The 72,089-nt window shown below is 33.0% G+C and overlaps 2 protein-coding genes and 2 non-coding genes across 12 annotated transcripts; 1 reads left to right on the top strand and 3 right to left on the bottom strand.

Annotated features, from left to right (window-relative positions):
• Window positions 1–16,916: 16,916 nt before the first annotated feature.
• Window positions 16,917–16,990, bottom strand: TRNAT-AGU (transfer RNA threonine (anticodon AGU)). Its single transcript has one exon. It is a non-coding gene; the product is annotated as a tRNA-Thr (tRNA).
• A 92-nt stretch (window positions 16,991–17,082) lies between these two features.
• On the bottom strand, window positions 17,083–17,156 carry TRNAT-AGU (transfer RNA threonine (anticodon AGU)). The gene has a single exon. It is a non-coding gene; the product is annotated as a tRNA-Thr (tRNA).
• A 1,004-nt stretch (window positions 17,157–18,160) lies between these two features.
• Window positions 18,161–19,936, bottom strand: LOC121208456 (uncharacterized). The gene has a single exon (XM_041079089.1). The coding sequence runs from the start codon at window positions 19,922–19,924 to the stop codon at window positions 19,349–19,351; it is 576 nt and encodes a 191-aa protein (XP_040935023.1). The 5' UTR covers window positions 19,925–19,936; the 3' UTR covers window positions 18,161–19,348.
• A 3,476-nt stretch (window positions 19,937–23,412) lies between these two features.
• Window positions 23,413–37,192, top strand: LOC107896636 (retrovirus-related Pol polyprotein from transposon RE2). Of its 9 annotated transcripts, none has more exons than XR_001683801.2 (4): window positions 23,413–24,593; window positions 24,733–24,742; window positions 24,913–24,989; window positions 37,178–37,192. XR_001683801.2 is itself a non-coding variant. In XM_041079090.1 (4 exons), the coding sequence occupies exons 3-4, from the start codon at window positions 24,956–24,958 to the stop codon at window positions 27,655–27,657; spliced, it is 1,344 nt and encodes a 447-aa protein (XP_040935024.1). In that variant the 5' UTR covers window positions 24,443–24,593; window positions 24,733–24,742; window positions 24,913–24,955; the 3' UTR covers window positions 27,658–27,730. The 9 variants fall into 9 exon arrangements, 6 of the variants coding, with proteins under 6 accessions (XP_016677338.2, XP_016677337.2, XP_016677333.2 ...); XR_001683799.2 differs by lacking the exon at window positions 37,178–37,192 and adding an exon at window positions 35,769–35,790; XR_001683798.2 differs by lacking the exon at window positions 37,178–37,192 and adding an exon at window positions 35,366–35,612.
• The last annotated feature ends 34,897 nt before the right edge of the window (window positions 37,193–72,089 follow it).

A 72,089-nucleotide genomic window follows, 5' to 3' on the forward strand; every position in this document is an offset into this window, starting at 1 on the left:
TACCTCTAGTAACCCAAATTGAGTCGCACTAACACCATTAATATACATAACATTACAAACTAAAAATCAGAACCATTTTCCATTTTCTAACACCATTCTAAGAACATTGAATTTCTTTGGACCCCAATTTTAGCAAGGGCAATATTCCAGCTACTTGCTTAAATTAATTGCTTATAGTTTATTGTCAGTGACACATTAATTTAATTAAATATAAATTTAATAAACATAAATTTATATTTATAGCTTTGTATATTACGTTAATAAATATCTTTGAATTAAAAAATATTTTCGAATAAATATCTATCTAATTTATGAATGTATTATTTGTTAAAACGTCCACATGAGCGAATTTGGATATTTACAAAGATATTATTATAAAACTATTAAATCTAATTTTACCTAAATTTCCATGCACTTAAAATTATATGTAACATTGGATTGGAATTTTTATAAATTATAAGTTATAAATATTATTATAAAACTATTAAATGTAATAAACTTTTATCTATTTTATTTAAGCATACTTATCTCGTACAATTTCCTTAGACTTTATATAATTATACTTTCCTTTTTTTTAATTCTCTATTAGAACTGGTTGTGATCTCTCTCAACAAAATTTTAGGCCAATTTTTTAGGTTTAGGCTTGATTCAGTCTGAAAAATGGGTTTAAAATTTTGTTCTTGTCTAAATCGAATTATAGAAGCCAAATTTGACCCGATCTGACCCGGCCCATATTATTATTTCTAGATTATTTTATTACATACAACAAATTTTAAAAAAATTATAATATATCAAATACACTTAAAAATATTAAAATAAATATTAAAACAATAAACAAAATTAAAATACATTAAAAGTTCTTTATACTAAGATAGTTGCAACTAAAATAATAACAAAATTAACAATAAAACATAAGTTCTACAATATCCAAATAATATTAAAAACGACAACGAAACAACATTAAAAAGAGTAACAAAACAATATAAAAAATACACAAAAAAAAACAAAAATAATTGTACAAACAGCAAAAACAACAAAAATAACAACAAAAAGAGCAAAAAAAATAATAGCAAAAAACAACAACAAAATACCAAGAACAACAAAAAAAACAAGATAATTTTTGTTAAAAATAATTAATTTATTCAGGCTAAGCCGGACCTAGGCCAAAAGACTTTTATCTGAGGCCCTGTCTGTCTAGAAAACGAACCTCATTTTTTGTTCAAACCCATTTTTTAGATTTATATTTTTGTCGAAATCCTCCCATTTTTCGGGTGGACAGCCTAGCCCATGATCAAATCTATTCTCTATTTATCCATTATCATATTTTGTTAACACATTTATGTATTTCACATGAATTCATTAAAATTCAATTACCATTATTTTTTTTAATATCAGTATTTCACAAATTTAATTATTAGATTATTGCTTTTTAACTCATTCGCATTTTATTTTTATTTTTTGAAATAATATAGCTGGAGTATATTAATAAATAAAAAAATAATCTAACAGCCATAATAAATGAAAAACTAAAACCCCTTAAACAGTCAAATATCATTTCCTAAAAACAATAATTATACCCCGCCTAATTAATGGACTCTGCCTTTTGAAAAGACATATCACAATCAAAAGTCCATTTCCAAGTATTTCCTTTCCCAAAACTAGATCCTTATGGCTTTTAGAATCAAAAGCGTTCAACATTGGCCAGAAAATCACCACTATTTATTTTCTCCTCCTAACTCTTACTTTCCTTCACTACTGTTTTCCCCGATCGATAAGCAACCCAACAATACCTTAAACCCGATTTTCATTTCACAGTACCAAAGATACTCCCCCAACTGTTCCCCATCGATCTTTCTCCACCGCCTCCTCTATAAAATTCGACAACCCGTTAAGAAGATAAGTATTCATTTCCCCCCTTAATCCTTCAATGGCCAAAAGATGAGCCACTTGGTTCCCCTGCCTTTGAATATGTAAGAATACACAGTTTTTAAATCTCTTCCTCAAAGAGTTTAGATCTAAGATGCAAGCACCGATGCATGACTCATCTTTCCTGTTTTCCGGTAGTTTCTTTATCACTGTAAGCGAATTGCCTTCGATCACCACATCTTGAAACTCCAAATCAATGCCCAATCAGACTGCTTGGAGATGTGTAATAGCTTTCGCAGCAAACACAGTTGGTATTTGATTATTAAAAATTGTTGTTGACCCCAGAACAACCCCCTTTGATTTCTGATAACAATCACCTAACATGATTTTAGGGAATGAGCTTGAAAAGCCCCATCAAAATTTATCTTTATGAAAGCGTCCTCTGGATGCCTCCATCTTACAATCTCAACTCGAGTAATAGGTAACCGTTTATTAAAGGCATCTAATTCTTCTAATTGAGCTTTAATCCTTTCTACTATTACTTGAGCCTGATTTTTAATCCCATCATGCACATATTTATTTCTTTTAGTCTATAACACCCAAGGGGTACACCCCACCATCCTGCAAATCTAATTAGACGAGGTAGAAAATAAATTATCAAGCCAATCTTGAAAGATAACAACAGTGAACTCCATATACCAATAAATGTTTAATTTGTTCCTCACTTCTACTGCAGTGATACAGTCCCGAAACGAGTGCTCAAGAGTTTCTGAGCCATTTGAACACCTTGGGCACACAGGAGACCCATTAATCTTCTATTGTAGAGGTTGTAGAAATTAGGAATATAATTTCAAAAAATCTTCTAAACTATAATTTTTATCTTCTTCAGCAGGTTAAGTTTCCACGACTTCTTGAAAAAATTTGTATAATTTATTTGATTTCAGTATAAGGCTTAGATAAAAATGAATTTTGTATAAGAATGTTGTACCCACTATGAATCGAGAACACCCCAGACGCCTCACCTCACTAGGCAATCGAATCCTCCTGAAGTGTCTGTGCTAAAGGAATACATAGAATTTTCCTTGCTTCCTCAGCACTAAACATATTGGTAATCAACTAAAAATCTCACTACCCAATTTGTTGATCAATTAAATCAGAGACATTTACTATATTTTGGCCAATAGATCTTATCTGAATTTTGTCCCCCTCCAATCCAAGAACCCACGCCTTTGTCCAAACATTAATTTTGGAACAAGTACCACACACCTACACAAACCCTCTTGGAGTAATCCCTCTATAGACCATATGATCTTCTAGGCATAAGAGGGGTAAGCTCCCAAGTTTGAACTCATGAAATTCAACTCCAGGTAATACTTTACTTTTAGCAATCTTGCTAATAACGTGTTTGTATTAGTCATTAAATGCCAACCTTGCATTGCTAGAAGTGCCAAATTAAACTTCGTTAAACTTCAAAAACCCATTCCCCCATTCTTCTTGAGATCACATAAATTCAACCACTAACACCAATTAATCCCTTTCTTTTCCCCATACATTTGCCACTAAAATCAACTAATAATTCCTTCCGAATCTAAGCATAGGGACTTTGATAAAAGAAAACAGGACATAACATAAATAGGGATGGCCTAAAGAACACTTTTTTATAAATACCTCATTACCTCCCTATGATAATGGCTTCACACACTAACTCTTAATACGGCTTAGCATACGATCTTTCAACAAATTAAAAGCTTATTTCTTTTTTCGTCCCACCATATTAGGAAGGCCTAAATATTTTTCCAGGTCTAATGAAAAACGTACCTCTAATTCTTCAGATATCATTCTTTTTTGTTGTTCTTGTATGTTTGAACTATAAAAAAAAAAGATTTATCAAAGTTAACACATTGACCCAACTTCTCTCATACTCCCACAAAATCTGCTTTAAGACCAATGATCATTCTCTTGTGGCTTCACCAAAAAGAATACAATCATCAGAAAATAATAAATGAGATATTTCTGGCCCTCAACGATAGATTTTTGCCTTTTTGATAAACCATCATTCATCACTAATCTCATAAAGGCTGAAAGACCCTCACTACATATTAGAAAAAGATAAAGGCTAAGTGGATCACCTTGATTAAGGCCCCTAGCTAGTATAACGACCTCTCATGTTTCCTCGTTAAGCACTACAGAATAAGAAATCGTACTAATGCATTCCATAATGAAATTAACCCAACCAGTTGAAAAAACCCATTTTTTTGCATTACTTCCCTCAATAACATCCACTCCACTCTATCGTATGCTTTACTTATATCAAGTTTCAATGCAAAAAAAACTCTCCCTCCACTTTTTTTTTTCAAAACATTCAAAACCTCATATGCTAAAAGAACAGTATATGTGATTTGTCAACCCAGAACAAAAGCACTTTATGCCTCATTGATACAATCATTCAACACTTTCTAGAATCGATTTACCACTATTTTCAAGATAATTTTATAAAGAACCGGACATAGACTAATGGGTTAAAAATGAAATAACCTAGTCGGATTTGCAATTTTGGAATAAGAACAATGTAAGTACGATTGATCTCCAATAAGGAAGTGCCTCCATTAAGAATATCTAGACAAAAGGAACCAATATCTTAGTCTACAATATGCCAATACTCCTGATTGAATGGCAAAATTTTAATTTTGATGAAATTAAAAACAAACAAATGAAATTAAAAGTTTCCTATGCAAATTTATTTTTAATTTCAACTTAAACCAACATAGGAGAGAGCTCTTTAAGCTGGTTCTTCATATTTTTACTTCATGTGAGTTCAATTCTTACCCATTTCTTGTAATTTTTATATTTTTGAGATTGTTATAATTAGGTCCAACTAAACCATACATTCGTTTTTTATTTTAATAAAAAATTTGAAAGTTGCTATTGATAAATATTAGATGTTTTTGATGAATAACATGGATTTAGAGCTTTGATTATGTTGTATGATGACTTTATAAAGTGATTTTGTTAAATATTGATTTTAGGATTAAATTGTGAAAAGGTTAAAATATTAAGATTTGATAGTGAATTTTGGGTTTATTAAGGGCTGTATGAGGGCCTAGAATATTTGGATATATTATTGATTGAAGAAAATTAATTAATTTGATAGATTAACTAATTAAGGGATTAAATTGTAAAAGTTTGGGGCATTTGCGTGAATTCAAAAAATAAAAGGGTATTAATTGTAAAATGAATTGAAAATGAAATATATGCTAATAAATGAGTAACTTTTTATTCTAGATCAAGATCATGTAGATACTCGTGAAAAAGAAAAAATAGCAGAATCGTCTCTAAACTTCTACAATTACTACAATTCAGTCTAGGTAAGTTCGTACGATTAAAATTTAACATTTGTATAAATTTTTGAATGGTATTATGCATTTATTCTATTGTTGGAAATAGATTATTTTTGGAATTATAATATTGAATTAGATATTCGGTTTGAATTGAATGCGGGATTTGAGTACATTTGCAATTTGGTGTATGATGGTATTGGAGGGAGATATCAGTATTTTACCTAAGTAAAACTAGGGTCCAGCATTTGTTGCGAACTTTCGTGTTTTACTTTCTGTTTGGTGTGATTGGGTGGATTAGCTCTTATGAGCTTCTGTTCAGCTTTCGAGCTTGGCGTATTCGGTAGGACTAACTCTTATGAGCTTCTGTTGACGATGTACTCTTATCTATAAGTCGTTCTTTAAATGGAAAGATTTTGATAAAGTAACTTATTTAATGAATTTGAAAGACATGTTATTTTTGTTTGTATTGATTTGAATACGAATGTATTATCAAGTGAAGTTGTGAATGACAGGGAGTTGACATAAATGATTTTACTTATTTGACTTGTTATAGTAGGTTTGGTAAGATTTTTATTTAACCCGTCGAACTTACTAAGCTTCATTAAGCTTATTTGTATAGTTTAATGTCTTTGTAGATTATTGGAAGATTGGACGATCGGATCAGCACTCAAGTCATATTATCTAGCTTATCTCGATAGTTTTTGAAATGTTAAATAAGGTTTATATGGCATGTATAGGCTTTCGTACAGTCTTAGTCAAACTTTAGCTTATGTAAATATTATAAATAATATTTTGTTTATATAATCATCTTATATATTGGTATGAGAATAATGTATAATTATGATGTTAGTATAAGTGATATATGTATGTATGTATTTAAATTGTAGTGAACTTGGGTTACATTGTTAGGTAATTATTTAGGTAAGTTTGGATGCTTAGTTGACATGTTTTTAAGTTGTCATTTGAGGTGCCTAAGGGAATATTGGTTGTATGTGGTGATAATACATGTCTAAGACTTGATTTTAGCTTGTTTTGAATGCCTTGTTATGACTTGATGATGTGCAATTTGTTGAATCTAGGTTGATGTCAATTTGGGTGAGAAAAATGTGGCTTGAAAAATGGCCTATTTTCTTTCACACGGGCAGAAATATAGGCGTATGTCTTAGCCATATGTAACACATAGTCAAGTGACACGGCCATGCGTCCTTTGTATCTTTTTAAGAATGCAAGTCAGTATGTTCACACGGCCTAGCACATGTACGTGTGACTTGTCTGTGTAACCCAAGTCAGAGAATTATACGGGCACGGACACGGGCTAAGACATGGCTATGTGTCCCTATTTTAAATGCCCTCATGGCCTAAGACACGGGCATGTCTCTTGACCGTTTGAGTCATGCGGCCTAGCCACACGGCCATGTGACCCCTGCAGCTTTAAAAAATTCCAATATTTTCTGAAAAATTCTTTGAGTGCCTGATTTAGTCCTGACTTGTTTCTAATGTGTATTTTGGGCCCAGAGGGCTCATATAAAGGACAATATGTTTGATTTCGATTGGTTTCTGCCATGAATGTTATATTATATGAAATGTCTATTTATTTAATCTATAAACTTCGGTAATACTCCGTAATCCTATTTCAGTGATGGATACGAGTTAGGGGTGTTACACCCCAGTTAAGTTACTGCAGATTTTTTCATTCTAGAAGTTAGGTATCAATACTTGTCTCTAAGGGTACCACACCCTACGTGTAGGAGACCTTAAAACATGCCAAAATATTTTCTTTTCATGCCAAAATAAATACCTTTCATTCCCATACCTCAATTATCCATTTTAAACATAAAAAACCATCAAAATAACATGTGCACTACTTTCATACACAAAAAGTTTCTCCAATCGTAACTTGACACGTATACCTTAATAGTAATGATAATGACAGTTACATTGGGAACCCAATAAATACATCATAATATGTCTCACGCTTCAATAGTTTCATTATTAAATACATAAGAATATATATATGAAGCTTTCTACCTCACTATAAATCTAACAAAAGCTAAAAAGCCTTAATAATTCAAATTTCAAATTTCAAAAATAGATACATGTATAAATAAAAACTTAAATAAAATAAAAGCACACATAAAGTACATAGTGCTTCGAAATGAATTTCTAATTAGCTAGCCAAAACTTCAATATCTACACCAGTGATGCGAACTTTTCCAATAGGCTCAAGAAGGTCACTTTATAACCTTCTCTCGCTTGGGGGACAATTGTTATACCTACGTAGTAGACCTCATGGACCTTCTAGTGTACCTAAAGAAAACTTGACACGTGTCTCCTGACGTAACCGACATCACAAAGGAGCATGCATAGTCAACCTACCAACCAGCATGGAAGTCCAAATTTATTGATTACCAAGCATTCCTAATTAGGTCGTAGTATCATTGTCACTACCAAAAGTGTCAAATCAAACTTCCATATCAATTGCCACGTAGTGAAGTTTGTCTCCCACTATAAAAGGACCATGCAAAACTCCCACACACTCATGTACTCACTTTTTTCTACTAGAACAAAGAAACTCCTTCACAAGAGATTCATCTTCCTACCTTCTCTAAACAAACCATTGTGTAAACCACTAACTTCCTTCCCTATTAATCCTAGTGATTGACAAATTCATTAAAAAATTATTAAACACAAATAAAATAAAGTACTAAATAATTGTGTTTGTAAAGATCTACAGTAAGCTAAACTATATTGAATGGTGAAAAGGGATTTTTCTTTCATTCTCTTTTTCAACAGTATATTAGTAGTATTTATAGAGTACATGAGTTGCTTAGTAACTATTGCTAACAGCATAACTGCTTGAATAATAAACTAACAACTAATTAGACTACCAGCTAACAGACTAACAGCTATTAGACTAACAGACTCTAACATTCACCCAGCTTCCCAACAGGCAACACCCGAAGAAGACTTCGAAATTGAGCAAAGAACAAAACAGAGAGTGGTTTGGTCAGAATGTCAACAACCCGATCATAAGCAAGTACTTCACCAATAAAAATAGATCCATCAGCTACCTTCTCGCTGACAAAAAACAAATTAAGCTCTATATGTTTGAACTTGGAGTGTAAAACGGGATTAACAGCTACTGTAACTTCACTACAATTGTCACACCAAATAGTAGGTGGATCGATAGACTGAAGTTGTAACTCATTGAATAACGATATCAACCAAGTAACCTTACTAGTAGCTACAGCAAGACTTCGATACCCAGCCTCAGTCGTAGATCGTGAAACAACTTGTTGTTTCTTGGAGCACCAGGAAACTGGTGTGTGACCAAAATACACACAATAGCCCATTATAGATTGGCGAGCATCAAAATCCAGCCTCCAGTTAGCATCAGTATAACTGATTAGAGACAGTCATGTAGAGGGACGAAAAATAATCTCATAGTCAAGAGTACCACACAAATACCTTAAGATTCGCTTTAATGTAACCATATGAACAGTAGTAGGTTCATGCATAAATTGACATATATGATTTACTACGTAGGAAATATCAGGCCGAGTCAACACTATATACTGTAAGGTACCTGCAAGACTTCTGTACCCAGTGGAATTAGGTAGACAATCCCTGTCATTCTTAGACATAGTGGACGAGCTAATCATTAGAATATGGACACTCTTTACATAAGTCATAGTACTCTTGTCTAGTAGATCATAGATGTACTTTCGCTGGCAAAGATGAAGACACCCTAAGGATGAACGAGTAACCTCAATCCCTAGAAAATAGTAGAGATCACCTATATCTTTAAGAGAAAATTCCTTATTCAATTGCTAGAAAAAACTACTTATACAGTAAGGCATGCTTCCAGTAATAATAATATCAACCACATACACAAAAACATAAAGAGTGGAGTCAAGCGTAACTCTAACAAACAAAAATGCATCAGACATTGAGTGAGTAAAACTAACAGGGAAGAGAAAACACTTCAATTTATCAAACCAGGTACGCGAAGCTTGACGTAGACCATATAAAGCTTTCTTCAGACGATAGACCAAAGGTTCACCATTTGAACCATATTGGACATACCTCAGAGGTTGCTGCATGAACACATGATCATCAAGATTTCCATTTAAAAAGGTATTATTTACATCTACCTGTCGAAGTTGCCAACCCTTGAAAACAGAAATGGAAAGTATGATACGAATAGTAGCAGATTTGACTATTAGACTGAACATTTTCTTGAAATCACACCTAGGTACTTGAGAACATCCTTTAGCTACTAATTGAGCCTTACGCCGGGCGACAGTGCCATCAAGATTTTTCTTTATCTTGAATAGCCATTTGCATCCGATTACTTTGTAAGTAATTGGTAATGAAACAAGATCCCATGTGGAATTACGAATGATAGCATCATACTTAACTTGGGTAGCAGCAAATCATTCGATGGTAGAAAATGCTTCTTCAATTGTAAGAGGCTCGATAGCTTCAACCAACAAAGTTTTGGACTTAAAAATGCCAGCCTTAAATCGAGTGACCATCGGATGAGTATTTGTCAGTGGAAAATGAGGCACAGGAGAGGACGGACGACAGGCGATGATAGAGTATTGGAAGCAGTCCTGTTTGGATTGAGAATACCATCGTTGTTGGATAAAGGATATGGTTCATGATCAGAACCTAGTTCAGCCTGAGGAGTACTGGAGATAGAGGGTGAATGACACATAATAAGAGGTGGTGATGACTTAGGGGGTTGAGCTGACGAGGATGCTACAGGTGGACAAGAGACAGGATTAACAAGAGAAACATTTGTTGGTGAGAGAGAGTTATCAAACGATGAAGTGGAACCTCCCAAAGTAGACATAGAAGATAAAAATCGTTGTTCATCAAACACAACATGATGAAAGATGACGATCTGACCATCCAGTGTGAGACATTGATATCTTTTATGTTGTGAAATATATCCCAAAAACGTACATGGTTGAGAACGAAAATCCAACTTGTGACTTTTGTTTAATAGTGGAAATCCAACTTGCAACGAAAAACAACAACACCCGAATACTCATAGATGATCATATGTGGGATCATATTTATGAAGAACTTTAAACAAAAACTCTCCTTTCAGTGCCGTGGTAGGAAGACGATTGATGAGGTGGACAGCATAACAAAATGCATATCCCCAATAGTCCATAGACAGATTTGTTTCGGCCAAAAGGGTGATACTCACGTCAACAATGCGCCGGTGTTTACGCTCAGCCACTCCATTTTGTTCAAACGTGTGTAGACAAGATAGTCTATGGATTATCCCTTGAGCTGCCAAAATAGATGTGAAAGCTTGATACTCGCGCCCTAGTTACTCTAAAACTATTTGATACGTTTCCCAAATTGTGTTTTAACTAACTGCTAGAACTGAATAAAACAATCCATTACTTGTGAATTTTGATGAATAAGATAAATCCAAGTAAACTGAGTGCACATGTCAACAAACGATACATAATACCTATTACGCCCACAGACAACAGACGCAAGCCCCCAAAGATCAGAGACAACCAAATCAAATGGAGTATTGTTGTAATGCCCTAATTTTTGAGAATTCTGTGAATGTTGGCATAGGTTTAATTATGTTAGTGGGCCTCTAGAAGGCCCAAGCTTAAGATAGAACCTGACAATTTTAGTTAATTTTTGTTCCTTAAGAAAAATGGGGTGAAATTATGAAATAGGACCTATGTGAAAATGTTTGAAAATGCTATAGGCTAAATTAAAGTGGCCAAATAAATATGAGTGCAAAATAGGAGGATTTGCATGACAAACCTCCCATTTTACATGAAGTGGCCAGCCATCATGTTGTTGTAGACAATATGAGCACTTGATATCCATAATTCATGGTACAAATTGATAATGGGTTAGGTAAATGTTCCATGATAATGGATTAGGTAAATATTCCATGATAATGGGTTAGGTAAATGTTCCATGATAATGGTTTAGGTAAATGTTCCATGATGGGCATTTCATGTCTTTTGTATTAAAGAGTTAAATGGATGAAATATGAAATTTTATTAAAAGAAAAAGGGGTGAAAAGAACAAAGTTTTGTCCATCTTTTTTCATCATAGCCGAAAGTTAGAGAAGAGAAAGGAGAGGAGAAAGCTCTTGAATGTTTGGTCACTTGGGGAAGAAATTGAAGGTAAGTTCATGGTAGTTTGCTTCTATCTTGATGTTCATGAGTTCTTCTTGATTCTACCTTAACTCTTGAAGTATATTTTGGTTTTTGGTTGTGTTGTGAGCATTTGGTCATGAATTAAAATGAAGGAAATGGTTGTTGTTTCATGTTCTTTTGATGAAAAATGGAAGATAGGTGAAGTTGAGCCAAACAAATGAACATGCATGTGCCTTAGATGCTAAAGGGAAAAATCGGCTAACATGTTGTGCTTTAAAATGATGAAATGGAGATTATATTTTAGTAAAATCATAGATATGTGATGATTGATTGGTGATATACATGTTTAAATAACATGCATGCAAGTTATGTGTGAAAGAGTGAATTTGGTAATAAATCTACTTGGGACAGCAGGAGTAATGTGACTTTGGAAAATCACCATAAATTGTGGGAGATGAATTAGAAGCTGAATAAATTATGTAATTAAATCTTGTTGAGTCTAGTTTCAAATGAAATAAACGAGAACATATTTTGAATTCTGTACAATGAGAAATTTGATTCCTAATGAAGAGTAGTCAGATTAGTCAAACAGTGAAACATGCGAAACTTTGAGAAAAATCTGGTATTGATTGGCCAAACCAAAAACTCTGAAAATTTTATGGATATAAGATATATGAGTCTATTTTCAGGAAAAATTAACGGCACTTGATTTGGAGTTTCGTAGCTCCAGTTATAAATGATTTAGTGACTGTTGCTTAGGAAGATAGCTTGCAGTGAAATTATGATTATGTGGTAAACATTGACAAAAATTTGTTAATGAGTTGCTTATTGATTTCTTATAAGCTTACTATGATCTGTAGGTGTGGTTGGCCGAATATTGTAAGGGGTTAATACGTAGTTTGTATTTGAATAGTTAGATTAACGTGTTAGTAATCCAATTGTAGGCGGTTCGTGTGTGGATCTCGTCAGCATATCGTCGCAAACAGGTGTGTAACTAACACCCTCTTTCTTAGTCTGGATCGGCAAAAGTCGAAAAGCCGAAATGCCGAAAACTGGTATTTTGTAGATTTACGAGTATGCGAATGCTCGTGAGGTAAATCGATTAATGTTTTTGGTAAGCTGCAAAATTTGGATTGCAAAGTGCATGATTTCTGTGCCCTCGATATTTTTGGGCTTAATGGGCCAAAATTGGAATGATGGGCCAACGGGCCCAATTCGATAAGAACCCTCGGTACGTGATTCTGTTAGTACGTGAAAAGTAGGAATATGCATGAAAAACCCTAAAATAGATAAATTACTGAAATACCTTTAAAAGTGAAAAATTTACAGTTTTACCCCTAGTAGATAAATTACCGAAATACCCCTAGGGTTAAATTGACCTAAATGCATGTTTGACTGTTGTTATTTACTGCATGCCATGTTGTTATTATCTGATGCATGGGATTGGGATATTGACGGAGGAAGTACTGAAAGTGGCTTGTCCATGTACTAGAGGCTTTGCCTCAATTTACTGTTAACTGAGCAGCAAGGCTACAACTGTGGAGTATTGGTCTGGGTGGGTTGAGTTATTCCCCACATAGAGTGTAGGGCTGGTACGGGTGGAGTGTAGTGGTTGGTGGGTTGAGTAGTCTCTCCAAATGGGCTTGCATATGTTATCTGAATAAGGGGCTAAGGCCCAGTTTATTGTAATCTGAAAAGGGCTCTGGTCCAATACTACTGTTACCTGAATGGGCTTAGGCCCAATAGGCTTGAGCTGACTTGGGCTTTGAATGGGTTTTCCTTACATACTGAGTTTCCCCAAACTCACCCCTTTTATTTTCATCCACGCAGGAAATCCCCAACCATAGTGGGCTTGGAGCTGTGAGGGAATTCGGAGTGGCCACCCGTTCTGAAAGTTTGGTTTTCTTCTGGTGAACTAGACATCCTATTATTTACGTTGAGGTTTGGGTTTTTAAATGTAATAAGGCTGCTTAATTATTTTTGATGGTTTTAATATGTATTACTAAGATAGGTATTACTTATTTTAACTGTTGAAATTGGATAGCTTTAGGGCGCGTTTTCAAAAAAAAACACAATTGATTTCAAAATAACACGACAACAAGCAAAGCTTCCACAATGAAAGTATTTTCCAAAATTAATCACTTTTCCTAAAAATGACTTAATCAAATCGGTTTCCTAGAAATATACATGACGTTAAGGTGTGGCAATGGCGGTGTGCATGTCTAGGATTGGATCCGAAGGGAGCTTGGTACTTAAGTAGTCTGATAGATTCACCTCCTCTTTTTCGGTTTCCTACCTGGTGCACAACTTCCATTCACTTTAACCTATAATGAAATTATCTTTTAAAACACTAAGTAGGTTTTTCTGGATCAACAATATAAAATATTTTGAACGCTTCGATGTGGCATGTTGGATCCGGCCATAACGTCTGGGCTGGGTTTGGGGTGCTATAATTGTATTCAGTAATAGAGTTTGGAAAGGGCAATTTATGATACTTCTCTTTCTGACATACAGTACAAACATTATCAAGATGAAATTTATTGGAAACAATATTACACTTATCTAAAACATATTTAACAATAGAAGCAGAGGGATGACCAAGGTGCATGTGCCACAAAGTAAAATTATCACAACTGTCAGATCGAGTCTGAAGTCTAATGTTGGCCAGAGAATGAGCTTCAATAGACTGAGTAGACATAACCGGCAGAGAAAAATAATAGAGTCCATTATGAATATGGCCCTTCAGCAAAATTTCCTGTCTCTTGATGTCATTGACCACACATTAAGTCGGGTGAAATTCAAAAAACACATTATTGTCAATGGCAAACTGAGACACAGGCAGAAGATTCTTCCGTATAGTCGGTACACACAAAATATTAGATAATCAAAGCAATTTATGGTGTGCATGAAATACTGAATTCTCAATAGACGAGATCTTGGTGGGAGTCCCATCACTCATTGAGAGAGAAGATATACCTGAATAAGGTGTATTGTCATTTAATGTAGAAACATCGTGACACACATGATGTGAGGTCTTAGAATCTGGATATCAAGACGCGATTCCGACGGGCATAGGAATATACGAATCAGTACCATCAAGGTTGGACCTAAATTGAGTGGCATGAATATTAGACCCAGTAGAATTGGATACATCAGATGTATGCATATTGAGTATACGAGGGAGTCCAATACACGAATCGGACCCTGTGTAAACACAAACCTGTTGTTTAGTCCACCATGAAACAAACGACCCAAAAGCATTACAAGCATCGTCATTGGAAGGCCCAAAGTCACGTCTTCACTTAAGAGGAGTTTCAAACTCTACATGATTAGATTTTGGCCCAGTTGAAAAATTATTTGCTGGTGGCCCAATATTATGATTCGGACCAGAAGGCCTATCACGCATGGATGGACCAGGATAGTAACCATAGAGAGTTGGCCTAACAGTAGTAGACCCGAAACTAGCAGCAGGTTGCCCAAGAAAGGAGTCTGGTCCAAGCGCTAAATAAAAAAGATACTGCCCAAGCCGAACAAGCATGCTTGACCCAGTCGTGTGCCCAAAACCATCAGCGCAAACATCAAAAGGATTAGAAGGCGTACTAGACGATTGAGGCAAATAAGTTGCTCCACAAAATCCTTCGCCAGTAAAAAGAGCATTTGGCATTATTAATGGGCCATTAAACCCAGATGAACTCGTGACGAAAACGAAAGTTTAGCAGCTGATCTTTGAGTCCCATGATCGATTGGAGTTGAAGTTTTGTCTACCCCTAACAACAGACTAGCATACTCCCGATTATAGCGATAGTAGCATCACTGGGCTAAATGCCCAAATCAGTCATAGATCTGACATTGAATTCGGGAATGGAATCCTCTGCCTTGACCACCAGATGGAGGACGACCATTCCAGACAAATGTCACCACCAATGGTGATGGAACAGATTCCACAAAATTGGCATGAATCAGCACATCCTCTAAAACCGCACGTATCTGATAATTCTCATATTCGATAAGCATATCAATTAGACAGTGAAATGGTATAGGTTTAGATGAAAACGATGCTAACATAATCACCATATCAAACTCCGGAAGTAAACCTGCAAGAACAATTTCAACTTTCTCCGCCTCCGAGATTTGAGAACCAGAGGCTTCGATCAAGGCACATGTGCTTTGTATTTTTGCTACATATTCATTGATAGAGAGGTTACCTTTCTTAAGTGAGTGCAGCTTATGATAAATACGGGACAACTTCACTCCGGTGACTACTGCGAAGAGTCGAGTGGCGTACACCAAACATTAGACGCCGATAGAGCATTTGTAAAGGAAGATAACAGAGACGGATTAATGGTGGAAAGAAACCAGGAGGTAAGCAACCGATCCTATTGAAGAAAAGGCGAGGCATCTGGATTTGGAACAAATGATCCGTCAGCTGAGGTCCCGTCCAAAAAACTAATAAGTTCATAACCTTCAATGATTAGCCGAATATGCTGCTGTCACTGAACGAAATTGCCATTGTCCAATTAAACAGTGTCATGGCGGGGAAAAGAGTGAACAAGTAGAGCATTAGTAAATGGCTGACATCCATGCTCTACAGAAGCCGAGTCATCAGAAGCTGCGGTGGCCATGAGAACTATCGAAGATTAGATCTCCAGGAATAAGGCGACTGATACCATGTAAAGATCTACAGTAAACTAAACTATATTGAATACTGAAAAGGGATTTTTCTTTCATTCTCTTTTTCAACAGTACAGTAATAGTATTTATAGAGTACATGAGTTGCTTAGTAACTATTGCTAACAACATAACTGCTTGAATAACAAACTAACAGCTAATCAGACTACTAGCTAACAGACTAACAACTATTAGACTAACAGTCTCTAACAGTGTTTTTAGTAATAAATGATAATACTAATTTCTAATGCAAATCAATATATTAATGTATCATAATCATATTGTTCAAAAATTAAAAGAAGACACGTATATATGCTTTAAACTTAAAAATGGGTTTTAAAATTTTTCCCATGCCAATTTTAAGTGCAAATTAATAGAAAAATGTAATTAAAAAGATAAAAAAAAATGAAGTATAGAAAATACAAAGGAAAAGCCAAAACATAATAAAAATTTTGATAATTCCAATCAATAATATTATTTGTAATACTGTTAAATTTGAATATAAAATTTTAAAAGTTGAGTGATTCTTGCCCCCAAAAAATTAATTAGGAGTGATTTAAGCTAAATATTATAAAGACACTATAGATTTTAATTATAAATTAAAAAGATAAATTTTAAAATTATATATGAATTTAATTTAAGCATAAATTTTTATTTAATGTAATTATAGTTAAAGCAATCACACAGTGGAATGGCAGGCCTAACAAAAATAGATCACGTGTCTGTTTGCAGAGAAGGATAAAATACTATTTGCTCTTGTTGAGAGTCGAACTCAAGACCTCCCGCTTACTAAACGAGTGCTCTAACCAACTGAGCTACAGTTGTTAAAAGAACCATGAGTTTCATGACTAAAGTAGATTACATGTCAGAACTCAAAAGAGAATAAAAAGCACCTTGCTCTTGTTGAGAGTCGAACTCAAGACCTCCCGCTTACTAAACGGGTGCTCTAACCAACTGAGCTACAAGAGCCTTGATGAAAATTTGATAGAATTAACCTAAAGAACTTAGTTTCTTTAACTAAAGTAGGTATCAGACACCAAAAGAGAAAATAAATTACAACTTGCTCTTGTTGAGAGTCGAACTCAAGACCTCCCGCTTACTAAACGGGTGCTCTAACCAACTGAGCTACAAGAGCCAGATGGTAACGGTTCGGTTATTTACTTATATTAATTTTAATATAGTTTTAGTATTTACTCTATTCCAGAATTCCTTGCACATGTATGAACAAAAGTGGCCCTGTCCAAAGAGATAAACCAGGAAGCTTTTATCCATGGTGCGGTTCCTTGGGAACGAGTAAAGGTTTACAAGAGGGCCCCTGCTAACATTTCAAGCTTCCATTTACCACCAATACATGCATGCCATTAATGTTGAAATGGGCAAAGCTTTACAGAAATATCAGAAAACAAAAAAGAAGATGATGGTTTTTTATGGAGAGGGATCTGGTTTATGTTTCCTCAGGTCATCCAATTAGATAATACCCAATATTAAATGTAACATTTAAGCACTTTAACCTATTGATTGCAACTTTGAGGATTCCAGCTTGTGTTAAATTAGATGAGAATTTAATTGAAAATCGTTTCTAAGATAAAAGTTAGACAACTGTTAAAAATAAGATTTTGTTTAAAGAAATATCCTTTTGATTCATTTTCATCTTTGATTTTTGTAAATATTTTTTTAAAAAAATGTTGACTTTTTAAATATTCTTTTATTTCTATTTTTTTTTCAAACAGTTGAACCTAAAATCGAAAATATAATCGATTCAAACTAAAAAAAAAACAATTAAAAATCATATTTTTTGTCTTAATAAAAATAGCTTTTTCCATTATACTTTAATTTTTTCAGCTTTGATTTTTATAAATATAATTTCTCATAATTTCTATATTTTTATATAATTTTTAATTTTTTATAAAATTTTCTTAATTATAGTTAACATATATATATTTTAATTTTTCTAAATGGTTGAATAGTCATGTTGAATCGATTCAACCGAAAACCAAAGATAATCTTGCTCTATTATAACTAGAGTAAACTATGTCTTATTAGTAAGTTTACACTTTAGTTACTCAATTTTAAAATGTTACAAATTGATAATTGAATTATTCGAAAGTTATCATTTAAGTCATTAAGTCGCTAAGTTACTAACGAATGTTTGATGGTTGTTAACTCACTATTTATCTTATGGTAAACTATACAGAAGCCCACTCCATTTGATCACCTAATGTCAAAATAGTTACAAGTTAGTCACCAAACTATTTGAAAATTTTAGGGCTTTACGGGCCTCCATCACAATTGTATTCCAATAATCTCACCATCATTTGACCTCCTCCTCTAGCAAATAAACTCACTGAACTAGAGTTTTTTTCCCTCCTCTTTCAACTTTATGGTTTAATTTTCCTTGAAATGGCCTGAAACTTCGTTGATTTAAATCCGAAGCCCTGATGGAGAAGCTCTCCGATCTCTATGCACATTTGTCAGATGGTTGCCTAACTCTGATATGTTCTTCTTCTCAACAAGTCTTTCTCCTTGACTTTTTTGATTAAGTCTCTATCACCTGGAACTCTCTAACTAACTCTTGACTGAATTTGATATATTTGAGTCTCCTTTTTCTTTTGATATTTTGATTTTCTTTTCTCTGATTTAATTTTATCCTTTTTGCTTCTATAGGTCCTATTTGGGGCTTGTTGAAAGAGGATACTTTCTTTCTTCTTTTTTTTTATTTGCTTTGTTTTTTGGTATTTTTGTTTGCTTTTATTGCGTTTATGGTGATATATATAATTTGATAAAAGCTTATGGTGATATTTGGTTGCTGGTTTGGGCTAAGCTTAATTGTATATTTTCTTAGGTTATAGTTTTGGATAAATGGAAAATGATAATTGGGTTAAAAATAAAGGGTTGTTGAGTTGATTGGGTCAGAGATGAGATATGGGGTTGATAAAGTCTTTGTTAGGGTTTGAGGCTTGAGTTGTTAATATTGTTTGGATTATAGGTTAGAGAGTAATTGTGCAAAGATTGAGTGGCTGAATTGTAAGCTTATTAGTAGTTCAATGATCAAAATGTAAATTTACCCATCCCGCATTTGATGTCTTTTGGAAACCTAATGGGTGAATGATCAATTAGTTTAATGATCAAATTATAACTTTTTAAAATTTAGTGACTAAAATATAAACTTACTAATAGTTTAGTAATTTTAGTAGTTTAAGCTTATAATTAGATTATTATAGTCTATTAGGATGCATATGTGAAGGATAGAGAGCTAAAATCATAAGGAGCATAAGATCAGGTCGCAACTGCAATTATAGATTGTTGAGTTAGGCCGGGAGCGGTGGATCATGTGGAGGCAGTACCAGATGGTGGTAGCCGCAAACGGAGATCGATGTTACCTTCTTCATTTACATCCGCAGCTACTAATGAATCCAACGTAGACCCCACGCCAACTTCAGTTTGTACTACTAGGAAAGGTCCCTCACTGGGTTGCGCCCCGACAACGTGCAAAGGACGAGGACCCCTTAGAATTATAGGCGTACACGATGGTGAGGGACCCCGGAAGACAACCGCATGTTCATCACTTGGGCTCAAGTTTGTGAACCCTGATCTGGCATAAAGCGACGGCCTTGATCGAAATGAATGCGCAGTGATAACATGGCCAGTGGTCACAAACCGTTGATGATGATGAGCAGTGAAGGAAGAGGCCAGTTTTGCCCGTCGCTCTCTTTTGTGGGCGTTCTGATGGCCACCCAAAGCTTGAGAATTGGGAAATCCTCGGTGACAATATTGGCACTCGAATCTCCTGTTGTCACAAGGAGCTGCTGCAACTGGGAAACCGAAAAGCTTTAGCTTTGAAGATTGATTATTCCTTCCGGTCTCATCACCGGCGCCATTGTTTTCTGATGCACTTCTACTCATTGAAATGGCTGCTTTGCTCATGATGTATTAATTCGTTCGGATCCTCCATAGAATTTATAATATAGGGAAAGGATCATTTGCCATGCATGCAGACTGACGCAAATACCCTTTAGAGGGAAAAATTATTTGTTCGATATCAAAGAGCGAACCATATCCAAAACAATAGGCAGTGTTGTCGAGTTCACTGTGGATACCTTTTTCTATTGGATTCCTCGAATAGACAATAATCACTCGTGCGAAAAAAGTAGGTCCTAACCTTTCACTTTAACCAGCGGTTCTGCATCATCTCCTTTTAACATATCCAACTCTCATAGTTTATAAACAACAATAACGCATGAGGTTACGACATGTGTAAGGACCCCTCCAGCATGAATTATATGAGAGATCCAAAGGCATATATCCATCATCCAAATAACATGAAATACTACAGTACTATGGTTTCCCTTTTGGTGCACGGTCTATATGGAAACGATATCATGTCAATGATGGCACTCAGTTTTCAATGTCTTGGCGTTTGATAGTCCAACCGATTCCAATAATTTTGAAGCGTGGATTATTACACACACAATTTTCTTCTTACAGGACAGGATGGAATAATTACAAAAGCATTAGTACTTATCCATATAGCTTAAAACATTTTATTATGTAAAAGCTTAAAACGTTTAATCATTTTATTATTTTAAATCCAATTTTATATACACATAATAACCGATTAAAGGGTCCACAAGGTACAAACAGACGTACTTTGTGGTAGAAATTCAACTTTAATCCCTTTCAAACATTAGTACTTTAATTTCATCTTTTTTCAGTTTTTTTATTACATATAAGAATAATATTTTTGGTCTCTTTCAAAAGTTAAAAATTGGGTTTTGATTCAATTGCAATTTGATACATGAATTTTGTAGTGCAATTATACGTATGAAACTTTGATTGTGGTTCAAATGAATACATAATACTTTGATTTTGATTCAATCATATGCATTTGAATAAATAAATACATCAATTTATTTGTATATTTGATAAATGTAATTATTTGTATATGCAATATATAAATATGTGGGGGTGCGCCTCACGTTTATTGGACATGTTGCAGTTACCTTAGACGAGAATCAATGAAGCAACCGAATAAGGGCCAAAATATGCTCGACATCGAGACGAAGAGGTCCTCGATGTCAGGACACCGTGACGGTTTTTGGCAATAGATGTGGCGATGACGTTGTGACGAGGAGAGCTGGCACGTCATGCCGATTCCTGATGTTATGCAGCCACATTTTGTATAGCTCAACGAGCTTCTTCTCCTAATTAGACTCTGATACTTCAGGGTTATTAATATTGAGCCCATTTAAAGGGCCTTTGTAACCCTGATTTAGACATGCCAATCAATAAGGGCTTTTCTTAATGGTTATAAGATGTAGTAGCATATGAGTTTTGGTGAGAGTTTCGTGGTAACTATGAAGAGAATTTTGTTCTTGAATTATGGCTTTATTTTTAGGGTTTGGATTTGTACATTTAGGTTTGTTTTCTTCATATTATATTCACGTTTGTTTACTAATTTAATGAAAAGTCGAATCCTCTTTTGCCCGTGATTTTATCTTCTTTGGAGGGGTTTTCCACATAAAATATTTGTGTTCGATCTTCTCTGCTTTTCTTGATGGCGACAAGATGTAGTCACATATGAGTTTTGCTGAGAGTTTTATGATAACTATGGAGAGAATTTTATTCCCGAGTTAGGGCTTTGTTTTCGGCGTTTGGGTTTGTACATTTAGTACATTTAGGTTTATTTTTTTCCGTATTGTATTCTCGTTTGTTTATTAATTTAGTAAAAAGTCGAAGCCTCTTTTGCCTGTGATTTTATCTTCTTTGGAGGAATTTTTCACATAAAATACTTGTGTTCGATCTTCTCTACTTTTCTTATTCGTCGTTTATAATGGTCGATCCCCAGCAAAACATCAAATGATGTTATATCAATAATTATGTTAATTTGTAAGTATTGGATCAAATCAAAATTTATGTAGAAAAATTATACAAAATTAAAATTCAAGTAAATAATTTCACATTAAATCAAAGTTGATGCATATTTAAAATTTACCTCATTAAAAATTTAATTTAATTCATTTTAATGTAAAACTTTTAACTAATTTTTAAATTTTATCTTTAACCTATCACAAAATTCCGAAGTACTAAAAAATCTTCTAGCGTGGTACATTTCACTACAAGCCACCGTGACAGCATGGCCACGTTTGGTCATTCTCTGTCAAACGAACTTGTATATTTGTGATAATAGTACTAAAAAATCTTCCTCATGCTAATACGCGGCATATACTTGTCATGCTTCTCTCTTTCCATTTTATAAATGAATAATTTTCAGTTTTGGTTCTTTTAATATGCTTAAATTTGATATTTAATCTTTATACATTAATTTTTAATATAATTTAATTTTTATATTACTTTTTAATATTGTTAATTAGTTCAAATAGTTAATATAGTTAACTTTTCAATTAAAATGTTAAATGAATATATATAATTTGAAAGCGAATTTTTAAATCTAAAAAGTAGATGAATTAAATTTTTAAAAATAAAAGTAGGATGACTAAATTCCAAATGAAGGAAGTGTAAAGACTTAGAGTCATGATTGTTTAAATCAGACTTGCCAATCAAATCGGGAACCAACTGGAGCATCGATTCAAAGAAATACTTCAGACTGGGTAATTCACAAATTGATACGAACTAGTTAAACTAGTTTTTATTTTTAAAATATTTTTTATTTTTATTCTTTTTTAATGATTACTTTAATTTAACGGTACAAACTAATAGTTTGACCAATTCAATCACCAATTTATTTTTTAAAAATTTTATTTAGAGTATATTTTAATTTTCAAATTTTTACTCTAAGTTAACCACGCATTTCTCCTCTTGACAGTTGTGCAAAACCAAACAAATTTTTTTTAATTTTATGTCAATTTTAACCCTAGAACATGCTTAAGATTTATATATATATGAAAGGAAGGTCCATCTTCCTCATGCTAACACATGGCACACACACCCATCATGTTTTTTTGTTTTTTTATTTTATTTTATAGAATTGATTAATTTTTAGTTTCGATCTAATATACTTAAATTTAAGATTTAATTATTATAATTTAATTTTTAATGTTTTTATATTTTTTAATATTATTAATTAGTTTAAATGGTTAATATAGTTAACTTTTTAATTAAAATTCAAGTGAATACATATAATTTGAAAGCGGGTTTTTAAATTCAAAAAATAGATGAATTAAATTTTTTAAAATAAAAATAAAAAAATTAAATTTTAAATATACAAAGTATAAAGACTTAGAGTTATGATTGTTTGAGTCGAATTAGTAGATCAGATCAAGAACTAATTGTATAAAGAATTATAAGCTGGTAGAATAGTTTGTTTTTCTGTTTTGGATTAGTTAAGTATTGAGATACTATAAATATTTAATTGTATTCTTATGAAATAAGATTGAAGCATTTTTAAAAAAAATATTTTAACATGGTATCATGTGAGCCAATTTTTCTCTGGGGAGTTGGGCCACATTTTTTTCTTCTTCGGCTCGTTTCTGTTCTCTTTGTTCCTAATTTGTTTAGGGCACAAATTCTAAATTTTTTTCCTTTCTCTTTCGATTCATTATCATTTCTTTTTCTTCGTGATTCTCTGCTCTTTTTTTACTCATGGTGGATATTGATTTTCATCATCCTTTGTTCCTTCATCCGTCGGATACACCGGGCACCATTCTTATTTCTCATCGTTTGACCGGTGTTGAGAACTATTCTGTTTGGAGTCGTTTGCTTCGAATTGCCTTGCTCGCAAAGAACAAGCTCGGGTTCGTTGATGGTGATTGCCGCCGTTCGACGTATCCGGACTCTCTTCGTGCTCAATGGGATCGCTGCAATGCTTTTGTCCTTTCTTGGATTCTAAACACAATGAGTCCAGATTTATCTACGGGGCTTGTATTTGCTTCTGATTCTGCTGCGGTTTGGACGGATCTCAAGGATCACTTTAGCAAGGTGGACGGTTCCCGTATTTTCTTTCTTCATCAATCTATTGCACATCTCACTCAAGGTGATGCTACTGTTTCTTCTTATTTCACGCAATTGAAATTGCTTTGGGATGAATATACTGCTCTCGTCCCTTTTTTCACTTGTGATTGCGAGGTCGCCCAGCAAAATTCAAGCCATCTTCATCAACAACGATTGTTTCAATTCTTGATGGGTCTCAATGAGACCTATGCTGCCGTTCGTAGTCAGATCCTCTTGATGCAGCCTTTACCTTCGGTAAATAGAGCTTATTCCATGATCGTCCAAGAAGAAGCTCAACAGAGTCTTTCCTCTGTTTTACCTCATGCTTCCGAACCTATCGCTTTGCTTTCTACCGCTTCTGGCAACCGTAAAAAATTCAATGGTACCTGTGATTTTTGTAAAGTGAAAGGGCATAAGAAGGAATCTTGTTACCGTTTAATCGGGTTACCACCTGACTTCAAGTTCAACCGTAAGAAGGCTTCTCCGGCTGCTCTTACAGTCTCATTCGACGATTCCTTGCTCAATTCTCAGAGTGCCCCTGTCTTTGCTCCTCAACAGTATTCTGAGCTCTTGGAGTTGTTGAATAAAACTCGAACCGTGCCTGCACCTGCTGTCAATTGTGCAGGTATCCCTTCTCGTACTCCTTTTCAGCTAATAATAATTTTTCTTGGATTTTGGACACTGGTGCAACTAATCATATATGTTTTGATTCTACGTTTCTGAATTTGCCTGTTGCTTACCCTCCTAATGCCCATTTTGTTCAGCTTCCGAATGGTAAACACTCTACTATAACTCATTCTGGTTCTTTGTTACTATCTGCTGATATCACCCTTACCAATGTTCTTTGTGTACCACACTTTAATCATAATTTGATTTCTATTTCTAAATTGGCCCTTGATTTGCATTGTGCAGTCATTTTTTACCCTGATTTCTGCATCCTGTAGGATCTCTCCAATGGCAGGATGAAGGGGATTGGTAGGCATCTGAATGGTCTTTATTTTTTTGAGCCTTTTCTACCCTGGTTAGATCCCCTACTTCTACTTCTTGTATGACTTCTATTGCTGATTTGATTTCCTTATGGCATGCTAGACTCAGTCATGTGCCTGTCAACAAATTACATCGTTTGTCTTTTTTCATAATTTTCCAATTAATAAAGACTTTACTTGTTCTGTTTGTCCCATGGCTAGACAATCTAAATTGCTTTTTCTAACTAGTGTTTCTAGGGCAGCAACTCCTTTTAGCTTATTACATCTTGATGTTTGGGGGCCTTATAGAGTGTCTACCCCTTGTGGCCATCGTTTCTTTTTAAACATTGTCAATGATCATACTCGCATGACTTGGGTGTACTTACTGAAGCTTAAATATGATGTTGTGATAGCTCTCAAACAATTTTTTCTCATGGTCAAAACTCAATTTTCTGCTGTCATTCAAACTGTCAGGAGTGATAATGGTTCTGAATTTTTTAACTCCTCATGTTCTTCTTTCTTTGAGTCTTTAGGCATTATTCAACGAAGTTCTTGTATTGATACACCTCAGCAAAATGGTATTGCTGAACGAAAGCATAGGCATCTGCTCGAAATTGCTCGTGCTTTACGTTTTCAATCAAATGTTCCTCTTAAATTTTGGGGTGACTGCATTTTAGCTGCTTGTTACATCATTAATCGGCTCCCTTCTTCTGATTTAGCTTGGTGAACGCCATTTGAATTGCTTTATAAAAAGCCCCCTGATTTTTCTCACTTTCGTGTTTTTGGGTGCCTTTGTTTTGTAGTTAACCCCCATAATTCTGATAAATTTTTTTCCAGATCTCTTCCCTCAGTTTTTCTGGGTTATTCTCCTTCCAAGAAAGGTTATATTTTGTTTTGTTTGGACTCTCAAAAATTTTTTGTTAGTCGCAATGTTCATTTTGTTGGAGATGTCTTTCCTTTTAAATCTTCTTCATTTGAATTTCCTGTTCTGTTTCCCCCTACTCCTGACATTTCAATTTAGATTTCTTAATTATTCCCACTCCTACTCCTCCAACAAGCGCTTCACCACATCCTATTCCAACTTCAGTAAGTACATCTCCACCTTTTGTCTCTCCTACTTTGCCTATTGTTGAACCTAGGCGGTCTGGTCGAACTCTTAAGCCTCCTTCTTGGCTAAAAGATTTTATTCATCCCTATCAATCTCCTTCATCCCTAGGTGTTTCTTCTTCTAATTCTGTATTTTTATCCCATTTATCTCTCAAAACTCAGGCCTTTGTTTCTTCCCTTTCCCATATTATTGAACCTCTTTCTTATTTTAAGGCTCGCCACTCTCCCCACTGGGTTCAGGCCATGCAAGAGGAAATTCGGGCCTTAGAATCTAATCATACATGGAATGTTGTTCTTTTGCCTCTAGGGAAGGTTCCTATTGGTTGTAAATGGGTGTACAAGGTCAAACTTCGAGCCTCTGGTGAAATAGAGAGATATAAAGCTCGGTTGGTTGCCAAGGGCTACAACCAGAAAGAAGGGATCGATTACTTGGACACTTTTTCTTCTGTTGCTAAAATGGTCACTGTTCGAACCATTTTGGCTCTTGCGGCTTCTCTCAACTGGTCTCTTTGTCAAATAGACGTGTCTAATGCTTTTCTCCAAGGTGACCTTCATGAAGAGGTTTTTATGATGTTGCCTGAGGGTTTCCGCAGCCAGGGGGAGCATATGGTAAGTCGACTGCAGAAATCTTTGTATGGGTTGAAGCAGGCATCCAGACAATGGAATGCTAAGCTTACTGAAGCTCTTATGTTGGCTGGTTTTGAGCAGAGTAAGTTTGACGACTCTCTTTTTGTTAAAAAGAAAGAAGGCAAGATGGTCATAATACTAGTCTATGTTGATGATCTTCTTATTATTGGAAATGATATGGATATGATCAATGACTTGAAAGGAGTCCTGAATCAAAATTTCAAGATGAAAGATTTAGGAGATTTACGGTACTTTCTTGGGATTGAGATTTTAAGGTCTCAAGAGGGGATTTTGTTAAATCAGCTGAAATATGCACAAGACCTTATCAAGGATACTGGTTTAAGTAAAGCAAAAGTTGCTCTTACACCACTCGAACAGAATCAGAAACTAACAACAGCAGAGTTTGATGAAATAGTTCAACAGCATCAAGACGACAAGTTGTTAGAAGATAAAACAGTTTATCAGAGACTCATTGGAAGGCTAATCTACTTGACCCATACAAGGTCAGATATCACCTTCGCTATTACTCATCTTAGTCAGTTCATGCAAAGTCCAAAACAGTCACATATAGAAGCCGCGTTAAGAGTTGTAAGGTATATAAAGAAAGAGCCAGGGCTAGGAATTTTTTTGAAGGCTTACAACAAACATCAGTTGGTAGCATATTGTGATTCAGATTGGGCTTCTTGTCCAATGTCAAGAAGATCAGTTTCTGGCTTTTGTGTACACTTAGGAGACTCACTCATTTCTTGGAAATCGAAGAAACAATTCACAGTATCAAAATCCTCTGCAGAAGCCGAGTACAGAAGTATGGCGGCAGTAACATCAGAACTGGTTTGGCTTTCAGGTTTATTTAAGGAACTGGAGATATGTGTAGGTAAACCAATGAAACTGTTCTGTGACAATAAAGCAGCTCTTCAAATAGCAGCGAATCCTGTGTATCATGAAAGGACTAAGTGTAACGCCCCTAACCTGAATCCGTCACCGGAATAGAGTTACGGAGCATTACCGGAGTTACCGATTCATTTATCAGATATTTCATTAATCCGATATCTTTTCTTTTCCACGTTCAAGTCTCGTATTCAAGTCATCCAGATCTTTATAAAAAAATTTGATCGTCGTTTTCATTTATTTCATGTTATAATACATTCAACTAATGCTCTAAACAAAATTATCATTTTACCCCTAAACTTTTAATTAATGACGATTTCATCCTTAGTTTAAAATAAAATAAAATTATTGCAATTTAATCCTTATTTCCAGCCGTTACTCTAACACAAATTGATAACAACCTATGAATTCTATAAAATGTCAGAATTTTTCATAATTTCAACACTTTTCAATTTAATCCTTAAAACATGTTTTTCTCTAATCTTGAGCTAAATTAATAATTTCATTCAATTTTATAATTTAAATAATAAAATAATCCATTTCATGTAAATTGGTCATGTCTAACATTTTTTTTACAAAATTACCCATAAAATTTTCTTTTATTCAATTTAGTCCATGAGCCTAAAACATACAAATTACCCATGCTAGTTGAATATTCATACATATTTTCCCCCTCCTTCTCTCCATTCCACATCCTTAATTTATATAACATGCAACAAGTAATATTATCAATAATTTCACTATTTACTTATGTATATTCAAAACTGTCCATTTGCGTCATAGTCACTAAATTATTTATATCTTAAGCTACAGAATTTGAAATTAAGATCTGCTAATTTTCCATGAAACTAGACTTACTTATCTTATTACCATAAAATTTTCAGAATTTTTGGTTTAGCCAATAAGTACAGTTTATTCTTTAAAGTTGCCCTTGTTCTGCTGTCTGACAGTTCCGACCCTTCTTCACTAAGAATTAATTATCTCATATTACGAGATTCGAATGATGTTCTTGCTTATTTCTATTGAAAATAGACTATTTAAGGATTTTAAAAATATAAATTTAATCTCTTAATTATTTTTCTCCAATTTTTGATGATTTTCCAAAGTCAGAACAGGGAACCCGAAATCATTCTGACATTGTCTCACAAAACTTATTATATCTCATGATTTACAATTCCATTGCTTACACCGTTTCTTCTATAAGAAACTAGACTCAATAAGCTTTAATTTCATATTTTATTTATCCTCCAATTATATTTCTACAATTTTTGGAGATTTTTCAAAGTTAGACTATTGCTGCTGTCCAAAACTGTTTTAGTGCAAAATGTTGATTTTCATTCTGCCCCAAATTTCACAGTTCATACAATTCAGTCCTTACTTAATTAACCCCTCAATTAAACTAATTTTCTCAATTAATACTTTTCCTAGACATTATAAGTTATTTCATAACTATTGAAATTCAAAATTTCCACATAAAACTTTAACTTCAAACTCTTTTACAATTTAGGTCCCAAACATTCACTTTCTATTCAATTCTTTCAATAAAATCAGCATATAAACAATTTAAAGATCTAATTTTATGTCAAATCATCATATAATTCCAGCACATATTCATATAAACTTTCAATGTCTTTCATAGAATCAAGAACTAATGAATTCAACAAATGGACCTAGTTGTAAAAGTCACAAAAACACAAAAAATTCAAGAAATAATCAAGAATTGAACTTACTTGCAGTAAAAATATGAAAAACCAGCTTAAGGGAACTCTTGCATGGTGTTTTTGCTGATGAGAATGCAGAAAAATAAAGAGAAATCTAGATAATTCCACTTTAGTCCTAGCTTTATTAAGTAAATTTTGTAATTTTCCAATTTTGCCCTTATTTGCTTGGTAATTTCATGCTCTTGCCGTCCAGCCCAAATAGACCTTGGGTCTATTTGCCTTTTAAACCCTCTTTCTTTTATCATTTAAGCTATTTAATCATTTCCCACAATTTTGCATTTGATACAATTTAGTCCTTTTTGTTCAATTAGCTATCAATACTTCAAAATTTCTTGACGAAACTTTAATACTAACTTATTAACACCTCATAAATATTTATAAAAATATTTATGGCTCGATTTAAAATTCCCGAGGTGTCGATACCTCGTTTTCAATTCTAATTATTTTAATATATATATATTTGTACATTTCACTATTTCAAAATTTTTCTTAACTTCACATTTAACTTATACTCACTAAATTAATAATATTTCCTACTCATTTGTCGGATTTAGTGATCTCGAATCACTGTTCTAACACCACTGAAAATTAGGCTGTTACAACTCTCCCCCCTTTAGGGATTTTCGTCCCCGAAAATCTTACCAGAAGAAGTTGCTTTCAACACTCATAAAACACCTTTACTAACTTCTCAGAATCACAATTTGATTTAACCTCAAATATCTTTTTCCGTTCACCTTTGAACTCTAGAACACAATGTTGGAACATACTGTCAAAATTCTAAATTACCCTCTTAGGGATACATATACTCAGCTGATCTGTCAAATGAAAACTCTGTACCTACTGAAATGATCTACAGATCTTTCTTTGTCAAATGAAAAATCATAAACTAAATAACATTTTCCTTTCCGATGTTAATGACAATCCCAATTCAAAATCTATAGTCATTCTATCTCATAACACACTAGTATTATCATTGACTGCAATAATCCTAAATGTTCTTAATGTTCGGCTTACTTGCTAACAAATAGACATTTGAACATGAACTCAAAGATATTATGTAACGCTCGTGCAATCACTAGTACATCTAACTCACAAGAAGATAATAAAGATCTTGATAATTTCTCAAAGAAAGTTAGAAGAAAAACACTGCTTACCGACTCTAGACTTCCATCATAACAGAGATAATATATTTCTCGCATGTATAAAACAAAATCATAATCAGTAGAAACGTAAGAATAGTCTCACATAAATTTTTACCATTAACTTCATTTCCAACATATTAAAATAGAATTCCAAGAAGATGAAGAAATGACGATCATAAACCGACCAAACCAATAGGGCTTTCGTCTAACATCATAATTAACCAGCATTCTCAAAACATCAGAACTCCACTAGAGACTGAACAACCACACACATATCTCTAAGGATAAAAGAATATATAGAATACCTAGAAAAGATGATCATATTCGTTTCAACTGTAACTATCACACACAGACATCTTTACTACTCAATTATCATTTCATTTTTTTACTAATTCTGTCATCATGAACCTCGCATCATTCCATTCACTAACGAAAACCAATTTGGGAAAAATTTTAGCAAACACATACTTTAGACATCGTATCTGAATAAGTCGACTAGCCGAGGTTAACTTTTTCTTTAACTATGACATTACGTAATCTGAATGATCTTTAGAATAATCTGATATTTTTTTTTTCAAAACTGTATTCACTTGTCAAACTATTTTCAACTCCGTCTGCATCATTAATTATTCCATTATTGTACTCATTAGTTTCACATTTGTGAACTTATTCAACATTTTTTTTGTAAATTTTCATTATAAAATACTACATTGGTAAGAGGGTGAGGTCGTTAAGCCTCTAACTGAGTTCTCATAAATACACACATATAACTTAGCGTTTATCATCAACATCATATCATCACAATTACATAATTCACTTCAAGCAAATTAACACACATGATTATATTACATGAACTTTTCAATTATCCATTTCAAACTAGTGTACTTAAACATACATTTCATGAATTTTGAGTAAATTTACTCATAGCATTTACTTAACCAAACAAGTCAGACACATAATATCATATGAATGCCACACAAACATAGATAAGTTTATCACAATATAAACTTTCATTTCATTCACGTTTCATCATTTCTCAACTTTTGATTATCTCATTTCGTACATTGTCACATACATATCATGAACTTCTATTCTTACATTTCTAAGTTCCTTCTCATCATAAAAACATTTCAAATATCTCAATATCACTAACTCATACTTCTCTTACCATATACATAATTTAAATTTAACATTTAATAATAAATAATTTGAATTATAGTAATACAATCATGCGTTGAGTATGTTTGTACTCAGTGGTATTACCATAATTCAAATTATAAATACTATAATAAATAATAGACATCAAACATGTAACAATATAAGTCATATGTGTTAATTATGCTTTAATTTCATATCTCGGCAATAGTCTTTCATCAAATGGCATCATATATCATCTATATTATCTTTAATCAATTCATGAACCTTTGGTTCAAGCTTTCAATCTCATATCTCTATTTCAATTCACAATTCACATTTCTTTTCATAATTCCACTTTTTCACACTTTCAATAGTTTAATCGATCAAATTCATTCGATTTTCTTATTTCATTTACTCAACCCTATTAACATAACTCGGACTCAGACGGATACACGGATCCAACCAAACACACCAGTAAGGCACATTGTGCCTAAAACGGTACATGGTACCTGATCAGAATACGACACATAAGTGCCTGAAACGACAAACGAGGTGCCTGCTGCGACACACAAGGTGCCTGAAATATGACACATAAAGTGTCTAATTAGAAAAGCCGACAAATCCCATACACTTCCAGTTCCTATGGCATGCCAATTATATCCGACTAGTCCGACAAGTTAATAGGGAATTCAATTCTCATTTTAATTTCACTTAATATTCATATTTACCCCTATTAACAAGACTCGGACTTTGGTGGATACACAGATTCCATCCAAACACACCAAAATGTCCAACCAAAACACACCAGTATCATATAATCCTCCCAAACACACCAGAATAATATAATCCATCCAAAACACACCAGAATAGCACAAAGTGCCTTTTCGGATAAATCCGAAGGATATAAACATCAGCATATCCAAATCTCATCTCCAAATCCCTTCTCAAAATCCTATGGCATGCCAACTATATCCGACTCAGTTCGGTACAGTTAATAGGGTATTCAATTCACTTTCCAGTTTCCAATCAATACACATTTCAATTAATCACATATTCATATCAATTTCATCACATTCCCAATCAATAAAATTTTCAAATATAACATATATCCAAAATTCTATTTCCACATCAATCACATATATCCATACAAATTTAATTCAATATTGATACTTACCTTAAAATTTTATTTACTATACACATAAATTTAAATATAACATTTATTCATACCTTTATGAGTTCCGACTCATCATAATCTACTTTTGCTCATATATTTAAGTATCGCTTTCAACATTATCGTAATTAGCTCGGTTGGGAAAGTATCTCTATCTTTAAGTAAAATAAATCTCATCAGAGCTGGAAGATATTAAATTATCTTATCACAAGTTATATAATGGCATGTATTTCTAGACTTCACATATGCTACGTTCGGTCCGAGAACTGACTAAACCTTAACTCTGATACCAATAAATGTAACGCCCCTAACCCGAATCCGTCACCGGAATAGAGTTACGAAGCATTACCGGAGTTACCGATTCATTTATCAGATATTTCATTAATCCGATATCTTTTCTTTTCCACGTTCAAGTCTCGTATTCAAGTCATCCGGATCTTTATAAAAAAATTTGATCGTCGTTTTCATTTATTTCATGTTATAATACATTCAACTAATGCTCTAAACAAAATTATCATTTTACCCCTAAACTTTTAATTAATGACGATTTCATCCTTAGTTTAAAATAAAATAAAATTATTGCAATTTAATCCTTATTTCCAGCCGTTATTCTCACACAAATTGATAACAACCTATGAATTCTATAAAATGTCAAAATTTTCCATAATTTCAACACTTTTCAATTTAATCCTTAAAACATGTTTTTCCCTGATCTTGAGCTAAATTAATAATTTCATTCAATTTTGTAATTTAAATAATAAAATAATCCATTTCATGCAAATTGGTCACTTTTAACATTTTTTTACAAAATTGCCCATAAAATTTTCTTTTATTCAATTTAGTCCATGAGCCTAAAACATACAAATTACCCATGCTAGCTGAATATTCATACATATTTTCCTCCTCCTCCTCTCCATTCCACATCCTTAATTTATATAACATGCAACAAGTAACATTATCAATAATTTCACTATTTACTTATGTATATTCAAAACTGTCCATTTGCATCATAGTCACTAAATTATTTATATCTTAAGCTACAGAACTCGAAATTAAGATCCGCTAATTTTACCTGAAACTAAACTTACTTATCTTATTACCATAAAATTTTCAGAATTTTTGGTTTTTCCAATAAGTACAGTTTATTCTTTAAAGTTGCCCCTGTTCTGCTGTCTGACAGTTCCGACCCTTCTTCACTAAGAATTAATTATCTCATTGTACGAGATTCGGATGATGTTCTCGCTTATTTCTATTGAAAATAGAATCTTTAAGGTTTTTAAAAATATAAATTTAATCCCTTAATTATTTTTATCCAATTTTTGATGATTTTCCAAAGTCAGAACAGAGGAACCCGAAATCATTCTGACATTGTCTCACAAAACTTATTATATCTCATGATTTACAATTCCATTGCTTACACCGTTTCTTCTATAAGAAACTAGACTCAATAAGCTTTAATTTCATATTTTATTTATCCTCTAATTAGATTTCTACAATTTTTTGGAGATTTTTCAAATTTAGACTATTGCTGCTGTCCAAAACTGTTATAGTGCAAAATGTTGATTTTCATTCTGCCCCAAATTTCACAGTTCATACAATTCAGTCCTTACTTAATTAACCCCTCAATTAAACTAATTTTCTCAATTAATACTTTTCCTAGACATTATAAGTTATTTCATAACTATTGAAATTCAGAATTTCCACATAAAACTCTAACTTCAAACTCTTTTACAATTTAGGTCCCAAACATTCACTTTCTATTCAATTCTTTCAATAAAATCAGCATATAAACAATTTAAAGCTCTAATTCTATGTCAAATCATCATATAATTCCAGCACATATTCATATAAACTTTCAATTTCTTTCATAGAATCAAGAACTAATGAATTCAACAAATGAACCTAGTTGTAAAAGTCACAAAAACACAAAAAATTCAAGAAATAATCAAGAATTGAACTTACTTGAAGTAAAAATATGAAAAACCAGCTTAAGGGAACTCTTCCATGATGTTTTTGCTGATGAGAATGCAGAAAAATAAGGAGAAATCTAGATAATTCCACTTTAGTCCTAACTTTATTAAGCAAATTTTGCAATTTTGCAATTTTACCTTTATTTTCTTGGTGATTTCATGCTCTTGCCGTCCAGCCCAAATAGACCTTGGGTCTATTTGCCTTTTAAACCCTCTTTCTTTTATCATTTAAGCTATTTAATCATTTCCCACAATTTTGTATTTGATACAATTTAGTCCTTTTTGTTCAATTAGCTATCAATACTTTAAAATTTCTTGACGAAACTTTAATACTAACTTATTAACACTCCATAAATATTTATAAAAATATTTATGACTCGATTTAAAATTCCTGAGGTGTCGATACCTCGTTTTCAATTCTATTTATTTTAATATATATATATTTTGTACATTTTACTATTTCAAAAATTTTCCTAACTTCACATTTAACTTATACTCACTAAATTAATAATATTTCCTACTCATTTGTCGGATTTAGTGATCTCGAATCACTGTTCTGACACCACTGAAAATTAGGCTGTTACACTAAGCACATAGAAATTGATTGTCATTTTATAAGGGAAAAAATACAAGAAGGGCTTATAGCTACTGAACATGTGCCGACTGCAGATCAACTTGCAGATGTTATGACAAAAGCTTTGGGGTCACAGGAGCACAGTCATCTAATTTCCAAATTGGGGTTAAAAAATATTTTTATACCTCCAACTTGAGGGGAGTGTAGAAAGAATTATAAGCTGGTAGAATAGTTTGTTTTTCTATTTTGAATTAGTTAAGTATTGAGATACTATAAATATTTAATTGTATTCTTATGAAATAAGATTGAAGCATTTTTAAAAAAAATATATTTTAACACTAATCTGACATTTTTTATATAGTTCCGTTTTAACCTCCGATCCCTTGTTATGCTGTGTTTTTTCATTTCATTTAAGAATTTGCCATGCAACCGGTGAAATTAGTTTTCAATTACTATAGAGAATAATATTTTAACTGGAGTTTCCAAGTATATTAGCAGATGCCTTGATGAAAGTGTGACAACCAAAGTACTGATGTAGCTGTTCGGTCTCAACCACCAAATCCAGTTGCTATATCTCTCTTCCTACTAAAGCTCTGTATATTTGCATGTGACACTAGATTTTATTCCATATAATAAGTGATTCTGGAAAACATATTACCTACATTTTATTTTTCATATCAAATCAATTTGATAGTATATGATTGTAGCAACACACCTACACCAACAAAACAAAACTTGGAATTTTGGATTTTAGAATCAAGATATTCTATTATTCATGAACTATTTTTTTTAAGTTTGTGGTTATTTTTTTCAATAATTTTATTTATAAAATTTAAATTTAAATTTTTAATTAAAATGTCAAGTGCATATATATAATTTGAAAACGAATTTTTAAATTTAAAATATAGATTAATTGTAAAAAAATAAATTTTAAAAATACGAAGTGTAAATATTTAAAGTCATGATTGTTTGGGTCGAAATAATAAGCAAGATCAAGAAAATTAACTTTTCTTAAAGATGTTTTATATTAATGAAATTCTAATGATTCAATCAGACCATGTTACTACAAAGGTCTATATATTAAAGAGGGGTATTTCTGTTTGAGACGTGGATTAACAGAAAACTCAAATTTATTATTGTAAAGAACATTGGTGAGTGATTTTGTAATGTGTTCAACCCGTGTTATCATTTTGTAACTAAAGAAAGTTTTTGTGGAAGAATAATCTTAATTGAATGTATAAAACTAATATTGCAACTTAATAAATAAATTATTTATAATAAATTTCTAAAATTACATTAACTTTTGTACCTTATCTTTCAAATTTTCTTAGATGCAATATGGACAAATTCTCAAGATTCTTTAACTTGGCTTTCAAATCTTTTTGGATTTTGCACTAACAAATTTCATAAGGCATTTGTCTTCGGTTCACTGAATGTTCCAAAGATTTTTGTATTGGGAAACAAAAGTGTGGTCACTCGATTCACAAGCGACAGGAGTTCTCCCGCAAGGATCGTTTTGGGTCCACGCAATCATCTAGCAAAAAGAATTCAGTTTAATATCACATTTGGTCCTTCACCTTTCACTGAATATGCAATGTGAAACCTATAAAAACATGTCCCAAAAGCTTAACGGTGTTTGAATGGATTCCATGTGAACTAATATGAGTCATGATCTTATTGGATTATGATTTTTTATCTTTTTTTTACTGGCCAATATTGTCCCAATATGAGTTTTACTCTATTTTTTCTTTTTCTTTTTTATTGTTGTTTAAATGTATTTTTATTTTTGGTTTTGCCCAACAGTGTCGCCCATCTTTTTCTCCTTTCCACCAACTCTTTTTTTCTTTCTTTCTTCTCATTCACTCCATATGTCTTATCTATTTTCAATTTGTAAATCTATTTTGTAGGTATCTTTATTGTTTCACAAGTTGTGTTGGATAGATGACAACATTTGTTGTTCACTAAAACTCTACCGGTTACCAGTAATTTTTCTTGGAAAGTAAGTGGCTCTTCATTAGCTTTTTAATATGTTTTTGTTTTAAGAGTATTTCAAATAATAAATGATTTCACAAGTCGATTTGGACTTATATTGTTTTAAGTGTTATATGTTTCTTGTTTGTTTTTCCATTGTTTAATAAGTTTTCAGTTTTAGAAGTTTTGTCCGCTCTTGTAGCATATTTTTTAGTCTTGTTTATGCATGTAACCTTAGTTTTATAGGTGATTTTAGGGACGGTTTTGTTTTCATCCTCTCTAGTTTCGTGAATGCTCGATTCTTTTGTCAATTTTTGCTTGTCGCTTTGGACCATCCGGGGTTGATTTCCTTTTCGTATTAAGTGCTTGCAGTCACTCCAGATATGTCGTGCTTGAGTTGTGACAAAACCAATTGTCAACGTGTCATGATGTTCTATTGATGCTAAAGCTAAAGCCTTTGTTGTGTTGATGAAACTTGTCCTTTACCATCTACGACGAATGTTTGTTTTTTTTTCTTAAATTTTATGGTTCTATTCATTGAATGAATTAATGGATTTACCTTTAAAAAAATGTAACTTTATTTTTATAATTAAAAAACTGAAATAATTTTGGGGAAAAAATAGTAATTACTTAATATTTATACCAAATATTAAGAAATCCAACATTTCGAATAAACAAATTTTTTTCGGGAAACTTCACCCTAAATCACTAAAATTAGTAAGTTTATATTTTGGTAACTCAACTTTAAAAAGTTATAAAATGGTCACTGAAATATTTGAAAATTCTCATTTAATTCATTGAAACTTTTCAATTGTTTTTATTTAACTTACTGGGCTATTAAGTTTTCCTTTGAAAAAAAGTCTAGCTAGCGAGCTCCAAGTAATGATTCGAAAAATCGATAGGGAAGATTAGTACCTATTAATCAGCAGAAAAACATACCTTACATCAAAAGTTAATTTGGAGGTCAGTGTCAAAAATCAAAAAAGAAAACTATTGAGATTTTGGTTTACAAATTCTTGACGTTCAAAGTTGTTTCATAAAAAAAAAATTGAATAGTAAAAGAAAATGAGAATGAGAGCTTTTGATTGATGCAAGAAGTGTGACCAGAGAAGGCCATACAATAGGGATGTTAACCAGTGACTTTAATGACCATTGTAACTTTTTGAAGTTAAGTGGCCAAAACGTAATCTTACTAATAATTTAATGACCTTAAATGTAATTTATCCAACCTTTTTTTCTAGTTAAAGAAAATCATTGGTTGCAAATTGCAATAGTGTTGCATCATATTCTTTTTGTTACCTCTTAGTTAAAGTATGAAATGGAGTGAATAGTAATTTTTTTCTTTTATGGCTTAATTCATAAATTGATACTTAAATTACGTTCCCTTTTTTGTCTTTGTATTTGAACTTTTTTTTTTCACAAATGGTCCCTAAACTACTTTTTTTCCCAAGTTGTTACATCAGTTAGTCAAACATTTAGTTAAACTGTTAAGCCTATTTTTTTTAAAAGCATAACTCATAAATTGGTACCTAAACTATGTCATTTTTTCTATTTTGGTACCTAAATATTTTTTTGGTTACAACTGGCACTTAAACCAATTTTCTCCAAGTTGTACTTTTTTCGTTTGTTAAACCATTAAGTCTATTTTTTTAAAATAATCAATTAAAAATTGTCATGTAGTGAAAAAAGGCAAAATTTTTTATTTTATATATATTTAAAAATTATTAAAATTTCACTAAATGATAAACATGCAATTAAAGGAGTCTATTTAACTACTCACTAAGTGCTAAATTACGATAGGTCATTCACAAGTTTAATTGCATTAATTAATTATCTAAAAATAATGAAAAACTAAATTGTAAAGAAAGCAAAATATAAAACTACCAAATACCAGTAAATACGATAACAAACATTGGTTGGTTTACTTTCGAATTAGGGATCTAAACTGCTATTACTTTTAAATTGACTCCATCTCTCAACCTCAATTTGACCAATTTCAACAAATTAGTCCGGTTTATCTCTCGTTCTCACCAAACTAACTTAGGACTTATCAAATTGATACCCGATAAGGTCTCCTCTCGGTCTCACTTATCTTAATTTTCCCTTAGGGGCGTCAATCCTTTGTTTTTAAGCCTATTCGATTTAGTTCAGTTTTGCAATTTAGCCATTGAACCCAAAAATCAATTATCCATTATTTTCGTCAACCAACCTCTTTGTGTTTAGCTACTCATGCTTATACTGAAACCCATTAACAACAAGACGTCAAATGAAAACAATACTAACTTAAACCCTAAGAAAATCAATAAAAACCTAAGCTTTCTTGCAAAAGCTTGGATAGCAGACCAATTGAAGAAGAACAATAAATAAGAACACTAAATAAACAATTTTTAACAGAGGAAATTAAAGAAAACTAAATAACATTGAACTAGGATTGAGAGTTTGAAAAGTTAACTAAGTAAATAAAACCTAACTATAGTAATAACTAACTTAGCTACCAATATTAGAACTAAGGAAATAAGAAATTATGCAAGAAAATGAAATCTAAGTTATGGAGAAGAATAAACCCTAAAAGATGAAGAGAAAAAAAAGTGTATAACTAGTTAAAATGAAGGATGTATGAAGTGTCCTCTTTTCTCAGCCAAATTTGGCCTTTTTTAACAGTGTTTTGACTCAAATTTTATGCCCAAAATGCCCCTAAGTGTGTTTTTGATTAGTGTTGGGGTTAGACAATGTTTGCCCCTGTAGTCATTTTTTTGTCTGTCCTTATCAGGGATATTGCGATACCCATGGTCTGTATCCCGATACCCACGTTAGTCTTTAATTGAGGGATTCCTTGGGAGTTGGGTATCGCAATAACCATGGTCTGGTATCACGATACCACTGTGAAGGGCCTCGAACCTCTTCAATTTAGAATTGTCTAGGGTATAACGACTCTCAGGTTTCGGTATCGTGATACCTTTCTTCTAAGTGATGTTTTCACTCACGTTTAGGCCTTTGATGACTCCCTACAACACTCGACCAACCTTGTAACACCCATTAACCCCAACCTGTCGCTGAAACAGGGTTACGAGGCATTACTGAAATTAAATGCTAAAAATGAACAACACCGAGTCATAAATCTATATTTCAATTTAAAATTTCTTAAATTCCACTTTTAAGACCCTAATATGGACCTACAAGGCCTAAAATATACTTAGGAAGTGTTTTGCGATTAAACCGGGAACTTTGGAAACTTTTCCTTGAGAATAGGGGCACACGCCCGTGTGGCCTGGGACATGCCAATGTGGCCTGCCCGTGGGGCTCCCATGGCAGTGGGGCCAGCTCGTGGGCAGATCTGACTTACTCACATGGCCGTGGGACTAACTTGTGGGCAAGTCTGACTTTGCCACACTGCCTGGACACACGCCCATGTGGCTAGGCCGTGTGAAAACCTAATTTTTCACCATTTTTAAGCTATTTTCACATACAAAACACACCTAATTCATGCCCAAAACATTTACTTATAAATCTTGATCAAATAACATTCATCAAACCTATTCAAACTTAGCAAATTTTCATTCATTCATTTCATTACCTCTTAAGGATTATGCACCACATTTACATTCAAAATATAAAACATTTACAAGTGACAAACACCAAACCTAGTACATGCTACATTTTTAAAAGATAGATACATCACCAAAATTGAGCTGAGGTCGGGATTGACTCGGATGCTTGACTGAACTTCAACTTTACCTATCCTGCGCATAGGAAACAACCGTACGCTGAGTATTGGAAATACTCAGTGGTATTATCATAATTCAAATTATAACAACAATAAAATATCATAACATACATAGATAATTAGCAAATCATACATACAAATCATATATATAAATTCATACCAAACTATCATATTTCTATTATATCATTTCCAATGATAGGTCCAATAAATTATCAATGAGATTTCAAATAACTCATGAACCTTTGATTCATCTCTCAACCACATATAATTATTCAATTCACATTTCAAATATGAACACTTCATGAACCTTTGGTTCATACCTTCAATTTCTTTACAAATTTCATCTCACATTCCATCTTACAATATCACTTTCTCATTTCATTCAATAGCTCAATTAATCAAATTCATTTGATTTTATTATTTCACTTATTTTCCCCTATTAACATGACTTGGACTTTGGCGGATACACAGATCCAACCAAACACACCAGGATCGCGACCAACGCCTCATCAGATAGTTCGAAGCAAATAAGTGACGACCAACGTCTCATCGGCTAAGCTGAAGCAAAGTGGCGACCAACGCCTCATCTATCCGGAGCAATAATGACACACCACGTGTCTCATAGACTCGAAGTCGAAGTATCCCTGAACCTTTCCAATCCTATGGCATGCCACCTATATCCACTAAGCCCGACTAGTTAATAGGGTATCAGATTACTTCCTCTATTTTAGTCAATTCACATCAATTGCACTTTGACCACATTTTCTCACATATTTCTCAATTCAAATTCATATGCATACCAACATTACTCAATTCAATCATACAATTCAATTTCACATACATATATTTATTCAACAAATAAATCTAATTCACATTCAACTTAAATATCAATATTGACCTCACATTCAAATTCCATACACATATATTAAAATTAAACATTTAATAAGAAATAACTTGAATTATGATAATACAAACCGATATTTTTCTCGAGCTATTCCTCGATCACTTTTTCCTTTCCCTTCGTATTCGACGTCTCTGTTTCCTTGTTTGCTACGAAAATTAGCATAAGTACAATTAATTAATAACACACATAGTTTATATAAAATAATAACTTTTCATGCAACTTTTACCTAAATCCCAAATTTGTCCTAACCATTTTCATCTTCTTCCTTTTTACAATTCACATCATTTTCTTATTCAATTTCCATCAAAACTTCAATATAACCATCAAATTTTCATCATTTTACCATAATTTCAAACTTCTTTCAATTTAGCCCATAAACTCAAAACTTATAGCCTACTTTACAATTTAGTCCTCTAATCAATTCTATTCAATGATTCTACCAATTTAATCCATAATTTCATCATTTGCTCAACATAAACCCTTTTCAAAAATCTATTAATTTTCAATATTTCCACATAAACTCAAAAGCATTCAACTCTAGGACTTCAAAAACATCAAAATCACAAGAAAAAGGGCTTAATTAAACTTACCAATTAAAAGTTCAAGCATTAAAACCCTAATTTCTCCTTTTTCTTTTCTTTTCTTCTTTCTTTCTTTCTATTTCGTTTCTTCTCTGCAACTATTTCTATTCTTTTTCTTTTATCCTTTATTTTATTACATTATTTACTTAATTAATATTTAATTATAAAATATCTATATAATAACAAATAAAAATAATACATGTGTATTTATACACACATGTACACATGTGTTAATTTTTCACCATACAATTGCCACCATTTGTAAATAATAATAATAATAATAATAATAATAATAATAATTTATTATTATTATTATTATTATTAAGTAAATATCTTTTACTTAATTTATAAGTAAATATATATATAACAGACATTTGTACTAATAATTTAAATACACATGTATTTATTCTCTATCTTACACATGTCACTAATTTGGTTTAATTACTAATTTAGTCCCTTGTATTTTTCTCTATTTCAAAATTAATCTTTTACGCTCTATTCAATTTAGTCCTTTCTACTAATTACTTCTAATTAAACTAAATTCACCTAAGCAAAATCTAATTCAACCCATGACTAACTTCGTAAATATTTTTCAATAAATATTTACGGACTCATTTTCCTAAGACAGAGGCCCTAAATTCACTTTTTCCGTGCTCGTGAAATATGGGTCGTTATATTTCTCCCCCTTTAATAAATTTCGTCCTCGAAATTTACCTGAGAATAGATGGGGGTACTGAGCTCTCATAGTTTCTTCCGGTTTCCAAGTCGCTTCTTCTACCTTATGACTTTTCCATAGCACTTTCACTAGAGGAGCCCTTTTATTTCTTAATTCTTTTATCTCTCGTGCTAGAATCTCAACTGGTTCTTCTTCATAAGACAAATCCGGTTGAATCTCAATATCTTCAATAGAAATGACATGAGAAGGATCTGATCTATATCTGCGTAGCATTGAAACATGGAAAACATCGTGTATCTTCTATAATTTCAGAGGTAAAGCTAATCGATAAGCAACTGGTCTGATCCTTTCTACAATTTCATACGGCCCAGTGTAACGAGGGCTCAATTTACCTTTCTAACCAAATTTCATCACTTTCTTCCATGGAGAAACTTTAAGAAATACTTTATCCCTAACTAAATACTCAATGTCTCGTCGTTTCAAATCAATGTAGGACTTTTGTCTATCAAATACAGCTTTTAATCTTTCTTGTATTTTCTTGACTGCCTCTTCTGTTTCTTGAATCAATTCTGGTCCAATCACTTTTCTTTCATTCAGTTCGGTCCAACACACAGGTGATCTACATCTTCGTCCATACAATGCTTCATACGGAGCCATTTGAATACTTGATTGGAAACTATTATTATACACAAATTCAGCTAAAAGTAAATAACATTCCCAACTTGATTCAAAATCAATGATGCAAGCCCGAAGCATATCTTCTAATATTTGAATTACCCGTTCGGACTGTCCATCAGTCTGTGGATAAAATGCTGTGCTGAAATTAAGCCGTGTGCCTAATGACTCATGTAACTATCTCCGAAATCTTGATGTAAATCGAGGATCTCGATTTGAAATTATAGATATTGGAATACAATGCAATCTAACAATTTCTCGAATATACACTTCTGCAAGCTTCTGCAATGACCAATCTATTCTGACTGCTATAAAGTGAGCTGATTTTGTAAGCCGATCAACTATTACCCAAATAGTATTATTTTTACTCACCGACAGTGGTAATCCCGTAACAAAATCCATTGTGATGCGATCCCATTTCCACTCGGGAATACTTATCGACTGAAGTAACCCAGTAGGAACCTGATGTTCTACCTTTACTCGCTGACATGTAAGACATTTACCAACATATTCAACTATATCTCTTTTCACTCCGGGCCACCAATACAAATCTCGTAGATCACGATGCATCTTTATGCCTCTCGGGTGTAAAGCAAATGAACCATCGTGTGCCTCTCGGAGTATTAACTCTTTCAATTCAGATTTAGCAGGAACACAAACTCGATCTCGGTACCTTAAGCATCCATTTACATCAATGCTAAAATTTTCTACCGTACTAGTCTGTATCATCTCTCTTTTTTTCAGCAATTTATCATCTTTCAATTGAGCTGATTGAATCTGGTCGAACATCACTAGTTTAACTTTCAATTCAGCTATCAAACTCCCATCATCACAGATACTAAGCTGTGCAAACATTGCTCTCAAATCAATTGCAGCTTTTCTACTCAAAGCGTCAGCTACTACGTTAGCTTTTCCTGATGATAATCTATGACATAATCATAATCTTTTAAAAGCTCGATCCACCATCTCTGTCGCAAATTCAATTCTTTTTAGTAAAGGAGATATTTCAAACTTTTATGATCCATATAAATATAGCATTTCTCACCATATAAGTAGTGTCTCCAAATCTTCAAGGAAAAAATCACTGCTGCTAGCTCCAAATCATGAGTTGGATAGTTATGCTCCTGTGGTTTCAACTGACAAGATGCATAAGCTATCACTTTCCCCTCTTGCATCAGTACACAACCCAAACCACTTAATGAAGTATCACTATATACAATAAAATCCTTTCCTGATTCTAGTAACATCAAAATTGGTGCCTCTGTCAACATTTGCTTCAACTTTTCAAAACTTTCTTGACACTGATCATCGCATACAAATGGTACATTCTTTTGTAGCAGTTTGGTCATCGACAAAGCTATCTTCAAAAATCCATTTACAAATCTTTTATTATACCCAGCTAAACCAAGAAGACTATGTACCTCTGATACGTTTCTTGGTGGTTTCCACTGTACAATCGCTTCAATCTTCTTTGGATCAACTCGAATTCTGTCTGCAGATACTACTTGACCCAGAAATACAACCTCTGACAACCAAAATTCACATTTGCTGAGCTTTCCATACAATCGTTTTTCCCGTAATATCTGTAGTACAATCTTGAGATGCTGATTATCCTTTGAATCTGACTTCGAATAGACTAGTATATTATCAATAAAAACTACTACAAACTGGTCTAAATATGGTTGAAAGATACTATTCATGAGATCCATAAAAGCAGCTGGAGCATTTTTCAACCCGAATGGCATTACTAAGAACTCATAGTGACCATACCTTGTACAGAAAGCTGTCTTTAGAACCTCGCTTTCTTTTACTTTCAACTGGTAGTAGCCTGATCTTAAATCAATCTTCAAAAATACAGAAGCTCCTCTCAATTGATCAAACAAATCATCAATGCGAGGAAGTGGATACTTGTTCTTGATTGTTACTTTATTCAACTGTCTATAGTCAATGTAGAGTCGCATCGAGCGATCTTTATTTTTAACAAATAATACCGGTGCTCCCTAGGGTGATATGCTCGGTCGAATAAAACCATGGTCTAATAAATCTTGCAACTGTATCTTCAGCTCTTTTAACACTATAGGTGACATCCGATACGGATGTATAGAGATTGGAGCTATGCCTGGATAAACCTCAATAGCGAACTCGACCTCCCTATTTGGCGGTAAACCCGATAACTCTTCAGGAAATACATCAGGAAAGTCACAAACTGTCCGAATTTTACCGCACTAGCTTCCAACTGAATCTGAATTAATAAAATATGCCAAATATGCTGAACAACCCTGCTGAAGTAACTTACTAGCCTTTATTACTGAAATAATTCGTGCTAGCCCACTAGTACGAATACCATTTACTTTAACCCGATCTTCACTCGCTGTCTAAATGCTGAATCTCTTTTAATAGTAGTCCAAAATCACTCCATGTTCAGATAACCAGTCAATTCCTAGTATTATATCAAAATCCCCAAATGGCATAATTAACAAGTCAACCGGAAAAGTTTTATTCTGTATAATCAACGAGCATCTTGGACAAACCTGGTTCACTAACACTGTTTGCCCCAATGGACTCGACACCTCAATAGACACTCTAGATATTTCAAATTTTAATTTTCCCGACTCAACTAATTTTGAATTAATATAGGAATGCGAAGATTCAGGATCAAGTAAAGCATGAACAGGCTCAGAATATAATAGAAATATACCTGTTACCACATCATGAACATCACCTTCTTCATGGGTTCTAACCACATATGCTCTAGTCGGCACCCTAGCTTCAGACTGCTGGGTCATTATGTCATTCCCTCTTCTCATACCTCCTCCTCTAGATACTGATCCACCTCTGCCTGATCCTCTGCCTCTAGCAGTAGAGACCGATCTCTGTGATGTCACAGGTGTAGCACTATCATTCTTCGGGCAATCTTTAATATAATGGTCTGTAGATCCACATTTAAAACACCTTCTAGTCAATCTCCAGCATTCACCTCTGTGCTTTTTCCCGCAATGTTCAAAATCTAGAATATTAACATCTCGGGATGGACCTCTTACACTACCAATAGATACTATAGTTTGTTTCCCCTAACTCTTTTCTCTGATCTCAAAATAGATCTCCATCCACTTCGGGAATCCTTGGATCTTTTAGGTAAAGGGTTCGAACTTGCAGTTCCTATACGTTTCGCAACCAATTTAGAAGTTTCAGACTTTTTGTCAAATCCTAAGACTTGCTCTACCATCTTGGCCCGTTCAATCAAATCAAAAAATTCAGTGATACGTTGAGATACCAATTGTAATTTGATCTCATCTCACAGACCCCGTAAAAATCTCTTACAACTGTCAGCTTCAGTTGGAATAAACTCTGAGGCGTATCTGCTGAGTCTTGAGAATTCCCTCTCATAGTTTGTTACTGACATGTCACCCTGTTTCAACGTCAAAAACTCTTGCTTCTTTTCTTCGATATACATTTCTCCGATATATTTCTTTTGAAACTCTTTCTGAAATAGATCCCAAGTTATCTGATTCTCTGGTAAATGTCGAACCACTGATTCCCACCATACATAAGCCTCCCCTAGCAGTAATGATACAACACATAACAGACTTTCCCGTGGGGTGCATTCTAGTTGTTGTAATACTTTCTTGGTCGACTCCATCCAATTTTCAGCTATGGACGGATCAACTCCTTTCAGACCCGAGAATCCTGTGACACCATATTTTTTAGTTCCTTAATTGGGGCCCGTCTAAGAATAGATACAGTCGTAGTAGCAGGTATAGACTCCACTGCTCGTTGAAGAGCTTCAGCTAATATTTTTACTAATTCAGATTAATGTCTATATTTTTCATCTCTTTCTATATTAGGGGGTTGGTTTCTAACTGGATTTACACTGGGAGTAACTGACTCTGTTTCATCTAAATCATACGACTCTTCATCCCTGGTGAACATTTCTTCATTTATATCATCAAGGTGTTTATTAGACATCTTTAATCTATAAAACAAAAACAATTAAATAGGTCAACATCCAAAAATCCCGACTCAGTTTTGACTTGAATGTGGCATGCACTTCTAGACTCACTTACGAGCCTGATTTAGTCCGAGAATCGGCTAAACCTATAGCTCTGATACTAATAAAATGTAACACCCCTTAACCCCAACCTGTCGCTAGAACAGGGTTACGAGGCATTATCGAAATTAAACGCTAATAACGAACAACACCGAGTCATAAATCTATATTTCAATTTAAAATTTCTTAAATTCCACTTTTAAGACCCTAATATGGACCTACGAGGCCCAAAATATACTTAGAAAGTGTTTTGCGATTAAACTGGGAACTTTGGAAACTTTTTCTTGAGAACAGGGGCACACGCTCGTATGGCCTGGGACATGCGCATGTGGTTTGCCCGTAGGGCTCCTATGGCCATGGGGCGAGCCCGTGGGCAGATCTGACTTAGTCACATGGCCGTGGGACTAACTTGTGGGCAAGTCTGACTTTGCCACACGGCCTTGGCACATGCTCATGTGGCTAGGCCATGTGAAAACCTAATTTTTCACCATTTTTAAGCTATTTTCACATACAAAACACACCTAATTCATGCCTAAAACATTTACTTATAAATCTTGATCAAATAACATTCATTAAACCTATTCAAACTTAGCAAATTTTCATTTATTCATTTCATTACCTCTTAAAGATTATGCAACACATTTACATTCAAAATATAAAACATTTACAAGTGACAAACACCAAACCTAGTACATGCCACATTTTTAAAAGATAGATGCATAACCAAAATTGAGCTGAGGTCAGGATTGACTCAGATGCTTGACTGAACTTCAACTTTACCTATCCTGCGTACAGGAAACAACCGTATGCTGAGTATTGGAAATACTCAGTGGTATTATCATAATTCAAATTATAACAACAATAAAACATCATAACATACATAGATAATTAGCAAAACATACATACAAATCATATATATAAATTCGTGCCAAACTATCATATTTCCATTATATCATTTCCAATGATAGATCCAATAAATTATCAACGAGATTTCAAATAACTCATAAACCTTTGATTCATCTCTCAACCACATATAATTATTCAATTCACATTTCAAATATGAACACTTCATGAACCTTTGGTTCATACCTTCAATCTCTTTACAAATTTCATCTCACATTCCATCTTACAATATCACTTTCTCATTTCATTCAATAGCTCAATTAATCAAATTCATTTGATTTTATTATTTCACTTATTTTCCCCTATTAACATGACTCGGACTTTGGCAGATACACATATCCAACCAAACACACCAGGATGGCGACCAACGCCTCATCGGATAGTTCGAAGCAAATAAGTGACGACCAACGTCTCATCAGCTAAGCCGAAGCAAAGTGGCAACCAACGCCTCATCGAATCTATCCGAAGTAATAATGACACACCAAGTGTCTCATAGACTCGAAGTCGAAGTATCCCTAAACCTTTCCAATCCTATGGCATGCCAACTATATCCACTAAGCCCGACTAGTTAATAGGGTATCAGATTACTTCCTTTATTTCAGTCAATTCATATCAATTGCACTTTGACCACATTTTCTCACATATTTCTCAATTCAAATTCATATGCATACCAACATTACTCAATTCAATCATACAATTCAATTTCACATACATATATTTATTCATCAAATAAATCCAATTCACATTCAACTTAAATATCAATATTGACCTTACATTCAAATTCCATACACATATATTAAAATTAAACATTTAATAAGAAATAACTTGAATTATGATAATACAAACTGATATTTTTCTCGAGCTATTCCTCGATCACTTTTTCCTTTCCCTTCGTATTCGACATCTCGGTTTCCTTGTTTGCTACGAAAATTAGCATAAGTACAATTAATTAATAACACACATAGTTTATATAAAATAATAACTTTTCATGCAACTTTTACCTAAATCCCAAATTTGTCCTAACCATCTTCATCTTCTTCCTTTTTACAATTCACATCATTTTCTTATTCAATTTCCATCAAAACTTCAATATAACCATCAAATTTTCATCATTTTACCATAATTTCAAACTTCTTTCAATTTAGCCCATAAACTCAAAACTTATAGCCTACTTTACAATTTAGTCCTTTAATCAATTCTAATCAATGATTCTATCAATTTGATCTATAATTTCATCAGTTGCTCAACATAAACCCTTTTCAAAAATCTATTAATTTTCAATATTTCCACATAAACTCAAAAGCATTCAACTCTAGGACTTCAAAAACATCAAAATCACAAGAAAAAAAGGGCTTAATTAAACTTACCAATTAAAACTTCAAGCATTAAAACCCTAATTTCTCCTTTTTCTTTTCTTTTCTTCTTTCTTTCTTTCTATTTCGTTTCTTCTCTGCAACTGTTTCTATTCTTTTTCTTTTATCCTTTGTTTTATTACATTATTTACTTAATTAAAATTTAATTATAAAATATCTATATAATAACAAATAAAAATAATACATGTGTATTTATACACACATGTACACATGTGTTAATTTTTCACCATACAATTGTCACCATTTGTAAATTATAATAATAATAATAATAATAATTATTATTATTATTATCATCATAAATAATAAGTAAATATCTTTTACTTAATTTATAAGTAAATATATATATATAACATACATTTGTACTAATAATTTAATTACATATGTATTTATTCTCTATCTTACACATGTCACTAATTTGGTTTAATTAGTAATTTAGTCCCTTGTATTTTTCTCTATTTTAAAATTAATCTTTTACACTCTATTCAATTTAATCCTTTCTACTAATTACTTCTAATTAAACTAAATTCACTTAATCAAAATCTAATTCAACCCATAACTAACTTCGTAAATATTTTTTAATAAATATTTATGGACTCGTTTTCCTAAGACGGAGGCCCTAAATTCACCTTTCCGGTGCTCGTGAAATATGGGTCGTTACAAACCTTTAGGTCCTTGATGGTGCATTTGGCCATTTTGGGTCTCCAAAGTATTATAAAATAAACTATTTCATTTTTTAACACCCCTTAGTCGACCGATCGTCAGGTTCGGGTACCAAATGTTAAAATAAATCTGTAATACTTAACGACACTTCTGACTTGACTTAATTACAAATTTAAACAATCACCAATTTAATTCATATTTACTATATAACTTATTTCAATTTCTTAGCTACCAATCATGATCTATGAATAAACATTCAAATAAAATTTCTTATTATATGATTGACAAAATAAGTTAATTTCGGATCTTACAATTGTTCTCTTTATCAAAAATAAGTATATATATCTATATGTACCATAAGCATCTCAAACTTGAATTCTGTTATCTATGCTTAACGTATCCTCGAGGCATGGCCTCTAAGGCGCCCCTTTATATGCATGATACCGCATTAGAAAATCCTACATAGGTTTCCGCGAGGTTTGGCTTGCTTGCTTCGCACCAATTCCATTACAATGTTTGATACTACAATTAAAGCAACTTATTCATAAGTTCAAATGAACTTAGTGACTTAGTGAGATCATGAACTTAGTGAGATTTCTTACATTAATGATAATTTAATGTCTCATGTTATGACAAGAATAAAGGATTATTGCGTGTAAGTAAACTCCTTGAGTTTTTTTTATGCTTTCACAGTACTATCTTCTTTCATAAATGATTGAAGGATAAATTGGTGGTGGATTCAGATGCGATTATTGTAACAACTCGGTTTAGACCCTAGTCAGAATAGTAGTTTTGGGACCACAAATCCGATTCAAAAAAATATTTTAATTTTATTTTCTGTATTTACAGTATGTGGTTAAGCATGTGTGAAAGTTTCGTATGAAAATTTAATCATTTGTGTGCTCAATTTGATAAAAAGGACCTAATCGCGTAAAATGTAAAAGTGGACTTCTATTTGTTAAAGTGCTTAATTGCTATGTCTCTTTAATTGAGAGGTCCTTACATTGTTAATATGAAATTTACATGGTAAGTGGACATTTATGGACTTATACATTAATGTTTTAAATGTTTATTAATTATGGGCAAAATGGTAAATGATGTATTATTAATTATTTAATAAAATAAGACATGAAATTTGTGTTTAATTCATCCATGTTTGCCAAAATTATCAAGGAAAAAAGAAAGAAAAATACAATCTAGGGTTCGGCTAATGTTTTCTTTGATTTAGGTATGTATTTTGCTCGGTTTTTGATGATTTCTACATTTTGTGATTGTTGCTTTGTGTTTTACTAAGCCCATGTCTCAATTTCTGATTTTTTTGATGATTTTGAGTTGAGATATTGATGAAATTGTGAGCTTTGTGTTGTTAAATGATGAAAAATGAAAGATATGCAATAGATAATTATACATTGCCTTTGAATTTTTGATGAATTTGAGTAATTTGGGCTAAATTGTAAAAATGAGATTTTGAGGGACTAAAATGTGAAATAAATGAAATACGTGGGCTTATATAAACTCTATGAAATTCGGCTAAGCATGTGTATAAGGAAATTTTTTATTTTGTGATTTTATGAATTAGGGACTAAAGTGTAAAAATGTGAAAATGTGAGGGCTAATTTTTAAAATACCCTAAATATGTGTATATGGATTGAATTGAATGATTTTTTTGAATGAAAGGGTTAATTTTGAATACATATCGAGTAAACGATCCGAATTGTCAATTCTGAATACGAGGTAAGTTCGTACGTGGAAAATGATGTTACAATTATGTTTTTAATGCTTTGATAATGCATAAATTGTATATATATTTGAATATGGTTTGATCATGATGATAACTTGATTATGTTCGGCACTAAGTGTGCGATTTGAAATAGCTTCGGCTATAAATAGCACTAAGGTGCGAATTGGAATAGCTTCGGTTATATGAGGCACTAAGTGTGCGGTACCGAGATAATTTCGGTTTATAGAGATGGCACTAAGTGTGCGAGATTGTTACAGCTTTGGCTAATCATTAACGCACTAAGTGTGTGAATTCTTAAAGTATGGAAAGATTTCCGAACAAAGTAATGTATTTGAACGAGATGTGAGAATAAAATGAATAAATATGGGAAAGATCAGGTATGTACGATACTTATGTGGTAGATGATACTATGTGTATGAAGCTTGATAAACCTATATAAACATGTTAAGTGTGATGAATAGAATTGAAAGATTATTTGTGAACTATTAAATGATGATTGTTAGATGATGTTGCGTATTATATAAACTGTTGATTATATGTGGTACGAACTTACTAAGCTTTTAAGCTTACTGTGTGAAATGTTCTCTGTTTTACAGTGTTATAAAGCTAGCTCGGATCTGGGGATTTTCAGCGACTCATTCATACTATGGGACATCTATTTTGGTACTATTTTGAGAGTTATATATATATATATGGTATATGGCATGTATAGGCTAGAGTTATTTCGGTATGTTTTGTGATGTAAATATCTAGCCATGTGATATGGTTTGGTTTTGGTTGTGTATAAGAATGAAGTATGGATTGTAAACTATGTGAAATAATTATGTTAATATGAGGTGTTCATGTATGGCCGATAGTAATGGTTAATTTGGTAAGACTTTTGGTACGTGCTTATTTGAGGTAATAGTATAATGATGCTATGAGAATGAATGAAGTGTATTGAGATTATGGAACATATGTCTTGGTATGATTATAGATTATGATTTGGTATGTTTTGGTATGGATGACAAGCATGAAATTTATTAATGATGGTATGGCATGAATGGTGTATGTTTTGGTTGTGAATTAGTTGAGAATTTGGTATAAAATGGTTTGTTTTAGTGCTTGTAGGGAAGACCCAAAATGGGTGGCAAATTTGGCTTTGCAAATAGCCTATTTTTGTCCACACGGGCAGAGACACAGGCGTGTGTGACACATGGTTATGTTGCACGGCCGTGTGTCCCCTGGGGGTACCCTACGAATTAAATTCAGTATACCCTATAGTGTTGACACGGCCTAGACACACGAGCATGTCTATCGGTCGTGTGTGGCAGGGGCTGGCACATGGGCGTGTGGTCGGTCATGTGACCCAAGTTAGTAGCCTCCCTAATTATGTCATGGTTAGATCGTTATTCAATAAGACAACTTATATTAGTAGATGAACCTAAACATGTCCAATCAGTCTCTCCACTAGCTCATTGAAACCAGAAATGAATTATGTGTTTGGATTGAAATGAGCGGAATAAATAGAAAATGAGAAATAGGAAACATTTAAGAATAATTATGGTTTTCCTCGAAATGGAGAAATGGAATCATTTGGAAATGAATGTAGGCGTCTAAAAATGGAAATGAAAATGGAAATGATTTATTTACAATTATATATGGATTACTTAAAAATGATTGGAAGAATGAGTTTGATTTTTTGAGTTGTTTTGAAGCCCGAAAATGAAAATAAATCATTTGATCATAATGAACATGTTGTATTTTCTCAAAATTTTACCAGGGGTAAAATCATCATAATTTTGTAGGGGGTAAAACGTCATAATTTTATCATGGGTAAAATTTGGATGAGAAAATTATTTAATTAGAAAATTAATGTTTATTTTGGAAAATAGAAAAATATGTATTGGGTTGGATTAAATTATAAAGTCTTGGGTTAAAAGTACCGAAATCACATATAATTGAGCCTAATACAATGAGAGGCTTGAATCCCCATCATAATTCATATGAAGGGAAGCACACCATATTAGCCCATATGCCTCTTCTAGTTGGACTAGGAAGTTTTCCTATTTGAAATAAACCTCTACAATTTAACAAGGGTTCTACATTCTCTCATTATAAATAGATAACACTAGTAGAGCTATTTACACAAATTTAGAGATTGTTACTCTACAGAAAAATAGAGAGAATTTATTCTCAACTATTAAATATATTTTTCAGAATAACAATTCTACCAGTTTTTATTAAAGAAGAGAGAATTTTCGTTTTCACCCCAAATGAAAGAAGACTTTTTCTAGTTCCGTGTTTCGATTCAATTTGTTCGAGCCCACATTCGAAGCAGTTCGTGGTACGAGAATAGTAGAGAATATCATTTTGTTGAAAGCCAGAAAACATCAAGGATCTGCTTATCTGAAAACATTGGTACGATTTCGGTCTAAGGTGTATTGCTATAAATATCACAAACCGAGTTGTTTTTAAAATTTTAATTTTCCACTGTGCAAGAAAACCATTTCCAAATTGGATTGTTTTTCCAATTCGGTCTAAGTTGTGCTATATTTATGGTGTAAATCGAGACCGAATCTCTCTCTACATCTTGTTTGATTAATATTTGATAAGATGTGATATTCTTGTAATTATTAGCATGTTTAGGGGAATGTATGTGAATGAATGCAATATTATATATTTGTTATATAATCATTATTTTTTTCCAAGGTTGTGGTTCTTAGGAAATAGACCGTGGACTATAATCTCCATGTAGGATTTATTTTTATTTTAAAAATTCCTATGAGCTGGAACTTGGCATAGGACGTAAATATAATTTTTTCTAAAAATTAGTCCATGACGAGGGGAATATAGAGTGATGGCAGTCGAAGATATAATGAATGCCTTGTGATGAAAAACTATGTAATTTGTTTTTGGTTTTTCATTTATTTTCTAGAAATCGAACCTTGGAAATCTTGGTTGGCAATTTTTATTTTATTACCCATCTCTTTATATATTTGTTTAATAATTATTTATGATATAATTGTGGTATATATGTATGAGATGATCCATAATTGATCTATTAAAGATAATAAGTGTGATAATGAGAAAATACATGTGTTGTATTGTTCCATTTACTTCTTTAGGTTATCTGATTACTACGAGAAGTGTGGTAATGAGAAAGTGCATGTTTAGGATTGAATCTGGTAAGGAAAGTCTTGGTTTTTAAGTGGTCAAATACGACTCACCTCCCTTTCATGGGAACCTACTTGGTGCACAGTTCACATTCACTTCTTCAGTTTCTCCCTTAAAAGAAAAACTATAGAGAATCAAAATTATTTGATTGACTCATTGTGAATAATTGAATGTGAATATTATAAAATTGACATAGTATGTCATGCATACATGAGATAAGCATGCCATATAGTTTAGGAAAGAATGTCACGTGTATTTTTCATACATATATTGATCATGCATGATTGAAACCAGAAATTAAAAACCTTGTATATTTTTTAAAATATTGAGTGGGATAAGGTCCCTAAAAAAGACCTACGACCTCCATTAATGGTCTCTTGTGATGGCATAAAATGGACCTGCCCAAGGTAGATGTTGTCATGTGGACTTCATTGAGGAGACTTTTTGAAAGTAAACAAAATTTTCTTTTGATCATATGATAGTTGGATCGACCCTTATGGTAGGTATTATCATGCGATGCATTAAGAAATTATGTCTTCGAAGAGGACAACTAGTCACAGCATGATATTCGGTGAGATTGTCCCAAGATAATTCGTTTGTGGTATATGATGTAATAGGTGTTAAGTTTATGGTTATACTGTAACACCTCTAACCCCGTCCCGTAGCCGAAACAGGATTACAGAGTATTACCGGTCATTTCAGTATACTTTTACGATTAATAAAGAAAGAAAATACAATTCAGTTTATAAAATATATCTTAATGTTAATTTAATGGGCCCTCGAGACTTAAAATGTATGTTAGAACCAAACCGAAACTCAATCGGAAGCTTATAAAATTTTTTGTAAAATTTTAAAAGTTCCTTTAATGAACAGTATGACACGCCCATCTGGTCTAGATGACACGCCCGTGAGTTTTCATAACACATCCGTGTGGGCACACCATATGGCTCACACGACCTGGACACGCCCGTGTCCTCTACCCGTGGAGCTCTCTGACTTTTGTGTATAAACAAATTAATTTTACACGGCCAAGACACACGCCCGTGTGCTTAGCCCGTGTGGAAAAACCTAGACATTTTGTTTTAACATTTTTAGGTGCAGGGGACACACAGTCTAACGAAATGCCCGTGTACAAGCCGTGTATCTCACACTGTCTAGTCACACGCCCATGTGCTAGGCTGTGTGGACTCAATAATGAGCCTTTAACACTTTACTAGCTAACCTTGCAAATTTCAATCCACAACCAATACAAATACCAAAGCTAAACCAATTCAAACACATTTTCTATGCTATCCAATTTTAACAATAAAATATACATCCAGTGTACCCTCACTGGTACCACAATTTATATCAATTAAACATTATCATACTAACCTAATTAATTTTCTTAGGTTTAATCACCAAAATTTACATGTTTCATACATAATTCAACATCTTTATATCTTTCATTAGCATTTCCAAACATTAACTTAATGACCTAGGTACATGCCATTATCAACAATTAACATGTGTTACCTTATTAAGTTTGGGATTGGCCTGAGATGCTGATTTAACATTCTAGTTTTAATTTAACTTGCACACGGAAGCAAACCGTACGCTGAGTGTGAACTCAGTGGTATTTCTATAATCCGAACATTTAAAACATAACATACACTTATTGTCCTATAATAATCATAAATATTCATTTATTCATTTCATAGATAATTTCTTTACAACTCATTAAAATTTCATCATCTAATAACTTGATTAGCTTTTCCATTTAATTCACAACAATAGTATTCTCTATTCATATGTCTTACTTGTGTTTTTATTCACTATTCAATATCAGTAAACATATTTTAGTATCGATTAATTTATCAGTTTCTTTCAGTAACATTTAGTCATTCGATAACAATTAATTATCCAGTAACGATTATTCGTTTAGTAGCGATCCTTTACTCAGTAGCAATCAATTATTCGATGACAGACAGTATTTTTCAATAACAATCTTTTAATCATTATTATTCAGTATCAGTCATTTATTTATTTAGTAACAGTCAAATATTCAGTAGCAGTAAATTTTTTTCAGTACCTTTATTTGCCCCTATTAACACGACTCGGACTTGGATGGATACACGGATCCAACCCACATACTGAGGATAGTATACAGTGTTTCATCGGTCGAAGCCAGAATACACCGTAACGGTAACAGTAATAGTAACAGTAACAGTAAGGTACAGAGTACCTCTTCGGAACAAATCCGAAACAGTCACAGTAGTCGACACATATAGTGTCTCATCGACACACAGTCGGAATATCCCTGAACACTTCCAATCCTATGGCATGCCAACTATATCCGACTAGCCCGATACAGTTAATAGGGTATTCAGTGAACTTTCAAATTTTTAATTTCATTTGTAATTTAGTTTCAATTCGATTTAATACATTTTTCAATATCAATCCAAATGCAATTTAATTACAATACAATATACATTTTGATTCATTTCAATAATCATAAAACACAATAATGCTTACCTTAATTACTTACCATAACATTCAATCAAAATATATTAATTAACAATTAAATTTCACTTTTCAATGCATCACCCTACATATTAATTAATAAATTCAACAATTAAATATTAAGTTAGGATTATAAAAATACAAACCGTGATTTCTGAGCTAACCCTCGTTGACTTCGTCTTTTCCTTTCTTAACTGAGGATTTTCCGGCACCCCGTTAGCTATTTAAACTTCAAGCTTCAAACCCTTAATTTTTCCCTTTTTCTTTTCTTTCCTTTCTTTCCTTCCTTCCTTCTCTATTTCGTTCCTTATTCTGTTTCTTTTTTTCTTTTATTTACTTGTTTTATATATATATAAATATATAATATAATAACATTATATTATTTATGCTTAAATAATAACTAGTACTTATATATTTTTTATTCATGTGTATATTATTATTACAAATGTATCCATAGATCGCCATACATTTGTCATACTTTTATTTATTCTATTTATTTAACATTTTATTATAATAAAAATCTATTTGCTTAAATAAAAAGTAATTAAATAAACATATCACAATTGTACCAATATAATTATTACACATGTATATTTTTATTTCCATACATTTGTCTTTACTTTAATAATTATCAAATATAAAACCATAATAATAATAATAATAATGATAATAATAATATTTATGCATAAAAATCAAAGATTTTTATGCATTTGTCGTCTCAACTATATCAAATGGCATATTTGCCATTTTGGTCCCCTCTTTCTTTTTATTAATCTATAATTAAACCTTTACCCTTTATTCAATTTAATTCTTTTATCCAATTATTCTTAATTAAGTTAAATTCACTTAATTAAACTTTAATTAACCACTCACTTAACTTTGTAAATATTTATAATAAATATTTACGAATCCATTTTTCAGAAATGAAGACCCAAAAATACACTTTTCCGATAATCGTAAAGTTCGGGTCATTACATATACACTCAAGATCATTTACTTAAGTAACTTTCCAATGAGCTATGCTTAAGTTAAAATGATGGCCAAACGTTACACAATTATTAGTACGTGTGACTACCTAAGGAATTATGTTCATGTATTAATTGGATGGAAATTCATGTTCTTACTAATTTATCATGATCAGCCCAAGGTGGCTTGATTCAATGGGTGTAGGAATATCGCTGCAACAACTTACACATGTTTTCAAGGTTTAATGTAAGATGCATGCATCATTTTGATGCATATCGTAATGTTGCAAAACATTTTCTAACATTTACCTAATATAAAGATATTAACATATGAATGTTTTATTTTCAGTTTAGAAATGACACCAGCTCTCTTATTAAACATACTTACTGAAAACAAACTGAACAGAAACAACAATAAGTAACGGAAAAGGAACTTGACAATTTTCCTGACTTGTGAGATACTTAAAACAATTCTTGATACTAATTACCCTCCGGCCACTCAAACTGAGGCTAGAAAACATTGAGAAGAGTCTGATGAGATCACTCGTTGTTATATGCTGATAAGCGTGACCATTAATCTATATAAGCAATTGTACAACTATAAGACTGCTAAAGCGATTCTAGATAAGCTAGAAGACATGTTCGGAGGCTAAGCTGCTAGATTAAGCAATGTAATAGTAAAATAAGAAGGAAACCTTAACCTTGTTACACTAGTTACCTTTGATATAGATGCTCTGTGAATATGTAGCTTATCTGCTGCACAAAAGAAGAACAAAAGGGAAAAAGAGAGAAATTCTTAGCAATGGAAGAAAAGAATGCAAACAAGGGTTTTAGAAGTAAAGGGTTTAAGGAGGTTTTTAAGTTATTTTTTTGGATTTAGAGGGCTTAATGTTAGTGCTTAGGGGTTAAGTGGGTTTAAATAGGGGTTATTTTAGGGTTAAAATCAAGCAACGCTAATGTTTAGCCCATCGGGTTGCACATTGAGTTAGGTAAAAAATTGCAAATTTTTGCAACGATATCGCGACACATGGGTTCTGTGTCACGCACCCCTAGCAAATACCGTTACCGCGATACACCTTGAAATTTTTTATTTTTAATCTACTGTCCTCGATGTCATGACATAGAGTGTCGCAACACTGAGCTAAAATTTTCAATGTTTAGCCCTTATTGCCGATGTTGCGAGCCGAAGGTTCCATGTTACGACACTGGCTCTGCTCTTAGCCCTATTTCTTATTTTTCAAAGTATTTGGTACATACATATCCTATTCTTTACTTACCCTAACATAAATAAGTCCTAATCTACCAATTTAGTCCTAATTTACGTCCTACTCCTACTTAATTAGTGTTGTTTAAGTTTATTAAAAATAGTTATATTACAATAATATACAATAAAATAAATATCTCTTTAGTAAGTCTGTCACTTGTTGTTTCCAGATTTATCCTACAGTTCATTGAGTTTATTCATGGACATTCCCTTGCTCGTTTGACTATCTAAGTTCGTCCACACTCCGTCATGCCACTCTACAATGTTTTGTTTATCTAGGCTTACTTATTCGTCCTACACTTATCATAGAATATACCTTTCTTAGTATACTCATTTGGTTGGGGTAAGGTTTTCACGGTAGACCATAACGATTTTAGGATAATTTCTACCTACATGACTTCCTAGGGTCATCAATCCTAGGATTTAATTTCTTTATGTCCCAACTAATAGATCTACTAAGAAACCATATATAGTTGTTAACTAATCCCATGTCCACTAATTAATCTCCCTAAAAGATTAGTTCCTTATAGATCTAATGCAAATAATATATTTGAATTAAGATATATAAATTTGCAAAATTAAAGACAAAGATGAGAAAGATCCTAATATATGTATTAAAGCATAAAAGCAATCAGTAGCAAGTCTGAAGAGTCTGCAATTCTAATCTCCCACAGAACAAAATAAAACTACAAGTAAAAACTTAAACAAAAAATGAAAGTGAAAATAAACAGGAGGCAAAAGTCCTCTCATATGTTCTGAGCAATAGTATTTAATGGCCTAGGGTTAGCAACTCATCCTTGACCTAAAAAAGCTGACTAATCTTCCTTGAAGTACATAACGCAGACGAAAATACCCTTGCTTAATTAATTGGCCATTTTGGGTCGGTGTTGCAACACCCTATGGTCTGTGTCGCGACACTGATGTCAGTTGTCACATCTCAAATTTGGGGTTAGAGGGATCAAGGTTTGTAGGATGATTCAGTGGTTACATATAGGATTTTATGTTTTTCTATGCATTTTAAAGTCAAATTAAGCTTGCTGGTTCAGTGGTAAGGTGTTTGTTAGCTTACCGTTTGGTTTTGTGTTTGAACCTCTGTGTGTGCAAGGTAGAATTATTTTCTTAATTTCTATCATTGTTGAGTTAGTGGAAATCTAATTTGGTTAAGATTTTTGGCTTAATGGTATTTTAATTATTTTTAATTTTTGGAAAAAAAAGATGAAAATCCCTAAAAAAATTTCTCTCACGTTCCTGCTCTCTCTCTCTTATGTAAATCTCTCTTTCTTACACTCTTCCAATAAGAGTTTTGGGATTCTTTTCCTATGGTATTTCTTTTCTTTCTTTACCATTATAATTATTGGTTCTTTTATTTTTGTTCTTCCCTTTGTTTTACAGTTGATACACTTCAAAGCTTTAATAGTTTTGAGCTGCCCATTTGATTCCAAGATTGTTGTCAATTTTCGTTTCTCAAGGCTTCGCTTGTTCTCTTGTTTTTCATTTAATCAAGTGTTGAATTGGGTGAAAGTAAGTGTCGTTGTTTTGTGTTTTACGTTAGTTTGTTCGGTTCTTTTTTATATGGTTTCGACTAAAATCCTTACAGTTTTTGTGGGTACTCGTATTAAGTTTCAGATTAGTTTAGTAAAGGTGTTTTCTTGGTTTTCTAGAAGAGCGTTTAAGGGTGTGTTTCTTGAACACTCATAATTACGGTGATTTTTTGGTTAAATTTCAAGATTTGTAGTAGGATTTGGTGTGTTTTTTTTACCACACGGGCGGTCCTTACAACCATGTGCCACTTTAAAAGTTAGGTTAATTTTTTATCACATTGCTCGAGGTTAGACATACGAGCTGGCCATATGGCTGTGTAACCTCTGTTAGGGAATATGTCAATTGCACACGACCTGGGGAGTTTTCACACGGCCTAAGACATGGTCGTGTCTCCCATGCTTATTATTATGAAATTTGTCACATGGGTTCAGAGAGTTACACGGTTTGCCCACACGGCCATAATCCTCAATCATATACAAATATGTCTCTCAGTCACCTGGTCGTGTTTCTCAGCGACACGGCCATGTCTCTTAGTCACACAACCATGTACCCTTATCACAAGGTCTGAACTTGACCACATGGTCGTGTGGTCCTATTTTTCCATATTTTTCACCTTTTTGCAAATTGATTTGTTTTTGTCCCTAAATGATCCCTTGCACGTTTAGGCCTCTATAAGAGCGAATGGGACACGAATATTGAATGCTGGCTGACTGTGATGAGTGTATTTCTGTTGGATATACATATGCATTCGTATAATTGTATACGATATTGTTGTTATATAGGTGGCTATTATGACTTGTTATAATAATTTTGTGATATAAAATTGATTGGAAGTGTTAATCAGAATTTATGTATATTGATGATTTGGCTAATTAGTGTTGGTTATAATTATGTTTGAGAATTGTTAGTAACTGAATATGAGTATGTCTGATTCTGTATATCTACATGTATAATACCATTTGCATTTGCATTTGTGGTTGGGATATGGTTGTGAAGAGAAGGAAGTTAGTTGTGGCAGTTAAACTGCATTAATCTAATTTGGCGGTTAAACTGTAGTAATGTTAGCGGCTTGATCGCATATCATACAAGTGGCATACGACTAATACAATGTGTGATTTGGTTGAATGGGTCCACCATAACCCAATATTGGCATGTAGAGGTTGGAAAGTGTGTAGTACACCCTTATTGGTGTGTGTGTGAGATACATGGAGATGGTGTGTGTAACAACCCAGTTTTAGTCAAGGCGGGTTGAATGAAGACATTATACTTCTAGTTTAGATTCTAGAATTGAAAGAATTTGTTGTATTAGTTGGAAAAGCTTGCAAAATTGAGAAACTTGGCAAAGAAAAGAGAAAAACTGATTTTGAGGGTAGAGATTCGAGAAAGAGGCCAATGAGTAAATCCTATCACTCTTCTTTAAAGAAATCACGGGATTCGTATAATCATTCAAATGCTTCAGTAGGGTATTCTAATAGAGATCGTAAGAAGAAATACACGAGTCTTAAAGCTCAAGCCACCTTAATATCAAGTGTTGGTAGTGTCAGAATCAACAAACCTGAGTGTCAGTAATGTGGGAGACGGTATTTTGGAGACTGCTGGATGAATAACAAAGCTTGTTTCAGATGTGGCTCACAAGATCATTTTATTAGGGATTGTCCTGAATTACCTGAGAAAGACAAAAAATTGAATACAAGATCGAGCAATACAACTGCCAGAGGGAGACCATCTAGAAATATGGGAAACGTGACTAGTAACAGAGGTGCGTCAAAGGATTCTGCTGTGAAACCCGAGGCTCGGGTACTAGCCAGAACTTACGCTATTCGCACTCGCGAAGATGCGTCATCACCAGATGTTATCACTGGTACATTTTCTCTCTATGACACACTTTGATTGATCTTGGATCGACTCATTCATATGTTTGTATGAATCTAGTGTCTAGTAAGAGTTTGCTTGTTGAGTCAACTGAATTTGTGATTAAAGTATCGAACCCCTTAGGCAAATATGTCCTAGTTGATAAAGTTTGCAAGAATTGTCCTTTGATGACTCGGGGTTACTGTTTTTGGCTGATTTGATGCTTTTACCATTTGACGAATTTAATGTGATTTTGGGTATGGATTGGTTGACTCTGAATGATGCTGTTGTGAATTTTAGATGAAAGACTATTGAATTGAAATGTCAAAATAGTGAAATTCTTCGAATTGAATCCAATGATTCCAGTGGGTTCCCTGTTGTGATATCGACGGCGCTAGCTCAAAAATATGTGAGAAAATGTTCTGATGCTTATCTTGCATATGTATTGGATACAAAAGTGTCTGAATCGAAGATTGAATTAGTGCCAGTGGTTTGTGAATATCCAGCTGTATTTTTAGAAGAATTACCTGGGTTGCCACCGATCAGAGAAGTTGAGTTTGCTATTGAATTAGTACAGTGAACATCACCGATATTGATAGTTCCATATAGAATGACTCCTACAAAATTGAAAGAGTTGAAAGGTCAGTTGCAAGAATTAACAGACAGAGGTTGCCCTGGGGTGCACCGGTTCTATTTGTCAAGAATAAAGATAGATCGATGAGATTGTGTATCGATTATCATTAGCTGAACAAGGTTACAATTAAGAATAAGTATCATTTTCCGAGAATTGATTATTTTTTTTGATCAGTTGAAAGGAGCAACACTATTTTCAAAGATTGATTTAAGATCTGGCTATTATCAGTTGTGAGTTAAAGATTCAGATGTGCCAAAAACTGCGTTCAGAACATGGTACGGGCATTATGAATTTCTTGTTATGCCATTTGGATTAACTAACACTCCTGTAGTATTTATGGATTTGACGAATCGAATATTTAGATCGTATTTGGATAGATTTGTTGTTGTGTTCATTGATGACATTCTGATATATTCCCGAGATGAATCTGGGCATGCTGAACACTTGAGGATTGTGTTACAAACATTGAGAGATAAGGAACATTTTGCTAAATTCAGTAAATGCGAGTTTTGGCTTCGAGAAGTTGGATTTTTGGGACATATTATTTCAGCAGAAGGCATCCGAGTTGATTCATTTATGGCTTTAGCAGTTGTTAACTGGAAACCACCAAGAAAAGTATCCAAAGTCAGAAGCTTTTTGGGATTAGCTGGCTACTATTGGCGTGTTGTAAAAGGGTTCTCAATGATTTCTACAATGATGACTCGATTATTACAGAAAGATGTAAAGTTTGAATGGTCCGAGAAATGCCAATAGAGTTTTGAAAAGTTGAAAGCATTGTTAACAGAAGCACCAGTTTTAGTTCAACCTAAGATAGGTAAAGAGTTTGTGATTTTTGGTGATGCGTCATTGAATGGTTTGGGCTCTATTCTAATGCAAGAAGGTAGAGTGATAGCTTATGCTTAGACAATTGAAGTTGCATGAAAAGAATTATTGAACACATGGCTTAGAATTGGTCGCTATTGTTTTCGCATTGAAAATTTGGCGACATCATTTATCTAGTGAGAAGTGCCACAGCTTTACTGACCACAAGAGTTTGAAGTATCTAATGTCTCAGAAAGATTTGAATTTGCGACAACGAAGATGACTCGAGTTGTTGAAAGACTATGAGTTAGGGATTGATTATCATCTGAGGAAAGTGAATGTAGTCGCAGATGCTCTGAGTAGAAAAACTTTATTTGCTTTGCGGACGATGAACACGCAGTTAAGTTTGTCTGATAATGGTTTGATTTTAACTAAGTTAAAAGCTAAACCATTATTTCTTTAGCAAATTTGTGAAACTCAAAAATATGATAACGAATTACAAGCTAAAAGAGTACAGTGCGAGTCGACTACTGATTTAGAATATCAGATAGGATCCGATGATTATTTAATGTTCTGAGGTCAAATTTGTGTTCCGAGAAATTTCAAGCTTATTCAAAAAAATTTATACAAAGCACTAGTAGTAGTTTGTCCATTCATCCAGAAAGTACTAAGATGTACAATGATTTGAAACAGTCGTACTAGTGGTTAGGTATGAAACGAGTCATTTCAGAATTTGTGTCAAAATGCTTGGTTTGTCAATAAGTTAAAACCAAACATCAAATACCTTGGGGATTACTACAGCCAGTGATGATACCAGAGTGGAAATGGGATAAAGTTACGATGGATTTCATATCGTGGTTACCCCTATCTCTGACGAAATTGACACATTTTATTCCAGTATGTACAGACTTCTTGCTCAATAGATTAACTGAGTTGTACATCTCTAAGATTGTTAGTTGCACGGGGTACCAGTTTCTATTATTTCGGATAGAGATCCGAGGTTTACGTCGCAATTTTGGAAGAAACTGCAAAAAGCTTTGGGTACACAGTTGAACTTTAGTACTGCCGTTCATCCTCAGACAAATGGTTAATCCGAGAGAATAATACAGATTCTCGAATATATGTTTCGTTGCTGTGTTTTAGAATTTGAAGGCAACTGGGAAAAATATTTACGATTGGTTGAATTTGCGTATAACAATATTTTTCAATCGAGTATAAAGATGACACTGTATAAAGTTTTATATGGTCGTAAATGCCAAACTCCATTGTACTGGACCGAGCTTGGTGAGAAAAAGATTCACGGGGTTGATTTGATTAGAGAGACCGAAGATAAAGTGAAAGTAATTCGCGACAGTTTGAAAGCAGCTTCAGATCGACAGAAATCATACGCAGATTTGAAATGTAAAAAAATTGAATTTCAAATCAGCGACAGAGTGTTTTTGAAAGAACCACAGTGGAAAAAAATTCTTTGATTTGGTCATAAAGGAAAATTGAATCCACGATTTATCGGGCCGTATGAGATTATTGAGAGAATAGGGCCAGTGGCATATAGACTAGCTTTACCATCAGAGTTAGAAAAGATTCAGAATGTATTTCATGTGTCGATGTTACATTGATATAGATCAGATTCGTCACACATGATTTCTCCAGAAGAGATTGAAATATGGCCTAATATGACATATAGCGAAGAACCGATTAGAATTCTGGCTCGAGAGATTAAAAAGTTAAGAAACGAAAGCATAGCTTTAGTGAAAGTACTTTGGCAGCGTCACGAGGTCGAAGAAGCTACGTGGGAATCCAAGGAAGCTATGAGAAAATAATTCCCTAACCTATTTTCTAGTAAGATTTTTGGGGACGAAAATTCCTAAAGAGGGAGAGTTGTAACAGCCCGTTTTTATTCAAATTAGAACAGTGGTTTTGAAACCATAAATCTGAGGTCAAAATAATTATTTTATTATTATTTTAAGGTCTACATCATGATAGTATGATTGTATGAAATTTTTGTTAAGGAATTTTATCGTTTGAATGCTTAATTCGATAAAAATAACTAAATTGCGTAAAGTGTAAAAGTTGGGTTCTAATATCTAAAGATGTCTAACAACTATAGAAATTTAAAGTTGAGGTCCTTATGTGGGAATTAGCCCATTTATGAGTGGCTTGGTATCTAGTGTAATTAATAAGTGTTTTAAAGGTTAATTTAAGAAATTAAAAAATAAAGGTTAATTAAATAAAAAAAATTAAAACATCATCTTCCTAAACAGAACACACCACCGAAATTTCAAAGTAAAAACATCTATGGGAGTTTGAACATTCAGCCAAGCTTGTGTGTGCAATTGGTGAGTAATTTTTGTCCCGTTTTTAATGAGTTCTATGTTTTTGAGATCGTTGTAGCTTAATCTAGGGACTAATTTGCAAAAATGTTAAAGGTTTAGAGTTTTAACATTGATGAATATATGTGTGTTTTGATGTTTGATAAAATAAAATGAATGGTTGTTGTTAGATAAACAACATTTGTTAAGTGATTTTTGATAAAATTGTTAATTAAGGATTAAATTGAAAATATGATAAATTGTATGGTAAATGTGTGAAATAATGAAAAATTTGGTCTGCTATGATAATAAGGGAAATTCGGCTAGCATGGGTATAAGTTGAATTTCATGAATTTGCATTTTTATGAGTTAGGGACTAAATAGTAAAGAAGTTGAAATATTAGGGAAAAAGTGTAAAATTGCCATAATATGAAAATTTGGATTAAATTGGATAGAATGATAATTAAATAAGTTAAATTTGATTATATATAGATCAAGAAAATCGAAGTTCGGATCTAGATTGAGGGAAAAATAAAGTATTAGACTAGTTGATCTTGTTCTGACGTTTTTGTGATCGATGTAAGTTTGTATGTTAATAACCATTAATATAATTGTATTTTAAATGCTTTACAATTGTGTAATTAATAAATACAACCTTACGAAAATTTTCAATGAAGAATTGGCTACGTATGAAATCCCGATTGAACCATAGGAATAGATTAGTATACAAATGATATGTCATTAGAGGTTATGTGTTTTGGGTGCTGGTCCATACGTTTTACCGGTGGTTGAGTTATCCGGCATGTGTTACGGATCCTTGCCAGCTTGTGTGAGCAGCACCGTGTAGTTACGTCTTAACCGTCAGCTTGTGTGAGCAAACCTGTTGATAGCTTGAGAGTGAGCATTATATGAGATATGAGATTGATATAGCTACGACTATGTATTGGAACTTAGGGTGTGAGATTCCTGAGTATCTGATATTATTCCAAATGGTTCAACGTGTATATCGAGAATATGAAATGGTGAGAGATATATACGTATCAGTACAGGTATGTACAGAAATCATATGAGCATTGAATGCATGAAATTGTGAGTTCATGATTAATTAGGTGAATGAATAAATGTTAACTTTGTGATTAAATGGTTTTGTAGTATATTATGTTTATATTACATGAATGGTGAATGAATGGTAAGTTTTACTTATTAACTATACGAGCTTACTAAGTTTATAGCTTACTCTGTTTACTTTCCTGTGTTTTATGGTGTTTTCGAAGCTTGTTCGGGTTGGAAGTTGTCGGAGATCTCATCACACTATCCAGTTGTAGTTTTGGTACTTTTTAACTTATGTATTTGGTTATATGGCATGTACAGGAGTTGTGGTTAATATGGCTATATGTTGGTAACAGATTTAGCCAATTGATTTGGCTTGTAAATGTTGTAAGTTTTGGTTATGTGTATAGCCATGTGATTTGGCTCATTTTGGTGTACTTGGTGTTGTATATATATGTGTGCAAATGGTCTTTTTTTAGGTGGTTGGTAATTGCTATGTGAATGCTTGTTTTTGGATTGATATTTTGAGTATCAAATGGTTGAAATTTGACATTGGTATGTTTTTCGTTTTAGATCAAATAATGCATAATTGAAAGTGACCATATTGGTGACTTGTGAATGTGAAATTGGTATGAAATTGAATGGCTAATTCTAATACTTGTGTGTCTTGTGGTTGATGGTATTGATATAGCATGGAATGAACTTGGTTTAGATGAGTTTAAATGCCATTTGAAGATATGGTCATATGCAAATTGGTTTGTATAGGTGAATGCAAGTTTGGGTGAGAAAGATGGCTGGGAAAATAGCCTATTTTTGTCCACACGGGCAGAGACATGGGCATGTGTCTTAGCCATTGTGACACACGGTCAGGTGACACCGCCATGTGTCCCTTGGTGTTTAATTAGAAACCAATTCAGTATGCTCTACACGGCCCAGAGACACACCCATGTGCCTTGGCCATGGTCGAAACTGACTTGGGTCACATGGTCGACCACACGCCCGTGCGCTAGGCTGTGTCATTTAGGGGGTATACTGACTTATGTCACACGGTCAATCACATGCCCGTGTGTGAACACGTGTGACACACACGGCTAATAGACACGCCCGTGTGTCTAAGCCGTGTCAAATCTGTAGGGTATACTGACTTAATTTGTAGGGCACCCCAGGGGACGTACGACCGTGTAACTTAACCGTGTGTCGCACACGGCTGAAACACACACCCGTGTCTCGCCCATGTGGACAAAAATAGGCCATTTGCAAATCCAAATTGCCACCCTATAACACAAGTGTTTACAATCATATTTGACCACAATTATGCAACCCAATTGACAACCAAAATAACCATTTCATTATACAATATTTGCCATATCAAAACATTAAAAATTCATACCCAAATACCTATCCATTATCATGTATATTCCATTCCTCTATCAAATTCATATCAATACCTCACTTGCATATTTTCATTCAAACATTACCATATCAAAACATACCATCTCTAAGCACATATATGCAATCAAAACATAATACCAAAATAAGCCATATCACATAGCTTAACTTATATACAAAATCATTCTCAAATCATGATACCAAAACATAACTACTTCTTTCAAACAAGCCTATACATGTCATATTTACATAAATTCACAAGTTCAAAATACCAACCGGAAATTGGATAGTGTGACGTGCAACTTTGACCTGTCCGAAACGAGCGAGCAATAAGCCTCTATAAAACATATAAAAAGAAACAGAGTAAGCTTTATAGCTTAGTAAGCCCGTATAATTCAAAATTAAACTTGCCATTTATACAAAATCAAGCAATAAATAAAAATGCCAACAATTCAATTTAACCATCACCTATTCACACATAGTCATCACATGTTAGTCATTTAACAAAAATGTAAACCATCTATTAATACAATACTCTGTATTATTCCAAAATTCACATATCATACATATAACATTAATATCACTTATAACTCGTAACTTATCCATATAAACAGTATTTAAGCCCATTGAACCTATTAGAACTTCAAAGGAGAGTCGAGTGAACAATGTCAGTAATCCGTCAATTCATCATCATACATGCTTTTTCGAGTCATGGTCAGTAAGCTCTTCCTGAGCTGATGAACAATAAGCTTTATTGGGCTGAAAACGATAAGATTTATTGAGCTGAATAGCAAGCACTTTCGAGCTAAATCGATAAGCTCCAATGAGCAGAAACAGTAAGCTCTTACGAGCTATGGTGAGTCCGCAACAAATGCAAGAGCTTAACCAATATGGTAATCTCAGTAGCACGTCACTCGTATCCAATGAATTCATATAGTTCAAACGGGACTCGGTAATGAATACAATATATCATTAAGACATTTATATTTCAAGTATTTCAATTATATATATTCAATTTAATGATTACAAGTATAGAAAAGTTCGATTGTAATTATACGAACTTACCTTGAGTTGTTGGGATAAAAACTATCGTCTATTCACCAACCTTTCTTTTTCCCTGATCTAGTTTTGGTATTTGCTTATATTGATCTATATGATATCAAATTAACTCATTCAAACCTTCATTCAATTCAATTCAGCCTAAAACATTCATTTTGGATAAATTACAAATTTACCCCTAGACTTTTAACCACATTGCAATTTAGTCCTTAACACATAATTTAATACCAACCCATGTCTAGCCAAATTTCCTATATACTACTAGCAGCCCATATCTTTCATTATTTCACAATTTTAACTACCACATTTTACATTTTCACAACTTAATCCCGATTTGACATTTTTACCAAAAATCACTTTATAAAACTTGTAAAATTATCATCAACCTTCCATAATCTATCATTAGACGTCAAGAATTCAAGTATTCAACAATGGCACTTTTCAAAATTATATAAAAATTCAAAAATTGATGTACGGGCTAGCTAGAATACGAAGCAACGATTACAAAAACGTAGAAATCACTAAAAAATGAGCAAAAACCATACCTACTTGAAGAATCCAAGGTTGCTGATTTTAAAACACTAGGTTATCTTCTTCTTCCTTCAATATTTGGTACATTGAAGATGAGAATTAAGCTTTAATTTGTTTTGTCTTTATTTATTATAACATTATTTATAGAATTTAACTTTTACGCTTTACGCGATTTAGTCCTTTTTACCAAATTAAGCACTTAAATGGTAAAATTTCTTAACGAAAATTTCACATAATTAATCTATCATGTTGTAAACCTTATAAAAATAATAAAATAAATATTTTGACTTCGGATTTATGGTCCTAAAACCACTATTTTGATTTGACCTAAAAATAGGTTGTTACAAAGGGTATTACTTTTAATAGTATCAGAACTACGGTTTAACCAGTTCTTAGATTAAACGTAGCATGTATAAAGTTTGGAAATACATGCCATTTTATAACTTGTGATAGTGTGATGTCCCCTGACTTAAATTGATTTTGTTTTTCATATAGTGTAACGCTCAAGCC

This window comes from Gossypium hirsutum, chromosome A10 (assembly GCF_007990345.1).
Source record: "Gossypium hirsutum isolate 1008001.06 chromosome A10, Gossypium_hirsutum_v2.1, whole genome shotgun sequence".
NCBI classification, from domain to species: Eukaryota; Viridiplantae; Streptophyta; class Magnoliopsida; order Malvales; family Malvaceae; genus Gossypium; species Gossypium hirsutum.

Bases quoted from the DNA above. Each gene is read 5' to 3' on its own strand.
- LOC107896636 (XM_041079090.1), top strand. From the start codon at position 24,956: ATGGTCTTTATTTTTTTGAGCCTTTTCTACCCTG. The intron at 24,990-26,347 runs GTTAGATCCCCT...TTTTGCCTCTAG, and splicing joins TTTGAGCCTTTTCTACCCTG to GGAAGGTTCCTATTGGTTGT.
- LOC121208456 (XM_041079089.1), bottom strand. From the start codon at position 19,924: ATGAGTAGAAGTGCATCAGAAAACAATGGCGCCGGTGATGAGACCGGA.